Below are 72,089 nucleotides of genomic sequence, written 5' to 3'. Positions count from 1 at the left end.
CTAGGAAAATTAAAACTTATGTTCACATAAAAACCTGGGTATAAATTTTTTAACAGCTCTATTCATAATTATCAAGAACTGGAAACACCTCAAATGTCTTTCAGCATATAATTAAACAAACTCTAGTGTATCCATACCATGGAATACTCAGAAATAATAAGTTGGATGAAGCTTGAAGCTCAGAGGCTTTATGCTAAGAGAAAGAAGCCAGAGACCAATGGCTCTTATGATTCCTTTTTTGTATGACTTTCTGGAAGAGATAAAACTATAGGATGAAAAGCATATTAATCTTTGTAGGATATGAGTGGTAAAAGGGGTGACTAAAAAGGGACACAAGGGAATTTTTAGGGTGAAAGACAAGTTATGTGTTCTTATTATAGGGATAGTTACATGAATCCATACATATTTTAAAATTCATAGAACTATACACTAAAAGAGAGAAAATCACTTTTACTATATATTTTACTATTGATAATTACTAAAATTTTGTTCTATCTCCCATAAAAAAAGATATTTGCATTGGAACAAGAAGACTTCAGATAATTGGGTTTTGCATGAGTTGTACTTGTTTTTTGGGCAATCATGCAGTCAAGAAACACTGATTGGGTTTATTGTTGACTTTTGTCCCATCACATTAGCACACTTCATTCAATGTTTTGGTATGAAGTGGGTTATTATTAAATATTCCCGACAAGGAGCTAGACTGCCTTTGCAAGTTAACTAATCAAATCTCTGATATAATTCATTCCATAATGCTTTTAGAGTTCAGAAAATATTTCAGATAATTAGGGACCACAAGCAGAGTTGAATTTGGGCCTAGGATTTGCTACATATTAATTATATGACTTTAGGCTTAAACTCTGGTTAACTTAAATTTCTTATTTCTGAAATGGTCATATTGTGGAGTTTCAGTGAGGTAATGTGTGAATAAACCTCACAAATTCCTGGCCCAGAGTGGTCGATACAACAGATTCTCCTTCATACTTCTCTTCTGGTGTTGTTTATTTCACTTCTTTACCTTTTCTCCCTTCTTCCCCTTCTCTGTTTTCTTTCTTCCTTCTTCTCATTGGGTTCATGGCAAATTTTTATATATGTGCATTGGTGAACTTGGACTTACCATAATAAATAAATCATTATGTTAAAAAAATTCTTTGAATTCTTACAGGTAAGAAAAAGTACAATGGAATGGGAAAATCAAACCATTCTGGTGGAATTCTTTTTAAAGGGGCTTTCTGATTACCCAAGGCTTGAGCCACTCTTTTTTGCACTAATCTTAATAATGTATGTTGTCATCCTTCTGGGCAATGGCACCCTTATTTTAATCAGCATCTGGGACTCCCACCTTCACACCCCTATGTACTTCTTTCTGGGGAACCTCTCCTTCTTGGACATCTGCTACACCACCACCTCTATTCCCTCCACTCTGATAAACTTCCTCTCAGAAAGAAAGACCATATCCTTCTCTGGCTGTGCAATACAGATGTTCCTTGGCATGGCCATGGGGACAACAGAGTGTGTGCTCCTGGGCATGATGGCCTTTGACCGGTATGTGGCTATCTGCAACCCTCTAAGATATCCTGTCATCATGAGCAAGGATTCCTATGTGCCCATGGCAGCTGGGTCCTGGTTTGCTGGGGTTATCAACTCTGCAGTGCAAACTGCATTTGTGATACAATTGAACTTCTGTAGGAATAACATCAATCATTTCTCTTGTGAAATTCTGGCTGTCATGAAACTGGCCTGTGCTGACATCTCAGGCAATGAATTCATCATGGTTGTGGCCACGACATTGTTCACACTGATGCCCCTGCTTTTGATTGTCATATCTTACTCATTAATCATCTCTAGCATCCTGAAGATCCATACTTCTGAGGGGAGAAGCAAAGCTTTCTCCACCTGTTCAGCCCACTTGATTGTGGTGATAATATTCTATGGAACCATTCTCTTCATGTACATGAAGCCCAAGTCTAAAGAGACACTTAATTCAGAGGACTTGGATGCCACTGACAAATTGATATCCATGTTCTATGGAGTGATGACTCCCATGATGAATCCTTTAATCTACAGTCTCAGAAACAAGGATGTAAAGGAGACAGTGAAACATCTACTTAACAGAAGTTTCTTTAGCAAGTGAATGGAAAAGATGATTGAATTGTGAATACATTGGGCATTGTTAAAGCTTTAGAATTATGTTGGAATTTTGGTTACTTTTTCTTGTTTTGAACTTTCACATATTACTCAACAATTTTTATGATGACATACAGCATTTCAATATTATGTCATGCTCACTATAGAGAATTTGCAAGATACAGGACATAGGATGAAGAAAATAAAGAGATCACTTATTACTCTAACTCTAGGAGATGGCTTTCAAGTATTTAACAATATATTTTGTGTTCTGTATATACCTCAATATTGGAATTGGGTATTATATGTCTTTTTATGTTCACCTTTATACATAGTCCTATTTCATACACATCATTTCATCAAATCTTTCAAAATAAGTAAGTTCTCTGTTGTGAGAAAAACAAAACAGAAAATCCCCCAAACTGCACCCACATTCTCCAGTGGAGAGCCTTGTGACATAGTTTCACATTAATTTCAAAATCCTCTGAAGACTTTTGGATACTATTTTCTTGTTCAGTATTTAGAATGTTTCCTGTGGAACTAAGCATGCAAGCATTTGGGACTATTGAGGGAAACGGGTAAATGCCTTAAGGATGGAGCCTATGCAATCAATCAGAAAGTCCTTATTTTATCTCCTTTTTTTGTTTCAGCTTACATGTTAGCTCTAGCATAAAGAAAATTTTGCAAAATTAAAACTGGGTTGGAAAATCAGTCCACTGGTCTAGAAAGTAATGTGGACAAGTGTTGGGTTAGATGGCATCATATCCATGCCCATTTTGAAGAAAGCAGATTTCTTTGATATCCTGAGATCATTCCAATGCTTTTCCAAAACATAGAAGAATGTCTAAGTTCTTGATTTCTAGTGTGGACCTGCATTGATGTCTTGTCTCTGTTACTAATAGCTTTGTCACCTTAGTGATCTAAGTAGATTTGGGGGGATGTCACACAGGATGTGATATTATCTTGATTTTGCTTGGCTTCCTCCTCACATTTTTACTCTATCTGAAGAACATTTCTAATTTACAAGCCAACAGGAATGAGAAAGTATGTTCACGAGTAAGCCACATTCTAGGAAATCCATTAGGCTGGATAAATTTTATATTGATGGAACAGTAAAGTTAGAGGATGTTGGGGATTAACATATTTTACATAGGCAAATAAGAGTTAAATGCTTGTGGTATTTTGGGGTGTATTAATGTCACTTTTCCAAGTTCAGTTTTTAATTTTAGTGGCAGGAATATCAAACAGTCATGAACTCTATTTAAGTCCCTTTAGCTTCCATCATAGATATTCACAGATTAAATCTGATGGCAAAGGTTGAGACTATTGATGTATTAGAATCACACCCTAGTGAAATAGGCTGTAAAAACCTATTAGTGGGGTGTTTGGGTGGCTCACTTGGTTAAGCATCAGACTCTTGATTTCAGCTCAGGTCTCCTCTCCCACTTCCTGAGCTGGAGCCCTGCAATGGGCTGTGTGCTGACAGCACAGAGTGTGCTTGCAATTCTCTCTCTCCCTCTCTCTCTGCCCCTCCCCAGCTTGGGTACTCTCTCTCTCTCTCTCAAAATAAATAAACAAACAAACTTAAAAACTTATTAGTTTCCATACACAGACTCAAAGGACTTTTATTTCCTGAAGAATTCCAGGTAGGTGGAAAACCTTTAGAGTTAAATATTTTGTGTTTGACTCACAGGCCGTGTTCGATATCCAACTCTACTTTCGTTTTTTTCTCAAAGCTTAAATCCAACTGTTTCTACAAGCTCTGGAGGATGACTAACCTAGGGCCTAGTCTTATATTAGACTTACAAATGTTTGATAGAAACTTAATTATAGAAGCATTTTATTTTTTTTTCAAATATTTTATTAAATTTTGAGAGAGAGAAAGAATGAGCACAAGTGGGGGAGGAGCAGAGAGAGAGAAGGGGACAGAGGATTTGAAGTGGGCTCTGTGCTGAAAGCAGTGTGCCCGGTGTAAGGCTCGAATTCATTAACTGTGGGATCATGACGTGAGTTGAATTGGATGCTCAACCAACTGAGCCACCCAGGTGCCCCGAAAGTAGAAACTTTTTTTAATTTAAAAAATTTTTTTTTTGTTTTTATTTTATTTTTGAGAGAGAGAGTGCAAGCAGGGGAGGGGCAGAGAGAGGGAGACACAGAATCTGAAGCAGGCTCCAGGCTCTGAGCCATCAGCCCAGAGCCCGACGCGGGGCTCGAACTCACGGACCATGAGATCGTGACCTGGCTGAAGTCGGACGCTTAACCGGCTGCGCCACCCAGGCGCCCCGAAAGTAGAAATTTTAATACGCATTTTGTCCTCGTACGAGAAGAGGAAGATGGTTTTTCCCTTCTTAGGGTTGTAGAATAAACTTGTGAAGAAAAGAAAGGTCAGTTACCTTTCTTGATGTACCCATATGCTCACATTTGCTGGTTACATACCTTATCACTATAATACTGATAATTCTTTCCTTAATACTTCAGCTTCTGCAGGGTTTTCCATTTAGGAAATTTATTTTGAAAGATATTCCCATTTTTCCAATTCTCAGTTAATCAGAATTTTGTGACTTGGAAAACATAAATTTCCTAACAATTCTGTGAAGAAATTACTGTATGGAACCACTTCCATACTATTATTTAATAATAGTAAATGAAATAATTTCTTTCCATCCAGTGTGTATTCTACCATTTGTAACTAAATCCCTGATTGCTACATATGGTATATGAGGTTCTCTTTGCTTTGGTCTGTTTGGTTTCATCTTCCACTAGCCCCCATATGCCTCTCTATTTATATTCTTATGATGCTGTGTTATTCTTATTTTCCTGCCTTTATCATGCATTTCTTGTCTTATACCATGGTGTTATTGTTTCTTCTTCCCGGATGTCCTTCCTCGTATTTTTTACCTCTCAAAATCTCACTCACAAATTAAGAATCAGTTCATGTATCACCTCTCCTGGGAAGTATGACTTGATCCTGAGTTACTTGTCACTTACACCTCCATAGCACACTAAACAATCATTTTAATTAATTAATTAATTAATATTTATTTTGAGGGAAAGAGTAGGGAAGGAGTGAAGGGAGAGGGAGATAGAGAATCTCAAGCAGGCCCCGCTCCCAGTGCAAAGCCCTACCTGGGGCTCAACCTCATGACTGTGATCATGCATGACCTGAGTACAAATCAAGAGTTGGAAACTTAACTGACTGAGCCACTGAGGCACCCCTAACTATCATTTTAATTGCAGCATTACCCCCTCTTATTGAAATCATCTGATTACATGGATATTTTCTCATTACCTGTAGGACAGGTAGAGACTGCACCTTGAACATTTTTATATTCACAGAGATTCTTACAGCCAACTTCATTGAGTAGGTATGCAACAAATGCCATGTAAACAGAGTTTATTAGAAAATATAAAACACCAATAGAAATAAGGATAGAAGATATGAGTACTTAACACATATAAAAGGGCGATTCTAGTCAAGATGGCGGCGTAGGAGGACGCTGGGCTCACCGCGCGTCCTGCTGATCACTTAGATTCCACCTACACCTGCCTAAATAACCCAGAAAAACACCAGAGGATTAGCAGAAGGGAGTCGCCGGAGCCAAGCGCAGAAGAGAGGCCCACGGAAGAGGGTAGGAAGGGCAGCGAGGCGGTGCGCGCTCCACTGACTGGCGGGAGGGAGCCGGGCGGAGGGGCGGCTCCTCGGCCAAGCAGAGCGCCCGAGTCTGGCTTGCAAAAGCGGAGGGGCCGGGCGGACTGTGTTCCGACAGCAAGCGCGACTTAGCGTCTGGGAGGTCATAAGTTAGCAGCTCTGCTCGGAAAGCGGGAAGGCTGGAGGACAAAGGGAGGGAGAGCTGCTGAGCCCCCTGACGACAGACCTCAGTTTGGTGGGGAACAAAGGCGCTTGCCAGCGCCATCTCCCCCGCCCATCCCCCAGCCAAAATCCCAAAGGGAACCAGTTCCTGCCAGGGAACTTGCTCGCTCCGCGCGCAAACACCCAACTCTGTGCTTCTGTGGAGCCAAACCTCTGGCAGCGGGTCTGACTCCCTCCCGCTGCCACAGGGCCCCTCCTGAAGTGGATCACCTAAGGAGAAGCGATCTAAGCCTGCCCCTCCTGCCCCCGTGCACCTTGCCTACCCACCCCAGCTAATACGCCAGATCCCCAGCATCACAAGCCTGGCAGTGTGCAAGTAGCCCAGACGGGCCACGCCACCCCACAGTGAATCCCGCCCCTAGGAGAGGGGAAGAGAAGGCACACACCAGTCTGACTGTGGCCCCAGCGGTGGGCTGGGGGCAGACATCAGGTCTGACTGCGGCCCCGCCCACCAACTCCAGTTATACACCACAGCACAGGGGAAGTGCCCTGCAGGTCCTCACCACGCCAGGGACTAGCCAAAATGACCAAGCGGAAGAATTCCCCTCAGAAGAATCTCCAGGAAATAACAACAGCTAATGAGCTGATCAAAAAGGATTTAAATAATATAACAGAAAGTGAATTTAGAATAATAGTCATAAAATTAATCGCTGGGCTTGAAAACAGTATAGAGGACAGCAGAGAATCTCTTGCTACAGAGATCAAGGGACTAAGGAACAGTCACGAGGAGCTGAAAAACGCTTTAAATGAAATGCAAAACAAAATGGAAACCACCACAGCTCGGCTTGAAGAGGCAGAGGAGAGAATAAGTGAACTAGAAGATAAAGTTATGGAAAAAGAGGAAGCTGAGAAAAAGAGAGAAAAAAATCCAGGAGTATGAGGGGAAAATTAGAGAACTAAGTGATACACTAAAAAGAAATAATATACACATAATTGGTATCCCAGAGGAGGAAGAGAGAGGGAAAGGTGCTGAAGGGGTACTTGAAGAAATCATAGCTGAGAACTTCCCTGAACTGGGGAAGGAAAAAGGCATTGAAATCCAAGAGGCACAGAGAACTCCCTCCAGACGTAACTTGAATCGATCTTCTGCACAGCATATCATAGTGAAACTGGCAAAATACAAGGATAAAGAGAAAATTCTGAAAGCAGCAAGGGGTAAACGTGCCCTCACATATAAAGGGAGACCTATAAGACTCGTGACTGATCTCTCTTTTGAAACTTGGCAGGCCAGAAAGAATTGGCACGAGATTTTCAGGGTGCTAGACAGAAAAAATATGCAGCCAAGAATCCTTTATCCAGCAAGTCTGTCATTTAGAATAGAAGGAGAGATAAAGGTCTTCCCAAACAAACAAAAACTGAAGGAATTCATCACCACTAAACCAGCCCTACAAGAGATCCTAATGGGGACCCTGTGAGACAAAGTACCAGAGGCATCACTATAAGCATAAAACTTACAGACATCACAATGACTCTAAAACCGTATCTTTCTATAATAACACTGAATGTAAATGGATTAAATGTGCCAACCAAAAGACATAGGGTATCAGAATGGATAAAAAAACAAGACCCATCTATTTGCTGTCTACAAGAGACTCATTTTAGACCTGAGGACACCTTTAGATTGAGAGTGAGGGGATGGAGAACTATTTATCATGCAACTGGAAGCCAAAAGAAAGCTGGAGTAGCCATACTTATATCAGACATACTAGACTTTAAATTAAAGGCTATAACAAGAGATGAAGAAGGACATTATATAATAGTTACAGGGTCTATCCATCAGGAAGAGCTAACAATTATAAATGTCTATGCGCCGAATACCGGAGCCCCCAAATATATAAAACAATTACTCATAAACATAAGCAACCGTATTGAGAAGAATGTGGTAATTGCAGGGGACTTTAACACCCCACTCACAAAATGGATAGATCATCTAGACACACGGTCAATAAAGAAACAAGGGCCCTGAATGAGACATTGGATCAGATGGACTTGACAGGTATATTTAGAACTCTGCATCCCAAAGCAACAGAATATACTTTCTTCTCGAGTGCACATGGAACATTCTCCAAGATAGATCATATACTGGGCCACAAAACAGCCCTTCATAAGTTTACAAGAATTGAAATTATACCATGCATACTTTCAGACCACAATGCTATGAAGCTTGAAATCAACCACAGAAAAAAGTCTGGAAAATCTCCAAAAGCATGGAGGTTAAAGAACACCCTACTAACAAATGAGTGGGTCAACCAGGCAATTAGAGAAGAAATTAAAAAATATATGGAAACAAACGAAAATGAAAATACAACAATCCAAACGCTTTGGGACACAGCGAAGGCAGTCCTGAGAAAAAATACATTGCAATCCAGGCCTATCTCAAGAAACAAGAAAAATCCCAAATACAAAATCCAACAGCACACCTAAAGGAACTAGAAGCAGAACAGCAAAGGCAGCCTAAACCCAGCAGAAGAAGAGAAATAATAAAGATCAGAGCAGAAATAAACAATATAGAATCTAAAAAAACTGTAGAGCAGATCAACGAAACCAAGAGTTGGTTTTTTGAAAAAATAAACAAAATTGACAAACCTCTAGCCAGGCTTCTCAAAAAGAAAAGGGAGATGACCCAAATAGATAAAATCAAGAATGAAAATGGAATTATTACAACCAATCCCTCAGAGATACAAACAATTATCAGGGAATACTATGGAAAATTATATGCCAACAAATTGGACAACCTGGAAGAAATGGACAAATTCCTGAACACCCACACACTTCCAAAACTCAATCAGGAGGAAATAGAAAGCTTGAACAGACCCATAACCAGCGAAGAAATTGAATCGGTTATCAAAAATCTCCCAACAAATAAGAGTCCAGGACCAGATGGCTTCCCAGGGGAGTTCTACCAGACGTTTAAAGCAGAGATAATACCTATCCTTCTCAAGCTATTCCAAGAAATAGAAAGGGAAGGAAAACTTCCAGACTCATTCTATGAAGCCAGTATTACTTTGATTCCTAAACCAGACAGAGACCCAGTAAAAAAAGAGAACTACAGGCCAATATCCCTGATGAATATGGATGCAAAAATTCTCAATAAGATACTAGCAAATCGAATTCAACAGCATATAAAAAGAATTATTCACCACGATCAAGTGGGATTCATTCCTGGGATGCAGGGCTGGTTCAATATTTGCAAATCTATCAATGTGATACATCACATTAACAAAAAAAAGAGAGAAGAACCATATGATCCTGTCAATTGATGCAGAAAAGGCCTTTGACAAAATCCAGCACCCTTTCTTAATAAAAACCCTTGAGAAAGTCGGGATAGAAGGAACATACTTAAAGATCATCAAAGCCATTTATGAAAAGCCCACAGCTAACATCATCCTCAACGGGGAAAAACTGAGAGCTTTTTCCCTGAGATCAGGAACACGACAAGGATGCCCACTCTCACCGCTGCTGTTTAACATAGTGCTGGAAGTTCTAGCATCAGCAATCAGACAACAAAAGGAAATCAAAGGCATCAAAATTGGCAAAGATGAAGTCAAGCTTTCGCTTTTTGCAGATGACATGATACTATACATGGAAAATCCGATAGACTCCACCAAAAGTCTGCTAGAACTGATACAGGAATTCAGCAAAGTTGCAGGATACAAAATCAATGTACAGAAATCAGTTGCATTCTTATACACTAACAATGAAGCAACAGAAAGACAAATAAAGAAACTGATCCCATTCACAATTGCACCAAGAAGCATAAAATACCTAGGAATAAATCGAACCAAAGATGTAAAGGATCTGTATGCTGAAAACTATAGAAAGCTTATGAAGGTAATTGAAGAAGATTTAAAGAAATGGAAAGACATTCCCTGCTCATGGATAGGAAAAATAAATGTTGTCAAAATGTCAATACTACCCAAAGCTATCTACACATTCAATGCAATCCCAATCAAAATTGCACCAGCATTCTTCTCAAAACTAGAACAAGCAACCCTAAAATTCATATGGAACCACAAAAGGCCCCGAATAGCCAAAGTAATTTTGAAGAAGAAGACCAAAGCAGGAGGCATCAGAATCCCAGACTTTAGACTCTACTACAAAGCTGTCATCATCAAGACAGCATGGTATTGGCACAAAAATAGACACATAGACCAATGGAATAGAATAGAAACCCCAGAACTAGACCCACAAACGTATGGCCAACTCATCTTTGACAAAGCAGGAAAGAACATCCAATGGAAAAAAGATAGCCTCTTTAACAAATGGTGCTGGGAGAACTGGACAGCAACATGCAGAAGGTTGAAACTAGACCACTTTCTCACACCATTCACAAAAATAAACTCAAAATGGATAAGGGACCTAAATGTGAGACAGGAAACCATCAAAACCTTAGAGGAGAAAGCAGGAAAAGACCTCTCTGACCTCAGCCGTAGCAATCTCTTACTCGACACATCCCCAAAGGCAAGGGAATTAAAAGCAAAAGTGAATTACTGGGACCTTATGAAGATAAAAAGCTTCTGCACAGCAAAGGAAACAACCAACAAAACTAAAAGGCAACCAACGGAATGGGAAAAGATATTCGCAAATGACATATCGGACAAAGGGCTAATATCCAAAATCTATAAAGAGCTCACCAAACTCCACACCCGAAAAACAAACAACCCAGTGAAGAAATGGGCAGAAAACATGAATAGACACTTCTCTAAAGAAGACATCCGGATGGCCAACAGGCACATGAAAAGATGTTCAGCGTTGCTCCTTATCAGGGAAATACAAATCAAAACCACACTCAGGTATCACCTCATGCCAGTCAGCGTGGCCAAAATGAACAAATCAGGAGACTATCGATGCTGGCGAGGATGTGGAGAAACGGGAACCCTCTTGCACTGTTGGTGGGAATGCAAATTGGTGCAGCCGCTCTGGAAAGCAGTGTGGAGGTTCCTCAGAAAATTAAAAATAGACCTACCCTATGACCCAGCAATAGCACTGCTAGGAATTTATCCAAGGGATACAGGAGTACTGATGCATAGGGCCACTTGCACCCCAATGTTCATAGCAGCACTCTCAACAATAGCCAAATTATGGAAAGAGCCTAAATGTCCATCAACTGATGAATGGATAAAGAAATTGTGGTTTATATACACAATGGAATACTACGTGGCAATGAGAAAAAATGAAATATGGCCTTTTGTAGCAACGTGGATGGAACTGGAGAGTGTGATGCTAAGTGAAATAAGCCATACAGAGAAAGACAGATACCATATGGTTTCACTCTTATGTGGATCCTGAGAAACTTAACAGGAACCCGTGGGGGAGAGGAAGGAAAAAAAAAAGAGGTTAGAGTGGGAGAGAGCCAAAGCATAAGAGACTTTTAAAAACTGAGAACAAACTGAGGGTTGATGGGGGGTGGGAGGGAGGAGAGGGTGGGTGATGGGTATTGAGGAGGGCACCTTTTGGAATGAGCACTGGGTGTTGTATGGAAACCAATTTGTCAATAAATTTCATATAAAAAAACAAAACAAAAAAACCCACAAAATAGTCTGTTGCTATCACTGTTATCATTAAAAAGTAAAATTGGTTTATTTTTTTAAGAGAAAAAAAAACGCATATAAAAGAAAATGCACCTATTTAAGACACACACACAAAAGTTAAATATTTCTAGTAGTTAAAAATTCCATTTAAAGCCATGATGAGATACTATTTTAAGCCATTTAGATGATGAAAAAAACCTCTAAACTATTGACAACATCCAGTGATGGTAAGAATAAGAGAAAATCGCTGTATTAATAGTGGGAGCATAAATTAATATTATCTTTTAGCTTCATAACAATACTCATTGATTTTGACCCATCAGTTCACTTCTAGAATTCTACCTTAACATAGGAATTTGAACTTATTTCGTTAAAAATAAATTAAAAAATAAAAAGGAAAAAGATCATTCGACAGTATCCAGCCTTAAGGTGCCTCATTGGCTCCTCACAGGAGGAATTGATTTTGTCTTGAGTTATTTTATTGTTTTATAATGAAGATCAGACTCCTTTCTGAACTATGGTTACCACTAGGTTGTTTAATTATACTTTATTTTCAGCTTTTTTTAAGCCTTTATATATTACCTGAATATATCTTTTCTTTCCTTGTCTAACCTTCTTTTACTTCTTCCTACTTCCAAAAAAATTTTCTGTATACAAAACCTGCGTATTACTTTTTGAATATTTACAATGTAATATGTTCATTCAGAAAGTCAACTTTTATTATAAACTAAATCATAAAGTAAACATAAAATTGTATGGTTAATAATCTATACTTCCCAAATGGTTTCATGTGTGTATGTTTGTGTGTGTGTGAGAGAGAAAAAGAGATTGAAAGATTGAGAGAGAATTCAGTTGGGGAAATTTTGATGACTATACATGAGCCTCTTTATGATTTTTGTGTGAAACAGAGTAATGGGCCTCTTGTAATTAGGTCTTTAGGGCTTTATTTCTGAAGTCTCATGTTTTATACATATTTCATTTATGAAGCAATTTAAAGTTGCTCATAGAGGTTTAGAGAGGTCCTTAAGAACACTTAAATTGTGTCCTAAAGCATGGAGCAGATTCTTTAGATATTTGTGGGTCCACAATGGGGCAGTGTTTTAGCCAGGGCTTTATGGGGAAATTGCCCCATTCCTAAAATGTATGGTTAAGTATCAATTTCCTTCCTATTTTGAACTAGAGGAATCTAATGGTGCTTTGTCTGAACTAGCAGAATTTATCTTTGTATTCACACCTGTAACAGTCATGTGTCTATAAATGTCAAACAATCAGTGAGTTTCTATGGCCAAATGATTACTCACTAGTAGCTGCCTCTTTGGAGGCTCAGCTACTAATGTGGAGTCATGAAGATTGGCTGCAAGTAGAAAAGCAGGACAAAATCATCTGTTGCTGCAACCTAGAGAGACAGGCAGTCTCTGGGTTGATGGTAAGTTACTGCAAAGGCAGGAAACAAACTTATCATCGATAAGTAGGAGTTGGACTGATGGTTTAAAAGTGTCAATTTTGAACATGAGGTGTTTTTCTCATTGAGAGATTGAGTGTTAGAAAGGGAATTTAAGGGTCTAGTGACTGCGATGTGGTGGGGGAAAAAGAGCTATGAGACCAAAAGAGCAGTTCTGTATGCAAAGACCACTGCACAACCAACTGGAAGGAATTTGCCCAGCAGGATGAATTACTTTTTATTAATGTTCAGCTTTTTAGTGTGTTACATCGTATTTGGACACTGTTATTTACTTGAGCGAATTGAGGCTTACTATAGGGTATACAGTAGGCTATGTGTTCTTTGGTAAACAAGTCATCGCTGGTCCTCTAGCAACAGCTCAGTTCCATTTGGTTCAGTCACTTAAGAACCAGGTGAACTGTGTTCCAGGTACTGTTCTAGGGCCTCTTTATACAGAGATAATATACGAGGAGGATCCTATGACCAATTTGGATTTTTTTAAAGAAAGTGAACAGTATCGTTTTGTGAACTGAAAAAGAAAATATACCAAAGCAATGCACAGCCAGAAAGACACCTGCTTGGGCATTATTCTAGTATGTTTGCATGCAGTATTGGGGACTATTTTGAATATCTGCTTTTCGATCATTAGGTTATGATTGTAAAAGTGAGTAACTTTTCCTTTTCCTTTTCCTTTTTATGTCAAGAGGCTTGCTAAAAATGTTAAAATAGTCTTAGTCAAAAAAGTTAGTCATGTGTTTTAAGACAAGGAACACACTGGTACCTTACTACAACCCTATCTTTTTATAGAGGGAATTGAATTTGATATAAGGCAGAACTTGAGATGATTTTTGCCATTTTGGCACCTAATTTTCTGGTGTCCAGAAGATTGGGGTGACTGTGATAAAGTGTATTAGGATCTGTATGTAGGATGAAATAATACCATTTGTCAGAACATTGTGTGTGATCTGATTAAGCTTTTAAGCTACATGTACTTGATAAAGAAATGACTGTTTCAGAGATGTAAAAAAAAAAAAAGAAGGAAGAAATGAACAGAGAGGCATGAAGGAAACCACTGACAATGGGAACCATTGTTGTGCTATTTGCATTATATGCACCAGCTCCTCTAGTCATATAAACAAATATTATGATATAAGTGTTTTTATCTTCATTCTTTACCAAGGATGATGATAATCAGAAACGTGCCCAGGCCATCTAGTTAAGAGGCAGAGATGGTGTTTGACCTAAGTTTGCCTCCAAAGTCTGTGTGCCTGACAGTGGTATGGAATGTGCGTGTTAGAATATCATGTAGCATGGGGATAGCTAATGGAACCATGGTTTTGGCAGAGATGATTTTTCACAGGGGTGCATATAATCTTCAGTATTCAAAGAACCCCTGGTGTACCTAATGCCTTTGGGGGTCTCAAGTGGTTTGAGACCTAACCCAGAAAAGTATGACAAATTCTATAAGATGGAAATCTTCTAAAAAATTAAATAATTTTAAAAGCTAGGGCAAAGAGGAGTTTAGAATAGGAAAATCAAATTGGGTTTTGGGTGATCCCAAGGAGACTAATTATGGCCTGAAAATGAGAAGATGGACCCTAGACTCAGAGCAAAGTAATTCATAACGTTAGATGGACAAAAGACTTGAGAACATATCCACTTATGGATTGGTAAAATTGAGTAGAGTGTTCAAGTTAATGAAAACAAATAGTGAATGACAACTAGCCAGCAAAATAAGGAAGTGGGAAAAAAAGAAAATGCAAAAATGCAAAATAAGTAAGTAACAAAAATAAAGTATATGGAAAGAAAAAAATACATTAATATTTCTATTTTAAAGTGAATGGACTTGATACTCTCATAAAAGACACTATAAAAAGAGATTAAAAATGTAAACCCAGATATACGTTACTTATAAGTAGTGTACTTAACAAAACGAAATGGAAGAATTGAAAATAAAGGAATGCACAAAGAGCAGGCAAAAGGAAACTAAAAGAAAGCAGGAGTGTAAAAGCAATATGCTAAAAGTGGAATTTAAAGCACAAAACATGAGAAAGGTCAATTAATAACATTCACAATTCATAAAGATTATCAGCCATAACCAATACAGAAGCTAAACATATAAAAATCCTACATATATAGGATACATGTACTTAAAATACATGTACTTAAAAATTTTGAATAGGATTTATTAAATATAGATGTCAGAAAATAATTATTTGAAATATTTGAATAATATATTAAATAAACTTGATTATATGTATAGATGTATGCATGTATTGTGTATCCATATAAAACCATATGTCTTTCTCCAAGAGAATTCATACATTTACAACATGGATCAAGTAATTGGCTGCCAAAGTCTCCATAGGTCATGTTCTCTTTTCATAATAAAGTTGGAAATAAATAACAAAGTCAAACACAAATATCTAATGACTAGTTGTGCAAGAAACACACATTTGGGTAACTCTTGGTTTAAAGAAGGAAAGGGAAAAATTACCTAGAAGCCAATGAAGAGAACATCTCATTAAAATTTACCTTTTTAGGAAAACAAAGTATTTTCAGGACATTAATTAGAGGTAGCAATAGAGAAGAAAGAGGAAACTTCAATGAATTTAGTTCTTATTTCCTGGAGATAGAAAATTCCAAGTAAGTTTAAAATATTTACAAACAAAACTTAAGTTAATAAACAGGGAAAAAAATTGAGAAAGATAAATCTATCCAAAAGCCCCCACCCCCAGCTTTTTTGAGAATACCTGTATTATAGGAAAATGCCTTGTGAGATGAATAAGAAAAAAATATTATGTAAGAATAGTAAGGAAAAAGGAGAAAGGAGAAAGAGTTTCTCACAAGGGAAATCACAGATTGGAAGGGTTAAATGTTGTATGACAACACATTTGTGGTGAAATATAAAGTATCAAATGAACTCTCCAATCACCATTTTGAAATATTGCTTCTTTCTGAATAATCCCTATCTTGGTCTGATAGTTCTCTTGCAACATTAGTATTGTCAATTAGGATTCTAGTCTATAAGCCAAATTCTCTAGAAATTGAATAATTAAGAATTTATACTCTGCAACCACATGGCTTGGGATTAACTCTTCGTTCTACCATTTTTTTTTTAACTAAATGACTTTGATCTTAAGCAAATTACTTAATTTTTCTGTGCTTTATTTTCCTCCTCTGTTTATAAATAAAGATGATGATGCTAGTAACAGTAACTGACTAATAGGGTTGTTATTCAGACTGAATTAGGTAATGCATAAAGCAAGCAATTAGTAGAGGATTGACACAGAGTGAGAAATATTTTGTCTTTCATTTTATTCTCTAACTAAACAAATATTTTTGAACATCTATCTCTGTGTCCACTTCACTATAGATACTGGACTGTGGAAGTAAATAGGAAAAGTATCTATCTTTATAAAGTTTACATGCTATGGTTAAAACAGATAGTAAACATAACATTATAATTTCAAGGCGTGACAAGATCATTGATTTATTGTGTGGTGGTGTGTAGCCAATAAAAATGGTTAATTGTTCAGTTACACATGAAATACAATGCTAAGCTTTTATTATAACCTCAAGTTTACATATGTGATGATAAATACAACAAAAATCCCAGGCTTCAGGAAAGAAGACTTAGGTTTGAATCTTACTTAGCTCTGATATATATTTACCTTTGGTCAAGTTCACTTAATATTTACACTTTATCTAAATTGTGGATAATAATATCTCTGTCACTTAGCACTGTGATGAGATTAAGTAAATTACATGACATATTTCATGTAACATAAAACATGTTAGTTTCCTCTTCCCTTCCCCCTCTTTCTTCATAACTTGCCATGCTTTGGTTCACATGGTTTACTTCTTTTTTTCTTTAGTCTTTTCCTTAAAAAAAATTTTTCCCCTCTGAGAAGAGGGGTACTTGTAAACCGGTACACATTTGAAAGTAATCATAATAAGATACACATTTTGTTTTAACAAATTTTAATGTCTTACAGGTAAAAGAGAAACAGTAGAATGGAATGGGAAAATCAAACCATTCTGGTGGAATTCTTTCTAAAGGGGCTTTCTGATTACCCAAGGCTTGAGCCACTCTTTTTTGCACTAATCTTAATAATGTATGTTGTCATCCTTCTGGGCAATGGCACCCTTATTTTAATCAGCATCTGGGACTCCCACCTTCACACCTCTATGTACTTCTTCCTGGGGAACCTCTCCTTCTTGGATATCTGCTACACCACTACCTCCATTCCCTCCATTCTGGTGAGCTTCCTCTCAGAAAGAAAGACCATATCCTTCTCTGGCTGTGCAATACAGATGTTCCTTGGCTTGGCCATGGGGACAACAGAGTGTGTGCTCCTGGGCATGATGGCCTTTGACCGGTATGTGGCTATCTGCAACCCTCTAAGATATCCTGTCATCATGAGCAAGGATTCCTATGTGCCCATGGCAGCTGGGTCCTGGATCATAGGAGTCATTAACTCTGCAGTACAAACTGCATTTGTAGTACAATTGCCTTTCTGTGGGAATAATGTCATCAATCATCTCTCCTGTGAAATTCTGGCTATCATGAAACTGGCCTGTGCTGACATCTCAGGCAATGAGTTCATCATGCTCGTGGCTACAACACTGTTTATATTGACACCACTGTTATTAATCATTATCTCTTACACATTAATCATTGTCAGCATCCTCAAAATTCGCTCTTCTGAGGGGAGAAGCAAATTTTCTCCACGTGCTCAGCCCATCTGACTGTGGTGATAATATTCTATGGAACCATTCTCTTCATGTACATGAAGCCCAAGTCTAAAGACACACTTAATTCAGAGGACTTGGATGCTACTGACAAACTTATATCCCTGTTCTATGGGATTGTAACTCCTATGATGAATCCTTTAATATACAGTCTTAGGAACAAAGATGTTAAGGAGGCAGTAAAACACTTACTGAGAAGAAGTATGTTTAACAAGTAAATGGGAAAGGGACACATAATTTTTGTAATCACATTGTGGAAATCAATTAGACAAACTAAAGGGCCAAATAGATAGGTTCTTACTGCTGTGTCAAATTTATCTCTCAAATCTCTCAAGCTCTAATATTTTTTGGTGCAGTGCATAATGAAGATAAGTAAATAAATGCCTATGTTTTAGGAGTCAGCGATTGTTTTTATTGTTGAAGAGCTTGATTAAGAGGGCAAGTAGAGGGGTAGTGTAATAGTGAGAGAGATTTCCAGACAGGAGAATGTTACACTTGTATTAAAACCTTTAAAATGTTTTTTGAAAACATATGGTATCTATCTTTCTCTGTATGACTTATTTCACTTAGCGTAACACTCTCCATTTCCATCCATGCTGCTACAAAAGGCCATATTTCATTCTTTCTCATTGCCACGTAGTATTCCATTGTGTATATAAACAACAATTTCTTTTTTTTTTAAAACATTTATTTATTTTTGAGACAGGGAGAGACAGAGCATGAACAGGGGAGGGTCAGAGGAAGAGGGAGACATAGAATCTGAAACAGGCTCCAGGCTCTGAGCTGTCAGCACAGAGCCCGATGCGGGGCTTGAACCCACAGACCACGAGATCATGACCTGAGCCGAAGTCGGACGCTTAACCGACTGAGCCACCCAGGTGCCCCTAAACCACAATTTCTTTACCCATTCATCTGTTGGTGGACATTTAGGCTCTTTCCATAATTTAGCTATTGTTGAAAGTGCTGCTATAAACATTGGGGTACAAGTGCCCCTATGCATCAGTACTCCAACAATAAATTTCATATTAAAAAAATAAAATGTTTTTTGACAAGATTATTTTCAAAAGCAATTTCATATTTTCTTACTTTCTTTACAAGGCAAAATTTATTTTATTTTATTTTATTTTATTTTATTTTATTATTTTTTTTAAATTTTTATGAAATTTATTGTCAAATTGGTTTCCATACAACACCCAGTGCTCATCCCAAAAGGTGCCCTCCTCAATACCCATCACCTACCCTCCCCTCCCTCCCACCGCCCATCAACCCTCAGTTTGTTCTCAGTTTTTAAGAGTCTCTTATGCTTTGGCTCTCTCCCACTCTAACCTCTTTTTTTTTCCTTCCCCTCCCCCATGGGTTTCTGTTAAGTTTCTCAGGATCCAAATAAGAGTGAAAATATATGGTATCTGTCTTTCTCTGTATGGCTTATTTCACTTAGCATCACACTCTCCAGTTCCATCCATGTTGCTACAAGGGACCATATTTCATTCTTTCTCATTGTCACGTAGTACTCCATTGTGTATATAAACCACAATTTCTTTATCCATTCATCAGTTGATGGACATTTAGGCTCTTTCCATAATTTGGCTACTGTTGAGAGTGCTGCTATAAACATTGGGGTACAAGTGCCCCTATGCATCAGTACTCCTGTATCCCTACAAGGCACAATTAAAACTGGCATCAGATTTTTAAACTCAGCTAAAATTATGAATTTACAATACTGTAATTACTAAAAGAATCTGATTTACTTGGAATCTATTTAAATATGTAATGCTGATTATCCTCTGTCTGGGTAGCTGTATAATATTAAACCTTTTGGTTCTAGTATAATAATTGTTTTTTTTAACTTTTTGTTCATCTCCACCTATGAGGCATTAAATTATTAATATTTTTAATTTCAACATATCTACTTTGACAGTCTTTTTTTCCAAACACCTTATGATATATGAGATCTAACTGCTTTAGACTTGGAGTTAAATAACTGACTTTTGAAGCTGTTTGAAATTAAAAGTAAATAACCACAGATAAAGGTAGAATTGTATCTTTTCCTTTGTACCACTGACTCTCTATCCATGATATGTTGCTGATCCAGGGGGAATCTGTTATTATGGAATGGTGGATATACCTTTAGATGGTTTTTACATTTGATCCTTATCTGGGATTTATATTTCATTCCTCTGTTACGGGAATGTTAAGCTTTAAAAACATTTACTTTTATCATTTTATTTCTTCTTATCTAAATTTCACACTTTAAATATTAATATTAGATTTTAATGTTTAATATATACATCTCTTTTTTTCTTACCTGATATATTATTCCCAGAATTTTTTATTTAAATTTAAGTAATTTAGCTTATGTTTTCTTTAGAATTAAAAAAAATTTTTCAGACATTAAGTTACTTGTTTTATTCTTTTGTTTGATTGCTTTAGCTTTTTAAACACTGCTTAAAATCCTACATTACTTGTTACTTTTTATTTAGATTTTAAAATATTATTGTTTTTCTATCTTAATCTTTTAATTTTTTTAATCTTGTGTTTACTTTTAATTGTAAAATAGAGATTCATTTTCCCCTTACAGTTCAGAAAGAGGCAGCAGTGAGCATTTTATAGCACACCACATCACAAAAAGAAATGGCTCCTTTATTTCATTGTCATTCTACTTCTCTCTGTCTCCTTGAATCTTTTAGTTTTCTTAGTAATTATAGTAGGAAGTAATTATTTTCTGTGAATATCCCTCAAGAAATTTGAGAGAACCACAAGTTCTAGATCCTGCCAAGATCCTATATCTAACTAACTAACTAAGTAACTAAGTAACTAATGACAACAACAACAAAAAGATCTAACGCGTAAGTGATTTCTTGGAATGGTGTATTTTCTGAAACTACATTGGGAATAAAATGTTTTAAATTTCTCCAGCATGCAAAGCTGTTAGGATATACTGAGCCAACATTTGTCTAAGACCACAAGCTGTCAGCATACTCAAGGAGGTCATGAAAGATTTGATTGACAAACCACAATAGAGGTTTTGTATAACAGGTTCACATCCTGATTTACATCAAATATATTTATTCCCAAGATGGAGTTCTTGGGAATTTCTTTCCAGAACAGTCATATATGTATGTCATATATATATATATATATATATATATATATATATATATATATATCTCCTGTGTGTCACTCCTTTGCATTACTTTCTTTCATCATTATGATCAGTGAGAAGCTGGCTAGAACCCAGTTTATACAAAGTAAGATTTTAAAACATGGGATCGGAGTCATTTCACTGATTCATGGTTTCCTGACTTTGTTGGATTTAGACTTGGTCATTGTGCAGCTGCCCAGAAAGTAGAACCACCATATTGCAGAATGGCCCTTCTTTGGAAAGTGCTTAGGGAGCAGATAGACTAGCAATTTGTAAACTTTAGTTGGCTTTCTTAGGAGAGAGTGATGTGCCATTCAGAGGGGGACAGAATAACTGAAGGGTGACTGAATGAGAGTGTTTAGAGACTACTGGTTGTGGCTGATCTCTTGTTTCATACCACTATTTAGGCTTCAGGACCAGTCGTTTCTACCTGTTCTTCAATGTCATCAATGCTGATGTCGTTTTGATCCAGTTTGTTTCATCCCATGCATGGGTTTACATTCCCTTCATTCTCTGAACTATAGCTAGCTCTGGGCTTCTATTTACTAACTGAAGATTTGAGGAAGATACAAAGGAATGACAATGCAGAAAAGGAAAAAAGAATAACCCTAATTAGACTTCAGATCTCACACTTCCTAACCTCCACCATGAGCTTTCATAAAGATTCCTTATCACCATCTCTCCCCTAGGCTCTGGTCACCTGTTATGTTAATAGGGTTCACTGTTTCTTATTTAAGAATTTTATTTTAAGGGGTGCCACCTGGGTGGCTCAGTTGTTTGAGCGTCCAACTTTGGCTCAGGTCATTCGAGCCCAGTATGGGGCTCTGTGCTGACAGCTTGGAGCCTGAAGCCTGTTTTGGATTCTGTGTCTTCCTCTCTCTCTGCCCCTAACCCACTCGCATTCTGTCTCTGTCTCTCTCAAAAATAAATAAACATAAAAAAATTTTTAAAAAAGCATTATATCTTAAATTTGTTACCACCCTGAGTCCCAGAGTAGCATGGTATCTTCCCAGAGATTATTTCCCCAGCCTGACCCCATGAACTTATATCTGGACCTTGGGAGACTTCAGGTTCAGACCAAAGCTTAAGTGCTTGCTGTCAGCCAGGGAACAAAGAAAACAATGCCTGTTTTTGTTTGTTTGGTTGGTTGTTTGGTTGGTTGGTTGGTTGGGTTTTTTTTAGTGAAACATCTTATGTCTTTGGAACATTTTGGCCCTAATAGAACCAACTTTGGAATGGTGACCATATGTGTCCTTTGCTCAGAACTATTCTACTTAACATCAGTTTCCCTGGTGTAATTAGTAACAGTTTACTCTTTCAATGTCAAGTGTCCTAGCTTGGATGACCTACTGTATAGGCACCTTAAATAGCAGCACCTATTAGAAGCAGGAAGAGCATCAGATTTCAGGGAAGTGATGGGAATAGCAGATCATAGCATTGTGATGGCAGTGTCCTCAGGTGGACAGCATGGACACATCCTATCAGTGCAAGTGAAATGCTTTCAAGTAGTCATCAAATTAAATGGGTGGTTCTTCCATCGAGTTTGGAGACACTCCATTGGATTTCAGTTGTCACTGAAAAATTGCTTAATATACACCCATAATGATAACTTTATATGGATCTGTGGACTTCCTATCAGGCAAAAATTCACTAGAGTTTTTCTTATTTCTGATCGTTCCTTGTTAGGATAATAAAACTGTATAATCTGTTTATAAAAATTGTCCTTTTCTTTTTTATTATGGAGGGACTAGCAAGCAATTTATGTAAAATGATATGTGATCATTGAATAACAAAGAAATGAGGGTCCAAAACAAAGCAACTCTGGTTTTCCCACTGGAATATTAGCTTTTTCATCAGATCACTTTTATTGGCTTTGCCTCGTATGAGGTGAGGAAGATGTAAAGGGAATTCTTCCAAACCTTGTAAACTTTAGTCTTGTACTTGCCTTTAACATTAAATATTAAAATATAATGAAGTAATATCTACAGGCAAATAGGAACAATTTCAAATTCTTTCCTATTCACTATCATTGCTTACAGATTCAACAGTTCTCTTAAGATAAATTTGCACATAGATTTTCATTTGTTCTATTTGTACCTTTCATTGCTTAGAGACATTATTTTATAAAACATCCTTGATATTCTCCTTGCTAATGACCTTTTAAGGCCATGATAGACTTTCCTATTATTTTAAAGGATAAATAACTTGAAATCTTCAAAAACGAGATATCATTTATGATTCCATGAATTCTGAGGTAGCTTGAAAATGTCAGGATGTGTTTACCATGACTGAAAAGACTGACATTAAAACCATACTTTCTACTCTCCACTAGATTGGGGAAATTTAATTTCTGGGATTTAATAAGCCCGTAAAAATGTACTTATTTAATATAATCTTGTGTTACCACATCCATGAAATATCTTGACTTCAGAAGTTTCTAAAGGCCTATGAATGGGCTATTAACTGCCTTTTTTAGGTTACCTTGCGACTCTGGGGAAACTCTGTGGAAACTATGTCCTCCACATGAAATGAATCCTGAGGAAAGATCAGCTAAGGCTACAAGTAAATAATTTTTTTTGGCCAAATTTCCCTATGTGTCAAAAAAAGGATTACTCTAGACAGATTTGTATCTATATCTTGAAAATATTGGTCTGAAATACAAAATATGTCAAGCATTTAGCTGCTATTGCAGTTGCCAATTGCAATTGAAAATTGCCATTGAAATTTTGGTAGAATGTTTAATAAATTAATACCCATACTTATTGAGAAGTATAGGTATGCTTAGTTTTAAATGTTTAGATCTAGTTAGAAGGCATGCCATCCTATCATAAACAACATGATTCAGTATAGTTCAGAGCAGTTTCTCATCTTTTCTGGAAATAGTTTTATCCTCAAGTGCCTTTTTTTCCACTTTTAAGTTTTTAAATAAGCAATATGACATGTGAAGGCCCATTAATTGGACCTCAGGCAGAAAGTAACTTGGGATATAAAATCATCAGGACAATTGACCTTGGTCTGAGCTAAAATATGTGACACTTTCTACTGAGGTCTTGGGCCTCCATCACCTAGTCATAAGTAATTCTGTCTGAGAATTTGCCCATATTGCAGATCTAGTGGCCAGATAAGATCTATCCAGATATTCTATTATAATGATGTTTTCTACAATCTACTCTGAAGTTTCTTAATTTGATTTACATTTATTAGACATCAGAGAGTGACAGATGTTTTTTATTTTTATTAATTAATTAATTAATTAATTAATTTTTAAATATTTTTTAACGTTTATTCACTTTTTGAGAGACAGAGACAAAGCATAAGCGAGGGAGGGGCAGAGAGAGGGACACACAGAAACCAAAGTAGGCTTCAAGCTCTGAGCTGTCAGCATAGAGCCTGACGCAGGGCTCAACTCATGAACCTGTGAGATCATGACCTGAGCTGAAGTTGGACACTTAACCAAGTGAGCCACCCAGGTGCCCCTTTTTAATTTATTTTTATTCTCTTCAGTTCTGTTTACTAAAATCATTAGAAATACATTTTACAGGATTCCTGCAAGCTCATTTGTACCTGTACTAAGAAAATGGACTTTATATTTGCTATAGTTTATATAGTTTATAGTTTATATTTGCTATATTTATATTTGCTATAGTATTTTGGAAATAGAAATGTTTTTTCTTCTACAATCTGCTTGTTTGTGATACAAGAGGAATCTTAATTTTTAAGATATCTAAAATCTAGTTTTAAATAGTTCATAGCGATTTTAAAGCACCAGTACACTTTCAATCAGGTTTCATTTTACCTTATTTGTTTCAGCTCCCGAATATACTACTATAATAGTACCAGAATTAATAATCAGTACTAAAAGTAATGATAAATGATATAAATAATGAACACAAATCTGTCACTATTTATGAATGATACTATATGTATGTAGAACACTAAAATGGTTTAAAAATATTGGAATTAATAAGTGAATTTAATGTCAACTATATTTTTATTAAAAATTTAAGAAATTATTACAAAAAAAGTGAATTTACCAAGATTGCTAAATATAACTTTAGCATAGAAAAATCATTACATAACAATAACAAGAAAGTAGAAAATAGAATTAAAGCACAATTTATAATAGCATCAAAAAACAAAAAATATATGAATAAATGTATAATATGTACAAGACATTTGTGCAAGAAAAATCAATAAAACATTGAAAGGAATTAAAAAAAATTTAATGTTTATTTATTTTTGACAGAGAGAGAGAGAGAGAGACAGAGCATGAGCGGAGGAGGGGCAGAGAGAAAGGGAGACACAGAATCCCAAGCAGGCTCCAGGCTCTGAGCTGTCAGCACAGAGCCGGACACGGGGCTCGAATTCATAGACCGAGATAATGACCTAAGCCAAAGTTGGACGCTCAACTGACTGAGCCACCCAGGTGCCCCAACATTGAGAGAAATTTAAAAAGACCTAGTTAATGAATTAGAAGATACAATAGTATAAAGATGTCAGTTCTCTCTAAATTGAAATTTAGAAGGTTCAAGGCTATCTCAATCAAAATTCCAGCAGGTATATTGTGAAAATTGATAAGCCAAATATATATACAAATACCACACCAACCAACCACCCATAAAGAAGAAATAATTTAGAGGACCAAAATCAAGATTTATAGAGCTATAGCTAAAAAGACAATGTAGTATTGGTTCAAGGATAAGAAGAATAGACTAGTGGAACAGAACAAGATATCAATTAGTTTATGTCAAAAGTAGCAATGCAATGCAGTGGGGAAGGGAGCTTTGCAGTAGTCATGTTGAGTCAAATAGTGTGCACATAGTAAAAAATAAATCTTGACCTTGCCACATACTTGGACTTATCAGGATATTTTCCAATAGACAAATAGTCTCCTACAATTCTACTTGCACAAAGGCTGCTCAGCAATCAGGTTTCTTATTGGCCCAGATAACTTGAATTAATTAAAATTTTTTTCACCTCATTTTTTTGGTTCCCAATTAGTACATGGAACTTGGAGAATCAAACCCTGGAGAACTAGAAAGTTTCTTAACTTTTTTATATTCCAGAATCACAGCATTAAATTGTTAAGGGAGTTGGAAGGTCCCTAATAGCAACAGGAGACTTTAGTAGTCTTAGATCCAGGGATAACCCTTTGGAAGTTTTAGAGAGCAGAGCATAGGTGGTGATTTTGGCAGAAAAAATCTTTGTCATTATTTTTATTAAGCAGTTATTTTTATATTTTCACCAAAAGCTCTGTATGTTGAGAATTTGTGATGAGGAAAGATCTGGCTTGATTTTTTGTAAACCAAGAGCATCCATATCCTTTTTCATTGCAATTCTGAATAAAAATACCTCTGCATAACCCACTCTAATACAGTTTTCATGGAGAATTACCATAATTACAAAATTCAGATTCTTTTACTTTTCTGAGCACTGCACAAAGATTCACAAGCAAGACCATGCTGGAGATCAACTTTAAATAGTGAAGCATACATTAGTCAAAGAGGAAGATACTGATCACATGTGCTGAGGTAAATGAGAGCAGACCGTATCCATCTCTTTCTGTATCCTCCGATTTATAAAACTGATTCATGGGTCTCAGCTAGGCCAGGAGACCAGAAGAGGAGACCAGATATTTACTTTTAAAAGAAGTACTTGTTGATAAGGAAAATATTGAGTTGAAATGAGCCCAAAATGTGGGACGGAAGTTTTCGATTTGCTTTTGATTTTCTCATTTATCTCAGACAAGTCATTAAACTCCTTCAAGCATCCATCAACTTTAAAATTAGAATGTTGGGGTAGAACTCTGATTTGTTCTGGCTCTGACATTTGGGAAGGAAAAGGGAAGAGATTGTTGGAAAACATTTGGTTATCTTAGCCCTGGCATCTGAAGTCATTTTAGGGAAAGTATCTCAATAAAATGACTTAGGATAGGTGAGACTCTTACAAGCATTGTAAAGGAAGGATAAGGGAAAGAATAGGGACCCAATCTGCATGAGAAAAAGACATCATTATTTTGTTTATAAGAAAAGACCAGACAGTAGTGAAGAAAGAAGAGAAAGCAAGAAGAGCAAGAGCTAGAGTAGGAAAACTGGGTGCTGAGTGGGGAAAGACCACTAGAGAAGCCCTCAGTAGAAGCATGGTGTGTGCCGACCCAAATGAACTTTAAATTTTTTTTTTTCAACGTTTATTTATTTTTGGGACAGAGAGAGACAGAGCATGAACGGGGGAGGGGCAGAGAGAGAGGGAGACACAGAATCGGAAACAGGCTCCAGGCTCTGAGCCATCGGCCCAGAGCCCGATGCGGGGCTCGAACTCACAGACCGCGAGATCGTGACCTGGCTGAAGTCAGACGCTTAACCGACTGCGCCACCCAGGCGCCCCCCAAATGAACTTTAAAGAGCAGAAACCTTTAACAATCACCTTTCTGGAACTAGTCAGGTGTTTCCTATTCACCTATGGATTGGAGGTTGACATTTTAATAGATTATGAAGAAGTACTAAGTTTTTTATCTGAGCCAGTGTGAACCAGCACTGGGTTAGCATAGGCAGGTATAGCTCTGAAAGAAAAGCAGGGAGATGATGAAATCATAAACGTTTTGTGATGTTCTGAAATATTAGAGAGGCCATGGAATTGGGTGGTGGAAAAAGAATTTTAAAATAAGTTAATCTAGGAATTGTCATCTTCCTGTATAGATTACAAAAAAAAAAAAAAAACCCCAAACAAACTGATTTCAAAGAGGCCAAGTGATTTGCCTGATTATGTGCACCAGTAAGTAGCATGGTTGGATTTAGAGTCCAATTCTTACACTCAGAGGACAGTGGTCTAAAACCCTACAGAAGATGATTGGGGAACACCTCAACCTCTCCTAAGAGTACAAATGGCCATTGCCTTCCCCACCTCACTCTATGTCAAATATTTAAAACTAAGAGCTCATCGTCTTTGTTTCTTAATGAACTAGTTTCTTTAATGTTACAGATAAGGGTGCAGATCTAAATGAGCAGTTGAGAAATCTTAGGCTTTTAAGTTGGCACAGGGACCAATAGTGAAAATGTTCTTATTTGAATATGTACCAAACATTGTCCATGTTCAAGGGAGTGGTGTGTTATTAAAAATCTTGAATGTAAGTTATTCTTTGCTAGTACTATGGGGAACAAGATCTGGAGAAGCTCAGTTGTACCAGGGGTGGGAGCCAATGGGATGTGCACATATGGCTATTGTTCAGTGTAATATACTTGAGTAATGTAGGTATATATAAAGAACGAAGCTGTACTTGAGACAGTGGCATACAGTTTTGATGACTGGATAAATATTCATGAAAAACAAGACTGGAGTTGGTGAGAAAGGTAACAGCATGTAGATGAACTGTTGGTTATAGACGTAAAAATATAAAATGGCATGATAAGTATGAGAAATGACAAAGCTGGTTGTTGTTTCAGACCAGAGTCTGGAGCTGGAGTGTTGGAAGATGAGGTTGGAAAAGTAGGCAATGATGAGGATGTGAGGCTTGAGTGTGTGTGATTGATTGCATTTGAACTCTACTTATAGGACAGTGGTTTTTAAACATGTTCCCATATGTGACTAATTGTGAGATACATCACAAGTAATTAGAATTGCATTATAAAATCCTGAACCTTGAAAATCAGTTTGTTTCTAAGAAAGCGTGGGCTCAGGATGATTCCATATTCAAAAATGCCTTCTTGGAAATGGAAATCAGGTAGTGCGATAGTGATTGGACACAGGTTTATCTTCTATTTATAGTGTACTGCATATCCATGTGTTACAACACATATTAGCAGGTTTATGAAATGCAACTAAATCCTTTCTCCATGTAAGGTTTTACAAAATTTTTTTTCTTCCCCAGCAAGCCTCCTGTGGTCCTTAACTCGATTAGGTATAATGCATTTTTTTTAAAGTTTGTTTTTTCATTTTGAGAGAGAGAGAGAATGTGAGCAGATGAGAGATGAAAGAGTGAGAGAATGAGAGAGAATCCCAAGCAGTCTCCGCACTGCCAGTGTGGAGCCTGACATGGGGCTTGAACTGAACCTGTGCGGGGCTTGACCATGGGATCATGACCTGAGCCAAATCCAGGTTTGATGCTCAACCACTGAGCCACCCATGCGCCCCAGGTCTAATGCCTTTTTTGATTAAACTAAGTGTCACAATGTCTCACTGACCAGTGTTCCTAACACAGAGCTAAGATTCTTACCCTCTGTGTTCTCATGGTACCCGAGGGTGTATTTATATGATGTTAATTGTATTTATTTCTTTACTTGACTGTGTGATATTTTATTCTGAGCTGCCCAAGAGTAGCTTTTTAGGTAATTCAAAGAGATCTTCAGTGACTTGTAGTGTATTCAACAAATGAATGAATGAGTGAATAATTAGCATGGTATTGCCAGAATAATGATCCTTTTAAAGTACCCCTAACTAATCCCCTTGAAAGATGGTAGAATTTGATTTTCATATATATAACAATGTATATTTTTATTCACTACTACAGATAAACGAAGAGGCATAAAATGGTCAAGGCAAACTTGACAGTCATTTCCAATTTTATTTTCCTGGGGTTTACTCCTTACCCCAAAGTTGAGGTCATCATATTTGTGCTGTGCTTGCTGATGTACCTGATCACCCTGCTGGGTAATATCATTCTGATCTCCATCACCATCCTGGATTCCCACCTACACAAACCCATGTACTTCTTCCTCAGCAACCTCTCCTTTTTAGACATCTGGTACACCTCTTCTGCTCTCACTCCAATGCTGACAAATTTGTTTCAGGGAAAAACACCATCTCATTCTCAGGATGTGCCACTCAGATGTACTTTTCTCTTGCCATGGGCTCCACTGAGTGTGTGCTCCTGTCCACGATGGCGTATGACCGGTATGTGGCCATCTGCAACCCTCTGAGATACCCCATCATCATGAACAAGAGGGCTTGTGTGCAGATTGCCGCTGGCTCCTGGATGACAGGCTGCCTCACCGCCCTGGTGGAAACAGTATCTGTGCTGCAGCTGTCTCTCTGTGGAAGTAGCATCATCAATCACTTCACTTGTGAAATTCTGGCTGTCTTGAAACTAGTTTGTGTGGATACTTCCAGGGTGCAGTTGATCATGCTGGTGATCAGCGTACTTCTTCTTCCTATGCCGATGCTCCTCATTTGTGTCTCTTACGCATTCATTCTCTCCAACATCCTGAGAATCAGCTCAGTGGATGGTGGAAGCAAAGCCTGTTCAACATGCGCAGTCCACCTGACTGTGGTGGTTTTGTTCTATGGGACAGCTCTCTCCATGTACCTGAAGCCCTCCGCTGTAGATTCACAGGAAATAGACAAATTTATGGCTTTGGTATATGCTGGATTAACCCCCATGTTGAATCCTATCATTTGTAGTTTTACGGAACAAAGAGGTAAAAGTAGCTGTGAAAAAATTGCTGATTAGGAACCCTCTGTGTGCTTTTTTAATCCCCCATAGCAAATCATAACATTAGTCTAAGGGATGTATTGATGTGTTCAATACGCACCAGAACATTGGACTAAGAGGGGAAGACACTCATTTTAAATAAGATGTGTGATTTCCTAAGTTTCCTCCTTGACTGACTGCTGAAGCTCTAAGATAATATAGACATATGTTACATAAGCATATCTGAAATCTTACATAAAAAGGGCTCATGGTGACAAATTTCAATATTTTGTCTTGGGTGATAGAATGTAAGTATAGCTTTAAACATTACGTTAGTGTATTGTTAGTATTCAAAATTATGTGCACGTAATATACAAATGTAAAAACTATAGTAGACTTTTTAGATAGTTTATTATTAACCTCTGTTTTAGGCTGAGTTGTGTCCCTGCAAAACTTATGTTGAAGCTCTCATCCCCAGTACCTCAGAATGTATCTACTTTTGGAGATAAGGCCTTTAAAGTGGTGATTAAGTTAAAGCGAGGCTATCAGTGTGGGCCCTCATACAATTCGAGTTGTGTCATTATGAGAAAATATTTAAGAAATTTAGACACCCATGAGTACACGAGTGTTGCTCACACACAGAAGCAAGGACATAGTAAGAAAGCAGCTCTCTGAAAGCCAGGGAGAGGCCTCAGAAGAAATCAAATCTGCCAACACTTTAATCTTGGTCTTCTATCCTCCAGAACTATGAGCAAGTCAATTTCTGTTGTTCAGCCAGTCAAGTCTCTGCTATTTTGTTGTGGTAGCGTTAGGAAACTAGTACAACCTCTTTTTCAGCATTGCTGAATTTAATGGGAGTAATTGCATATTCTACAAAGTGTGACTATGTTTTACATATGTGTGTGGAAATATTTGTGCATGCAGGTAGATGTGTGTGATTTGAATGTCTATATACAAATGGAGAAGGTCTGCACAAATACATACTGAATAGAAATGGGGTAGAGGAGTGCCAGTCTGGAAAAAATAACAGACAGTTTAGCAGTTTGTTGTTGGTCTTCGAGTGTTGACATTATTTTGTAAATTCAAAGAAGCTGCAGGATGTTTCAGTGAAACTACAAGGACCTTCCCTTTTTGATTGTGTTTCTGCCGACACCTTGATGCATAAATCCATGGGTATAAATGAAGCCATAAGCATTTAGAAACAAAATACATGATATAATTTATATTTATTTTATACATGATTATTTATATTATATTTATATTATAAATATTTATATTATATTTATATTATGAATATTTATATTATAAATATTTATATTTATATTATAAAGTATACAGTACTCCAAACCCACTAAAATCATGTGCAATGTGGAAATACATGAATATATCTTATTATATAAACCACAATATATAAGGAGTTAAAAAATGTACACTCATCCGTATTTGTGACATTTGTATGTCCTTTCTGGACCAGATGACTAAATGTGAGGTCAGTGTGCAAAACTCATTTGCTCTTTACCATGAACTCTCACCAAAGTCAATGAAATTGTTGTGATGCCTTGAATCCAGAAAGTAATAGGATGAAGAAGATAGGATGAATATGGGAATTACAGGGTTGTAGGGCTGGATTTGATCTCAGATATGAATAAACAGTCATCAGGATAATTGGTCCATTGGTCTAAGTAAAGAACTCTGATGCAGCCATTGATTGGATGAGAGAAGAAGCCTAAGAATGATGACCTCACAAAGATAGGGACGTAAGTTGGTTGACTAATTGACTGTGCACTGATGGTTGGACTCTCTAGGGAATAATTTAGGACAACTGTGTATAAAATGGTTGGTTATATTTTCCTGTTATTGGTCAGAGCTGTGGTAAAGGTGAAAGAATAGTACACTTGGGATATAGAGTAAATTATCCAAAGTATACAGAAATGCTGATTCAAAGGGGCACATGCACCCCAATATTCATAGCAGTACTATCAACAATAAATTATGAAAAGATCCCAAATGTCCACCAACTGATGAATTGAATGGATAAAGAAGATGTGGCATGTGTATACATATATATATATATATATATACACATACACAATACACAAAGTGAAATATTACTCGATCAGAAAGAATGAAATCTTACCATTTGCAACAACATGGATGGAACTGGTGTGTGTTAAAAGCAAAATAAGTCAGGGGAAGAAAGGCAGATATCATATGATTTCACTCATGTGGAATTTAAGAACAGAACAGATGAACAGAGGGAAGGAAGGCAAAATAAGATAAAAACAGAGAGAGACACAAACCATAAAAGACTCTTAAACACAGAGAACAAACTGAGCGTTGCTAGCAGGGAGGTAGGTAAGGGGATGGGCTCAATGGGTGATGGGCATTAAGGAGGGCACTTGTTGGGATGAGCACAGGATGTTATATGTAAGTGATGAATCACTAAATTCTACCCATGAAACCAATACTATACTATATGTTAACTAACTTAATTTAAATTAAAAAAAAGAATTACATTTTTTTGGTTTGTATATAAACGTAGTGATCTTAGCCAATTTCATTTTTGTTTAATGTTTATTTATTTTGAGAGTGTGTGTGAACACCGCGTGATCAGGTGAGGAGCAAAGAGCCAGGGAGAGAGAGAGAATCACAAGCAGGCTTTGTACTGACAGTCTCCACCCCCTCCCCACCCCACCCAGGCCAGGATGTGTGGGGATTGACCCATGAACCTGAGCTGAAATGAAGAGTTGGACGTTTAGCCAATGGAGCCATCCAGGCATCCTGAATTTAGGCAATTTCTTAAACATCAAATCTAATTTCCTTGTCTATGAAATGGGAATAGTTTATTTGATATATTTATAATAATTATTTAAAAGTTCATATTGGCTAATTCCAAAAGACCACTTGTCAATCAGCTAGGATGATGGGCTCTATCCTTTGATAGAGTCAGTTTTTGATCTTTTTTTTTTTTTTTCTGGATAGATTCTAGCTCCAGGTAGTTTGAATTTACTGTGATTTTGGTGTACCTGGGTGACTCAGACAGTGAAACACCCAACTTTGGCTCAGGTCATGATCTCTGGTTTGTGAGTTCGAGCCCTGTGTCAGGCTTTGTGCTGACAGCTCAGAGCCTTGAGCCTGCTTTGGATTCTGTGTCTCCCTCTCTCTGCCCCTCCTCTACTTGCTCCCTCTCTTCTCTTCCTTCTCTCCCTCTCTCTCTTTGTATGAGATAAGTAAACATTAAATTTTTTTTTGAATTTTTCTGTGATTTCAGTGTTTGAGAAACATCTATGAGTTGTTACAAGTCTAGCCTATCACTTTGGTAGTATCTAGGGATATCTAGGGCTATAACCATATATATCATTATATCTAGGGATGTAAGCATAAAATACCCCAAGTTATCTCTTTTTCTGTCTTTCACTTTTTCTCTGACAGTCTGAGCTGAATCATTCCCTGTGTGGGTGTCCTCTTGATTCTACTGGGTTCTGACTACCTGAACTGGGCCTCCCTTTCATGTTGACCTTTTACTTATTCCATCAGACCCCCAAACATCCTGCTGGGCAGAACATGCAGGGATTCTTTTCTGAACTCTGTTGGGTTGTTGAAACCTTTGCTGGGTGGCCCTTGAGCAGAGCCACTCTCCTCATCCATTTCAGGCTGTGGGACTGTACCAGGCAGCTCACCTGTATTACGTACAAATAGATGTTAGGTAATCACATAAAAAATAAAAATACAATTATTATTTGCTAGCAATTTCAAGGGGATTTCTTTGAAAGGAAATATTTAAAATGACTGTTGCTTCTGAAAGAGTGAAATTGTCAGTATTCCTTAAGAAGGGTTTATCCAACTGATATATTTTTCCCAGCAATTGCTTATTACAGAATAATTATACACTGATATTATTTCTGCCTTACCCAGCCAAAATGACCTCTTCAGTATATTTATCATTCTTTTATCTGCCCTTGTATGTCCATACATTTAATATTAGCTGGTATTTTACCCAAAGCTTTTGGATATGTTGTTTAGTTCAGTGAAATAATACATAAATTCAAGTTCTCTTATCTCCCTGTATTATATCAACTACTTGGACTACATTTTACTATTCTTTAAAAATGTTAATTCAGTAATTAATTACTGCCTACTATTAGAATTTATTTTACATTAGACTTCATACAGAGAACAGTGAGTTCTGCCATTGGGTAAATTTCAGAAACGAACAAATGATTATAGTATAAAAGGAAAATAGCCGTAACAGAGATAAAATTCAGGACAGCATACAGGAGGGAATAACTAACCCAGTAAAGTTTCAAAGGATTTGTAGAAGATCTAACACTTGAATTGTGTTTAATGAGATTGCAAGCTGTTACCATAGAAAGAGAAATGTGATGCTGGAGATGAAGTGGCATATGCTGTTGTCTTTAGGTGTAAAGAACATGATATATAATTGAAGAAGTAACAGTGAATGTAGCACAGCTTGTTCAAACATGGGAGAAATATGAGGAGGGAAAGAAGAAGGGGAAATACGTAGGGGCCAGGTTAGGTTGGGGCCAGGTCAAGTCCTTGGGTAAAACAAAAATCAGGAATAAACAAACAGACAAACAGAATACCTCAAGTAGTTCTCTTGAAAGGGAACTGAAAAATACGTGTTTTACTTGTTCAATAGACATACATACAGATGGTCATACATTAAAAAGGTTTGACTTAGGATATGTTGACTTTGCAATGATGTTAAAATGATATGCATTAGTAGAAACCATACTTTAAAATTTGAATTGTGATCTTTTCCTGGGCTAGTAAGTTGTAGTATGATATTCTTTTGTGGTATTCTTTTGTGCTTCCAGTCTGAGCAACATGATCGTAAGAGTTCTCAGTTGCATACAGTACAGTACTCAATAAATTAAATGAAACATTCAACATTTTATTGTAAACAGGCTTTGTATGAGATAGTTTTGACCAATTATAGGGTAATGTAAGTGTTCTGAGCATGTTCAAGTTAAGCTAGGATAAGCTCTGAGGTCCAGTAGATTAGTAAATTAAATGCATTTCTTTTTCTAATTTTTTAAATGTTTTTGAGAGAGAGAGAGAAGGAAAAGGAGAGAAGGCCACAGAGAAAGACAGAGAGAGACAGAGAGAGAGAGAGAGAGAGAGAGAGAGAGAGAGAGAACATGAGTGGGGAAGGGGCAGAGAGAGAGGGAGACAAAGAATCTGAAGCAGGCATCAGGGTCTGAGCTATCAGCCTGGAACCCGATGCAAGGCTCAGACTCACGAGCCATGAGATCATGATCTGAGCTGTATCAGACGCTCAATTAACAGAAACACCCAGGCACCCCAACAGGCATTTTTGACTTATGATATTTTCAACTTTCAATGGGTTTATCTGGATATAACCCCATCAGTTGAAGAAGACATACTGGATTTTCTTGGAAAAGCTTAATTTCATTTTTTCTTATTTCTTAAAGTTTACTCACTTCTTATACCAGTAGTGTCTACATTTTTATAACAGTCATTTTCATAAAAGGTGAAGTTATTGTCTTCACATTTCTTCCAACTCCTAAATTCTGCAATTCGACATACAATCTTTATTGTTCTCTTTATATGAAAAGCTTTTGTCTCAAATCTATGAGCTTATTTTGTGCATGAACTCAAAGGTATAAGTTTTTCATCCTTTTCTCCAGAACCAGTGTCTCCTTATCAATTTTCTCATAGCTCCAAGCACCTCTGTATTCCTCAGGCTATAGATGATAGGATTGAGCATGGGAGTGACTACTCCATAGAACAGAGCAATCAGTTTGTCAACAGCAGAGTCTTTGGACTTTGGCTTCATATACATGAAGAGGATTGTCCCATAAAACACAGTCACTACTGTTAAGTGGGCTGAACAGGTAGAAAAGGCCTTTTTTCTTCCTTCTGCTGAATTGATTCTTAGTACAGTAGAAAGGATGAAAATGTAGGAGATACAAATTAACAATAATGGAGAAAACAAAAATATTACATTGCCCAACATTATAGCAATCTCATTCAAGGAAATATCTGCGCAAGCCAGCTTGACAAAGGCCAATATTTCACAAACAAAGTGGTTAATGACATTTTTTCCACAAAAGGGCAACCGTATTGCAAGTATAGTTTCTGTCAGTGAATTGAGAAAGCCCAGTCCCCAGGAGAGGGCTGCCATCTGAATGCAAAGTGCCTTGCTCATGATGATGAGGTATCTCAGAGGGTTACAGATGGCCACGTAACGGTCATATGCCATCACTGCTAGAAGCACGCACTCGGTGGACCCCATAGTGTAGGAGACAGACATCTGAACAACACATCTAAGGAAGGAGATGGTTTTTTTCTGTGATAGGAAGTGAATCAACATTGAGGGGATAAAGGAGGATGTGTAACAAATATCTAGGAGGGAAAGATTACCAAGGAAGAAGTACATGGGTGTATGGAGGTGGGAGTCCAGGAGAGTTAGTATGATCAAGGGGCTGTTCCCCAGCAGGATCACCAGGTACATCATCAAGCACATGACGAAAAGGAGTTTTTCCACTTTGGGGTACTCAGAAAGTCCCTGCAGAATGAACTCAATCTCTGTCCAGTTCGTCCTGTCCATTTTATTTTTCTATACCTGGAGTAATCCAGAAGAGAAAACTGCATGTGAGCATAATGCGTCAGTGCCTATTACCATGTGCAGTGAGAGATCACTGGGGGAGGGGCACCAAGTGTGTCCACACTAGCTGGAGTGGTGCTAAGAGCTCTGAATTTAGCGTTTTGAATTTCTCTTCTGGTACATATAGGAAGGGATTGAAGACGTGTAATAATTACATTGATAGCTTATTAAAAATATAGGCTCTTGTATTCCATTTCCTGAGATAGTGATACACAGTTCTGAGGCAGGGAAGAACTATTTGCATCTGAACAAACATCTATTATTTCCTGTTCTTTGGACCCACAGACTCCACTTTGAATATCATCATTTTGGAAAGCTTATGCTTAATCTGTTAAAAATAACTATCTATTTGATTTTATTTCATGGCAGTCATTAACAATCCCATTGGTTTATGGTTTTATAATTTACATATATTTACACATATTACTCATTTTATCATCACTATAATTCTCTGAGGAAAGTAAAATTCATAGAGGTAAAATGTATACAAAAACACAATGGTGAGCCACTATTCAGTCTGCATTTACTGACTGTATTTCACCCGCCCTTTTTGTTTATTTTTAATTTTTTAAAATTTTATTTCTTTTTGAGAGACAGCACTCATGGGGAGGGGCAGAGAGAGAGAGAGAGAGAGAGGGATTTGGAGGATCCAAAGCGGCTCTGTGCTGACAGCAGAGAGTCAGATGTGGGTCTTGAATCCAGGAACCAGGAGATGATGACCAGAGCCGAAGTCAGATGCTTAAAAGACTGAGTCACCATGGCACCACTCACCTGCCCTTTTTAAACAACATGCTCTTGCCCTCTCTGAATTATGTAAATTGTTTAAGGAGCGGGTATCAGACATCTTTTTAAATAATGTTCTCCAGATGATGCTAATGTTCAATGTGGAAGAAAACCACCTGTCTAGTGAAGTACCTCCAAATTTTAGTATACAGACAAATCACATGGGGGAAATTTGTAAACGATTCTAACTCAGTGGGTCTGAATTGATTCTAAGATCTGAATTTATTAACTTGTTCTCAGATGCTGCTGCTGTTGCTGTCTGTAGAACTCACATGAATAGCAAGGCCTTTTAGACCATTTCTCTCCAATGCTATTGCAGAATGCCACTACTGCTTCCCTTGTATGTAGGACTGTAATCAAATAGTAGACAATGCAAAACTGAACATTCTGTGACACTTGGAGTTGAGACATCTGTGTGAGTGTATTGCACTCAGTTTTGTGTTCTTTAGATTTTAGATATACAAGCAGTCAAACCACATACAGAAGAGACTGTTTTTTGTTTCTGTCCATATTAAAGTCCTTTCTCTTCCATTTGTGGAATTTACGATTAGGGCCAATACTTTCCAAAAAAGGAATTTGAGATCAGCTCAAGCATCTGAGTTGTGCGTCATAGAGCATGGGGCAAATAACTTTAATTTGAAAAAATTTAAAGAGTAGATATTAGTAGCTGACCTTTTTATAGTTATTAAATCAAAGAACATAATTTTGAAAACACCTTTTCATTCTCAAGGGTTTTACCTAACTTAAAAACACCCTGAGGAAAAGAAAAAGACTGATCCAATGGATGAGTTTGTAGTTTGTTTTTTTTTAAATGTTTTTTTTTATTTATTTTGGGTGAGAGAGGGAGAGCGCAGTGCATGATCAGGGGCTTGATCTCATGACCTGTGAGATAGTGAGCCGAAATCAAGAGTTGGAGGCTCAACCAGCTGAGCCACCTAGGTGCTCTTCTAGTTAATATCTTTAAACAAGCCTGTATGGGGCACCTGAGTGTCTCGGTTTGTCAAGCGCCTTCCTCTTGCTTTTGGTTCTGGTCATGATCTTACAGTTCCTGGGATCGAGCCCTGTGTCCATCTGCACTGTTAGCAGAGAGCCTGTTTGGGATTCTCTCCCTCCTCTCTCTCTGCCCTTCCCCCTCATTCTCTCTCTCTCTCAAAATAAATAAACATTAAAAAAGTAAACAAGGCTCTGTTTCTGATATAGGTTTTGGCATTTCTCTCTGTGACTGTCATTTGACAACAGGTTATGTTGCTTTCTATTACAACTCCAGTATGCAATGGTGAAACATATTCATCAGCATAATACGATGCTTATACATATATTAGCTATGGAAAAGAGGGTTCTCATCCATTTCAAGCTGACTAGGCTTTGCAGGCATACATTACAAAGAGGGTAGGAAGGGTTGGGTAAGATAGGATATACTTCTATTTGGTATTAAGTCTGGACTATGATTGACTGTAGATGCATATATCACCCTACTCTTAATCTGAAAATAAAATTTTGATAGAGGCTTTGAAGGAGTATCAGTTGTCTGGGATCTGTTACTTCAGGGGACATGTGAATCACATCAAATACCCGCTCCATTCTTTTCTAGGAACATCTCCTAAAAGTTGATTTCTATTTGGAAATTACTTGTAGCAAATAATGATGGTATACATCTGGTATCCTGACAGTTCAGAGATAGTTGCTGTAAAAAAATTTTCACTTACAAACATAAGAGAAACCACCACTGTGCTTTAATGCTTTCAAATGGTCGGGGGAGGAGGATAATGGACTGTAGAGGGGAAATTACCTTCATTACTCTTGTAATGCTAGTGTAACTTTTAGGAAGCAATCGACAAATACTCTTGTTTAATAGCATTGTGACAAATCTTTTCTTCATTTTAGCTTACTTCACTAAAATAGTTTCCTGGGAATAAGTGAATGAAAACTTTTAAGATTCTGGATAGTTTTTAATAAATCACTTTCCATGCTAAATGTATATTAAATAATTCCTTTTTTACTAAATCTTTGCCATTACTGGATATTATTTTTGAAACAGTTTTTCATTCTTAGCTCATGGCAGGGGAATTGTTAAATAATCATGGCACACTAATTTGATGGTCCATTATGAACTTATTAATATGACAATGTGACAACTTTGTATTACAACAAAAAGGATGTTTAAATTATGTGAAAATGATTAAGTTGGAAACAGAAACAAAACTACAGCATTTTTCTTCTTTTTTGCAAAACTAAAACCTAAACCAAGATAGCCTAGACAGCATAGAAAGATTGGAAAAGAATACCAAAAACGTTAATGGTTACCTTAGAGACCTTTCTCATATTCTTCTGAATTACCCCAGTTTTTAAAATAGATAAAGATAAAGAAGGCATATTATTAAAAAAGAGAAAAACACTAAAGCGAGTGTCCAGTTATTTTAGGAAGACTAACTCAGAAAAAAGAATGTTAAAATAATTTAAGTAGTACAATTATTGCCTCAAGTGCCTAGAAACTACACATTGAGGCTGAGCTGTACTGGTGTGTGCTATCAGATTATTAGAAGGAACCCACTGTTACTGGTAGACAGAGAGCATTTATAGTCTCTACTCTCAAAAGCTTCCAAAGAAGAGTGTTTTGTGTTTTTAGGAGCTACACCAAGATAGAGGACTTGAGTTCTTGACTTAATCATGTGTTATCGAAGGAGAATGCAGACTGTTGATGCCTAGCACAGAATTATTGTTTAGAAGATGACATTCCTATTTGAAAAGGATCTGAACTGGCCTGGATCCTAGCCAACCTCTAATCATCTTCTCCCAACTCCTGGTGTTTTATAAGAATTAACCACTCTGTGGTTCAGTGCCCTTGGACTTCATATGGGCACTATTTTAGTGTTGTAAGAAACCTAAGGAAAGTCTGTGACTTTTTATCCAAGCCAGAAGTCAAGCCCTCTAACTTTCTAGAAGGAAACTTTTTAACTTTCTATATATTTTTTTCATTTTGTTTTATTGACTTAGCTACTTGAAGACCTAATAGTTAAAGTACTAAGATTTTTCAATGTAAAACACATGCTATCTGTACTCTAAATTCTCATTAGAGGAAACAGTCCTATCATCCTCTCCAGATCTTCTAAAGATATCAATTAAGACAACTGATACTGTACAAAAATGAATGGACCTGCTAGCTCTCAACTTATAGATTTTATAAACTCTAATATTCAACTAATATGCCACATGAAAGATATATTATTTTAGCTTACAAAGAGAAGAGAAAGTTGCCTGTGATGTCCTAGTATGAGGCGCTTCATATAATTTTTATCATTTAATCTTCAAAATAAGCCAAATGTTATTATGGATTTTACCAATGAGGAAATTAGTTTGAAATTTCAAAGGTTAAGTACCATGATCATTGTCTTCTTTTAAAGTTCTTATTTAAATTCTAGTGAGTTAACATATAGTGTAATACTAGTTTTGGCTGTGCAATTTAGGGACTCAATACTTCCATACAACACCCTGTTTTCAATATCTTATAGTTGTTAAATACCAGAAGTATGATTTAAATCCTTATCTTCATGATTCCCAAGCCCATTTTTAGCACTATAGTACATTTACTTACTGATAAAATTTCTTCTTATAAAACCACTGTTTAATATGACATACTTAACTTTCAAGCATCCAAATGATAAAAATACACATAAAATATATCGAAATCCTTGGAAAGCAGTGAAGGCATTTATTGTCTTCCACTTATGAAGACACTATCCACAAAAATGAATTAAAATTAAAAAAAATAGCCAAAAATCCTTTCTAATGGTCTAGTGTGGACAATTAAGATGTAGGGTGGTAGAATTGATTTGTTACATAAATGGGAAATAAAAAGAATTAATATTTCTTCTTTTGCCTTGGACCCCTATAGCCAAATTAACACCTATAATTACTTCAGCCCCCTGTTATACATGTTTTGTTTGTAAACCTGTTTTTACTATAAACACCTTTAATTACCAGTTTCTTTAAACCCTTATTGAGCATAGTTTATGATTAATATATAAATTATTGTGGGCTCTTTCTCCATATAATTTTTACTTAAGATTTTAGTGAACTATATACCTGAATACAGTAGCTTTTCACCCATTATTTATAAGGGTCTATTGTATTACAGGAAACTTTTTCTTCCTCACCCACCTCTTCTGTGTGTTATTTTGGGATTTTTAGAGAAATTTAAATAATATCCTGCTCTTAAAAATGATGCTTAGGGGGCGCCTGGGTGGCGCAGTCGGTTAAGCGTCCGACTTCAGCCAGGTCACGATCTCGCAGTCCATGAGTTCGAGCCCCGCGTGGGGCTCTGGGCTGATGACTCAGAGCCTGGAGCCTGTTTCCGATTCTGTGTCTCCCTCTCTCTCTGCCCCTCCCCCGTTCATGCTCTGTCACTCTCTGTCCCAAAAATAAATAAACGTTGAAAAAAAATTAAAAAAAAAAGATGCTTAGATTTTTGTATTTTTTCCTTTACGTATATATATACACATATATATATATTCATATTTTCAAAATCCCAACAGCAATGATCACCTCAATAACAAAAAAAATCCTTACATTTATTGATGTTTTCATTTGGAAATGATTTTAGTAAAGCTTTTCTCTTTATCTTACCTTCTGACTGTGTTTAAAAGTCATTCTCACCATTCCATTCTATTAAGTAATAGAAAACATTTCCAGGGATTTGAATTCCATTTGCATTTTTCAGATGAAACCAGAAGATTCTCACTTTGAAAGATGTTTGTTCTCCTTCCTAAAAAGAAATGCGAGAAAGAATTGCTACAACCAGGCAATTGGTCTGCACATGAATTTTCCCAAGAACGTGTCAAGGAAAGAAAACATATTAAAAATAAGGACCCGTGATGCAACTTTGGTTTCCCAGTATTTGTGCTAAAGTTGATGCTTACTCGAGAGATTCAGTTTCACTTGGAAGTTAATTTAGCACTTATTTTTAGAAACTTCTTCAATCCCTAAGGTTGTGAATCAGAAACAGGATTCTCTAGAGATCAAAATCCCTGACTCCCGCACATTCTAAAGACCCAATTATCTTCACTTAAAGAGAATCTTCCCCAGCCATACATTTCTTGGAGTATTCATTGAATATGACTGTATTTGATGGCTTCTACAGAAGCTGGGGTTGGAATCAGAATATGTCCAAAAGGTCTCAGAAGAGTTAAACTTTCACCAAAAAAATTTTTTTTATTCCACAGATAATACCAGGTCAATCCCCAAATACTCCTAAATAGTCCTTCCACCTCTTTAAAGTCTTTTTATCTTTCATATTTTTGTTAGTTCTAGACCATGCACTACACATTTTTTCTTTATACCAATATAATCATAGTATATAATTAGTATTTGCCACTTTATAGCAATGTTTTTGTGATTTTTTTAGTCTTTATAATATTCCTTTTTAACACTTGAAGAGTCTTTAATCAAGTGGAATTAGTGTAATCTAGCCTATAATTTTAATAGTATTGGATAGTTTAATTTGTCTCAAATTCATGAGATTTTGGTATAATGACCATTGGTATCTATGTATTAGGCTAACTAATCTGCTTTTCCTTCTTCTCAAAAGCAGGTATCACCATGAACACAGCCACTCAGGGACGCACTCCTAGAAGAGTGAATAATCTCCTCCCTGTGTGCGCCAGACTTTGTTCAGATTGCTGTTTCCATGCCATCTGTTCCTGGATTGTTTTCCTGCCTTCTCTCCAGGAGAAGTGCAGTACCCTCTGGGCTCTATCCTAGCCAAGCCTGCTGACCTTCAAAACTCTAGGCTTTAAGGCCCATTGGATGTAAGAACTCATGAAATTCGGCCCCTCTGGTTTTCCCAGCCAATGTCTTTGGGGAAACTTTCTCCTTATGTGTTTCCCTGTGTGCTTTTCTCTCTCTAGCTTTCTCCATGAGGATGGCTCCCTCCCCTCTGCAGCACCCTGGGTCCTTTTCTCCCCCAAACCAGGTCTCTCTACTTGCTACCTTCTTTGAGGTGGCCTCTTCTCTCCTTTTAGTTGTGGAGATTGTTGTGGCGGTGTTTAGGTTGATTCTGGGTTATTTAGGATGATTTGATAGTTATCTAGTTGTGTTTGTGGGAAGAGATGGGTCTAGTGTCCTCCTACTATACTGCCATCTTCCTGCCTGCTGCCTTTTGTAGTAGTTTTCCATACTTTTCTATTTTGGTGAGGGGCAATTATGAGGTCATCATAGTACATCATTTGATGGACTATTGTACAACCATTAAATAATATTTTTGAAGAATTTGTATTAGTGCAAAAATAGTTATGTTAACATTGTTGCATGAAGGAAAAAAAATAGTTTTTTTCATTGTTTGCAAAGCCAAAACCTAACTAGGAAAACTTATGTGTGATAGACTCTGGAAAGATATATTTGAAAAATTAACCAAGGTACTTTATCCTAATTGTTCTAGTTTCTCAAATAACTATGGATACATATGTAAAACTGAAAATATAATTTTAAAAAGAGGAAAAAATTGAGGTACTCTTAAATTTATGTTAGAAAATTTAATGGATAGTAAAAAATAAAATCTCTATTTAAATAATTAAAGCAATTTCTTTAGGAATGGAGATTACACATTGAGGCTGAGTTGCCCTGCAAGCCCACTCATTGGGAAGTTTTGTACCTTCTAGGTGATGACAGAAAAGATAAGTATAGTTTTATTTTTTTTAATATTTTTTGTGGGTGGCACTTTATTGAGCCATTTGGGTTTTTAAAATTATGACCCATGTCCTAGCTTTAATGAGATAGATTAAAAAGATAGTAAATAACCCTTTCTGTTACAAAATGTAAAAGAACAACTCTGTTTGCTTGAAACATTGTTCTGAGATGACTTACTTTGGTGCTTCAATTAAGTAATGTTGGATATGGGATTGTGAGGATCCATTATGATTTGAGGAGAAGAAAGGAAAAAATGGGTCAAGAGCTCAGCTTTTAGGGAAGGAAGCTCTGTCACATGGTGGCAGACAAGGAAATACGAAGATACGTCCAAGAATTCCTTGTGGTCACGTCAATGAACTTCAGAAACAATGATGTTGGATTCTCAGTTTTAACTTTTTTACTGTTCAGTTCTGTAATTTTCCCCCTTGTGATTACAACTGTAGTCAAAGTCTGTTTCACCTGGGCTAGTGGTTTTGTGGTGAACATATTGTGTTCATTGTTTGGGTGAAGCAGTTCAAGGAAAGGAGAGCAGTGTCTTCAGAAGTAGAAGTTGGCTGAGAGCACCTGGAATTCTATACATATTTTCACCATTACTTCCTAATTGTTTAAGTTAGATAGGTGGTGGTTTTATGCCAATTAGTTGGGGAATAGGTATATCTGTTCAGGTGAATTCTTTGGAGATGCTTACAGTACAGAGTGGGATTGAGTTACAAAATAGATGGTAGGGTTACAGTAAGAAAACTGAATAGCTTGATGGCTTCCAGGTTTCACTGTATGCTTGCAGAATTTCTTAATTTCTTGTGAATTTCAAAATGCCATTCATATTCACATATGTATGAGTAAATTCTGATTTTCAGCTTCAGTAAGTTTTAGATTATTTTGTACAATAAAGACTTTTTCTCTTCTCTCACTGATTTAATAAATGCGAGTTAATACATACACAATTCTTTTAACAGTGCCTAGAAATTTATAAGTTTTTACTCTTACTGTTAATAACCAAGAGGTAATGTAGCTATACATTACCAAGAGGTCTTTCTACTATATTATCAGTAAGATATGGTAGGTTGAACAGAGGTATGGACAAGGCCCCTGGGATATATTTGGATTAAGCTTTTCAGCAGTATATGATAAAAAGAATGGGATAAGACACATCCTCAAGACTCCGGATTGGCTATTTGTAATACAATATAAATGTAATATAATTAAGCCTTTAGGGGATTATTCTTGAAGTTTTCAAAAGTTTTGAATGTCTTTCCCCTGAAGCAATTTAAAGCTATGGCTTAGAAAAGTGTATAAGTCCCTTAGAGCAAGAAATATTTAAATTGCCTTCCTGAGCCTGGAGAAAATTCTTTAGATAATTTCCTGAGTCTTCATCTTAGGGCAGTGTTTTCACCTTGGCTTGAAGGGCAAATGAAATCTTCCATGGTCTCAAATATTTATTTTTATCTTTCTTTTGAACTAGCGCATACAAAATACATTCCCTTTGTAATCAATCATGTTTGTCTGTACTGTATAGAAGTTTTTAAAACCATTTGAAATAGTAGTACGTTTGCCATCAATGTTTTCCAGACCACAAGGCCTGTGACATTATTGTTCCTCAGTGGTGATACCTTCAGATACTCATCAACCTCATGGAAAATTTTGTACAATTGGCTGCAAATAGAAGATTAGGCAAAACAATCTGCCATGCAGCGTAACCTAGAATAGTTTAGGGGTGCTTGGTGGCTCTGTGCTGGGCATGGGACCTGCTTGAGCTTCTCTATCTCCCTTTCCCTTCACTCCTCCCCTACTCTCTCCCTCAAAAAATTAATTAATTAATTAATTAGTTAGTTAATTAAAATGATGGTTTAGTGTGCTATGGAAGTATAAGTGACAAGTAACTGAGGATCAAGGCGTACTTGCTAACAGAGGTGATATATGAACTGATTCTTAATTTGTGAGTGACATTTTGAGAGGTAAGTAATATGAGGAAGGACATCCAGGAAGAAGAAAAAATAACACCATGGTATGAAACAAGAAATGGCATGATGAAGGCATAAAAATAAAAATAACACAGCACCACAAGAATATAAATAGGGAGGCATATGGGGGTTGGTGGAACATGAAACCAAACAGACCTAAGCATAGAGAGCCTCATATGCCTTATGTAGCAATCAGGGATTAGTTACAAATATTAGAATACACTGGATGGAAAGAAAGTATTTCACTAACTTTTGTTAAATGATAGTGTAGAAGTGTTTTTGTATAGTAATTCCTTCCCAGAATTTTCAGGAAATTTATGTTTTCCAAATCACAAAATCCTGATTAATTGAGAATTGGAAAAATGGAAAAATCTGATGTACCCATTACCCTTTGGGGGGTCTCAAGTGGTTTGAAACCTAGCCCAGAAAATATGAAAAATTCTATAAGATACAAATTTTATGAAAAGTTAAAGAATATTAAAAGCTAGGGCAAATAGGAGTTTAGAACAAGAAAATCAGATTTGGCCTTGGGTGATCCCAAGGAGATTAATTATGGCCTGAAAATGAGAAGATGGACCCTTGATTCAGAGCAAAGTACCTCATAACGTTAGGTGGACAAAAGACCTGAGAATGGAACAAGAAAAACAGCCAGCATTTATTGAGCTGTAATTTTGGTCCAGGAATTTTACTGGCTCATAAAAGCAATTATGCAATTAGTGGAAAGGAAATGACATAGGATAGAAGGATAGACCCTTAACCTTGTCAAAGAATAGTTTACACCTTGATAGTGGAACATGAGACAGTTATGGGCCTGAAAATCATAATGAAACTATGTAAAGTGTCTTGAGTATTGAAATATGATTATATTTAAAGTACCTATTAGTCTTCAATTATCATTTAGTGTGTAATACTGAACAAGTTAGAACAATTTTCAAACCTACAGGGTTTTGTCCTATGGCATTGGGTGGTTTGATGTAGTATACCTTCAGAAAAGTGAGAGAGGCTGTGAATCTAAAAGCTTAAATGTGTTTATTTTATGAATAAGCAATATATTTATAAAGTGAAAATTTTTTAAAGTACTGCAAGATGGACAGCAAGTAGCCTATGTTAATAAGCTATCCATTTCCTTTTCTGCAGATAACTACTCTTCTTTTTCTAGAGAAAATGTGTATGTGTATATATATCACACATAGATGTATAATATTTTTTACACAAATATCAATGGGTCATATATACCATTATGAACATTACTTTTCCCGTTGATATTTAGATATTTCCACATCAATGCACAAAATGCCCCATATTCTTTTTTTTTTTCTTTTCTGAAATTTATTGACAAATTGGTTTCCATACAACACCCAGTGCTCATTCCAAAAGGTGCCCTCCTCAATACCCATCACCCACCCTCTCCTCCCTCCCACCCCCCATCAACCCTCAGTTTGTTCTCAGTTTTTAACAGTCTCTTATGCTTCGGCTCTCTCCCATTCTAACCTCTTTTTTTTTTTTTCCTTCCCCTCCCCCATGGGTTCCTGTTAAGTTTCTCAGGATCCACATAAGAGTGAAACCATATGGTATCTGTCTTTCTCTGTATGGCTTATTTCACTTAGCATCACACTCTCCAGTTCCATCCACGTTGCTACAAAAGGCCATATTTCATTTTTTCTCATTGCCACGTAATATTCCATTGTGTATATAAACCACAATTTCTTTATCCATTCATCAGTTGATGGACATTTAGGCTCTTTCCATAATTTGGCTATTGTTGAGAGTGCTGCTATGAACATTGGGGTACAAGTGGCCCTATGCATCAGTGCTCCTGTATCCCTTGGATAAATTCCTAGCAGTGCTATTGCTGGGTCATAGGGTAGGTCTATTTTTAATTTTCTGAGGAACCTCCACACTGCTTTCCAGAGCGGCTGCACCAATTTGCATTCCCACCAACAGTGCAAGAGGGTTCCCGTTTCTCCACATCCTCGCCAGCATCTATAGTCTCCTGATTTGTTCATTTTGGCCACTCTGACTGGCATGAGGTGATACCTGAGTGTGGTTTTGATTTGTATTTCCCTGATAAGGAGCGACGCTGAACATCTTTTCATGTGCCTGTTGGCCATCCGGATGTCTTCTTTAGAGAAGTGTCTATTCATGTTTTCTGCCCATTTCTTCACTGGGTTATTTGTTTTTCGGGTGTGGAGTTTGGTGAGCTCTTTATAGGTTTTGGATACTAGCCCTTTGTCCGATATGTCATTTGCGAATATCTTTTCCCATTCCGTTGGTTGCCTTTTAGTTTTGTTGGTTGTTTCCTTGGCTGTGCAGAAGCTTTTTATCTTCATAAGGTCCCAGTAATTTACTTTTGCTTTTAATTCCCTTGCCTTTGGGGATGTGTCGAGTAAGAGATTGCTACGGCTGAGGTCAGAGAGGTCTTTTCCTGCTTTCTCCTCTAAGGTTTTGATGGTTTCCTGTCTCACATTTAGGTCCTTTATCCATTTTGAGTTTATTTTTGTGAATGGTGTGAGAAAGTGGTCTAGTTTCAACCTTCTGCATGTTGCTGTCCAGTTCTCCCAGCACTATTTGTTAAAGAGGCTGTCTTTTTTCCATTGGATGTTCTTTCCTGCTTTGTCAAAGATGAGTTGGCCATACGTTTGTGGGTCTAGTTCTGGGGTTTCTATTCTCTTCCATTGGTCTATGTGTCTGTTTTGGTGCCAATACCATGCTGTCTTGATGATGACAGCTTTGTAGTAGAGGCTAAAGTCTGGGATTGTGATGCCTCCTGCTTTGGTCTTCTTCTTCAAAATTCCTTTGGCTATTCGGGGCCTTTTGTGGTTCCATATGAATTTTAGGATTGCTTGTTCTAGTTTTGAGAAGAATGCTGGTGCAATTTTGATTGGGATTGCATTGAATGTGTAGATAGCTTTGGGTAGTATTGACATTTTGACAATATTTATTTTTCCAATCCATGAGCAGGGAATGTCTTTCCATTTCTTTAAATCTTCTTCAATTTCCTTCAGAAGCTTTCTATAGTTTTCAGCATACAGATCCTTTACATCTTTGGTTCGATTTATTCCTAGGTATTTTATGCTTCTTGGTGCAATTGTGAATGGGATCAGTTTCTTTATTTGTCTTTCTGTTGCTTCATTGTTAGTGTATAAGAATGCAACTGATTTCTGTACATTGATTTTGTATCCTGCAACTTTGCTGAATTCCTGTATCAGTTCTAGCAGACTTTTGGTGGAGTCTATCGGATTTTCCATGTATAATATCATGTCATCTGCAAAAAGCGAAAGCTTGACTTCATCTTTGCCAATTTTGATGCCTTTGATTTCCTTTTGTTGTCTGATTGCTGATGCTAGAACTTCCAGCACTATGTTAAACAGCAGCGGTGAGATTGGGCATCCTTGTCGTGTTCCTGATCTCAGGGAAAAAGCTTTCAGTTTTTCCCCGTTGAGGATGATGTTAGCTGTGGGCTTTTCATAAATGGCTTTGATGATCTTTAAGTATGTTCCTTCTATCCCGACTTTCTCAAGGGTTTTTATTAAGAAAGGGTGCTGGATTTTGTCGAAGGCCTTTTCTGCATCGATTGACAGGATCATATGGTTCTTCTCTCTTTTTTTGTTAATGTGATGTATCACGTTGATTGATTTGCGAATGTTGAACCAGCCCTGCATCCCAGGAATGAATCCCACTTGATCATGGTGAATAATTCTTTTTATATGCCGTTGAATTCTATTTGCTAGTATCTTATTGAGAATTTTTGCATCCATATTCATCAGGGATATTGGCCTGTAGTTCTCTTTTTTTACTGGGTCTCTGTCTGGTTTAGGAATCAAAGTAATACTGGCTTCATAGAATGAGTCTGGAAGTTTTCCTTCCCTTTCTATTTCTTGGAATAGCTTGAGAAGGATAGGTATTATCTCTGCTTTAAACGTCTGGTCGAACTCCCCTGGGAAGCCATCTGGTCCTGGACTCTTATTTGTTGGGAGATTTTTGATAACCAATTCAATTTCTTCGCTGGTTATGGGTCTGTTCAAGCTTTCTATTTCCTCCTGATTGAGTTTTGGAAGCGTGTGGGTGTTCAGGAATTTGTCCATTTCTTCCAGGTTGTCCAATTTGTTGGCATATAAGTTTTCATAGTATTCCCTGATAATTGTTTGTATCTCTGAGGGATTGGTTGTAATAATTCCCTTTTCATTCATGATTTTATCTATTTGGGTCATCTCCCTTTTCTTTTTGAGAAGCCTGGCTAGAGGTTTGTCAATTTTGTTTATTTTTTCAAAAAACCAACTCTTGGTTTCGTTGATCTGCTCTACAGTTTTTTTAGTTTCTATATTGTTTATTTCTGCTCTGATCTTTATTATTTCTCTTCTTCTGCTGGGCTTAGGCTGCCTTTGCTGTTCTGCTTCTAGTTCCTTCAGGTGTGCTGTTAGATTTTGTATTTGGGATTTTTCTTGTTTCTTGAGATAGGCCTGGATTGCAATGTATTTTCCTCTCAGGACTGCCTTTGCTGCGTCCCAAAGCATTTGGATTGTTGTATTTTCATTTTCATTTGTTTCCATATATTTTTTAATTTCTTCTCTAATTGCCTGGTTGACCCACTCATTCGTTAGTAGGGTGTTCTTTAACCTCCATGCTTTTGGAGGTTTTCCAGACTTTTTTCTGTGGTTGATTTCAAGCTTCATAGCATTGTGGTCTGAAAGTAAGCATGGTATAATTTCAATTCTTGTAAACTTATGAAGGGCTGTTTTGTGACCCAGTATATGATCTATCTTGGAGAATGTTCCATGTGCACTCGAGAAGAAAGTATATTCTGTTGCTTTGGGATGCAGAGTTCTAAATATATCTGTCAAGTCCATCTGATCCAATGTCTCATTCAGGGCCCTTGTTTCTTTATTGACCGTGTGTCTAGATGATCTATCCATTTCTGTAAGTGGTGTATTAAAGTCCCCTGCAATTACCACATTCTTATCAATAAGGTTGCTTATGTTTATGAGTAATTGTTTTATATATTTGGGGGCTCCGGTATTCGGTGCATAGACATTTATAATTGTTAGCTCTTCCTGATGGATAGACCCTGTAACTATTATATAATGCCCTTCTTCATCTCTTGTTACAGCCTTTAATTTAAAGTCTAGTTTGTCTGATATAAGTATGGCTACTCCAGCTTTCTTTTGGCTTCCAGTCGCATGATAAATAGTTCTCCATCCCCTCACTCTCAATCTAAAGGTGTCCTCAGGTCTAAAATGAGTCTCTTGTAGACAGCAAATAGATGGGTCTTGTTTTTTTATCCATTCTGATACCCTATGTCTTTTGGTTGGCGCATTTAATCCATTTACATTCAGTGTTATTATAGAAAGATACGGGTTTAGAGTCATTGTGATGTCTGTATGTTTTATGCTTGTAGTGATGTCTCTGGGACTTTGTCTCACAGGGTCCCCCTTAGGATCTCTTGTAGGGCTGGTTTAGTGGTGACAAATTCCTTCAGTTTTTGTTTGTTTGGGAAGACCTTTATCTCTCCTTCTATTCTAAATGACAGACTTGCTGGATAAAGGATTCTCGGCTGCATATTTTTTCTGTCTAGCACCCTGAAAATCTCGTGCCAATTCTTTCTGGCCTGCCAAGTTTCAAAAGAGAGATCAGTCACGAGTCTTATAGGTCTCCCTTTATATGTGAGGGCACGTTTACCCCTTGCTGCTTTCAGAATTTTCTCTTTATCCTTGTATTTTGCCAGTTTCACTATGATATGTCGTGCAGAAGATCGATTCAAGTTACGTCTGAAGGGAGTTCTCTGTGCCTCTTGGATTTCAATGCCTTTTTCCTTCCCCAGTTCAGGGAAGTTCTCAGCTATTATTTCTTCAAGTACCCCTTCAGCACCTTTCCCTCTCTCTTCCTCCTCTGGGATACCAATTATGCGTATATTATTTCTTTTTAGTGTATCACTTAATTCTCTAATTTTCCCCTCATACTCCTGGATTTTTTTATCTCTCTTTTTCTCAGCTTCCTCTTTTTCCATAACTTTATCTTCTAGTTCACCTATTCTCTCCTCTGCCTCTTCAAGCCGAGCTGTGGTGGTTTCCATTTTGTTATGCATTTCGTTTAAAGCGTTTTTCAGCTCCTCGTGACTGTTCCTTAGTCCCTTGATCTCTGTAGCAAGAGATTCTCTGCTGTCCTCTATACTGTTTTCAAGCCCAGCGATTAATTTTATGACTATTATTCTCAATTCACTTTCTGTTATATTATTTAAATCCTTTTTGATCAGCTCATTAGCTGTTGTTATTTCCTGGAGATTCTTCTGAGGGGAGTTCTTCCGCTTGGTCATTTTGGATAGTCCCTGGCGTGGTGAAGACCTGCAGGGCACTTCCCCTGTGCTGTGGTGTATAACTGGAGTTGGTGGGCGGGGCCGTAGTCAGACCTGATGTCTGCCCCAGGCCACCGCTGGGGCCACAGTCAGACTGGTGTGTGCCTTCTCTTCCCCTCTCCTAGGGGTGGGATTCACTGTGGGGTGGTGTGGCTCGTCTGGGCTACTTGCACCCTGCCAGGCTTGTGATGCTGGGGATCTGGCATATTAGCTGGGGTGGGTAGGCAAGGTGCATGGGGGCAGGAGGGGCAGGCTTAGATCGCTTCTCCTTAGGTGATCCACTTCAGGAGGGGCCCTGTGGCAGCGGGAGGGAGTCAGATCTGCTGCCGGAGGTTTGGCTCCGCAGAAGCGCAGTTGGGTGTTTGCGCGGAGCGAGCAAGTTCCCTGGCAGGAACCGGTTCCCTTTGGGATTTCGGCTGGGGGATGGGCGGGGGAGATGGCGCTGGCGAACGCCTTTGTTCCCCACCAAACTGAGCTCTGTTGTCAGGGGGCTCAGCAGCTCTCCCTCCCTTTGTCCTCCAGCCTTCCCGCTTTCCGAGCAGAGCTGTTAACTTACGACCTCCCAGACGCTAAGTCACGCTTGCTGTCGGAACACAGTCCGCCCGGCCCCTCCGCTTTTGCAAGCCAGACTCGAGGGCTCTGCTTGGCCGCGAGCTGCCCCTCCGCCCCGGCTCCCTCCCGCCAGTCCGTGGAGCGCGCACCGCCTCGCCGCCCTTCCTACCCTCTTCCGTGGGCCTCTCGTCTGCGTTTGGCTCCGGCGACTCTGTTCTGCTAATCCTCTGGCGGTTTTCTGGGTTATTTAGGCAGGCGTAGATGGAATCTAAGTGATCAGCAGGACGTGCGGTGAGCCCAGCGTCCTCCTAAGCCGCCATCTTGCCGCAACCCCCCATGTTTATATTTTAAAATGATTCTTCTGAGTTTTGAGTGGAGAGGACTATTTGGCTGGAGCAAACGAGGAAGCAGAGACTGGTAGGATGCTACCAACGTGTGCTAGGTGAGAAATGAATCGCCCCATATTCTTTTTGACAGCGGAATAGTATTCCATTATTTCTATGTCCCCTTTGTCTAGAAATGTGAATTGTTTCTGCATCTGCTAATACAGATAGTATATTAATGAATCAATTTGTCTGCAAATCAGTTTACACATGTGCCAGCATAACTGGTGATAATTACCTAAAAGTAAATTTGTAGTAAAAGGTTACATGTATGCTTTTGTGATTTTGATAAATATTGCCAAATTGTCCTCTACAGAGGATGTACTAATTAGTGTGTACCCTGAGAATATAGGAGTTCCTGTCTCTTTGCCTTTAGGAGTCAAGTCATTAGAGATGAAACCATGCCTTATCCCTGTGAGATATCAGTGTGTAGACAGCAAAAGAACGGGTCATGGTGAGAGATATTAGGAAAATTCTCTGTAAGCTCTCTGTGATTTTGGTCACTGAGTTCCTTAAAAACTTTTTTCAGTGTATATTTATTTATATTTATTTAATATTTATATAATGTTTGTATATTTATATTTATATATATAATTATTATTATATATAGACTTTATTGTACCAAATAACATAAGGATGTCAATTAACAGCAACCAAAGTTTATCTCTTCATGTGTATGTATATTACTAATATATATTTTTTACAGATATACTTACATATTACATGTTATACATATATTTGTTGTATATAATATATAACTACATATTGTATATTACACATAATTATTTATATTATTTTTAGAGTATATTCTGAAATGTAGAATTTCGTAAAAAATCATGCATTTTTGTTTGCAATTTAAAAAATGAAGATCTTTGATAGTCTATAAAAATTTAGGTAATCTATTATTCACATTCTCATCTGAGGAAAATTCTGCAAATACACCTTAACCAAACCCAAATATAAATTAAAATGTGGTCCTGAAGAGAATAGAAGAGAAATAGAAGAGAGAGGAACCAATGGTGATCAATGAGTGGATATAGAGAGGTAAATACATTGATGAAGACTGTCCGATACGTATAATGGAAGGGCTGAGGAAAAATTCTCAAAAACGCACATTGTAAGGAAATTATAAACACTTCTACATTACCTCATTGCCATTTGGGAATTTGAGGAGAGGAATGGAGGAATAAAAGTATTCTTGTAGTTCTGTCTTCATTTAGTGTTTGAGGGATAGCTTAGGAAACTAGATAGCACTCTAATGGAAAAAAATAATCATTATGAGCAAATGATTGGATCCTCTAAGTCAAATTATGACAGCAGAGAAAGAGAAGGTATCCACTTATAGAAGGGAAGAAGTGAGTAGAGTGTTCAAGTTAATGAAAACAAATAGTGAATGATAACCAGCAAAAATAAGGAAGTGGGAAAAAAAGAGGACACAATAATGTAAAATAAGTAGGTTATAAAAACAAAGTATATGGAAAGAAAAAGTGAAGTCCATTAAAAATTGTATTTTAAAGTGAATGGACTGGATACTCTCATAAAAGACAGAGACTGTAAAAGGAGATTAAAAAATAGTTACAAACGAGAGGGAGTCAAACCATAAGAGACTCTTAAATACAGAGAACAAAGAGGGTCCATGGGGAAGTGAGGGGAGGGGAAAATGGGTGAAGGGATGAGCACTGGGTGTTGTATGTAAACGATGAATCATGGGAGTCTACTCCCGAAGCCGAGAGTACAGTGTATACACTGTATGTTTGCTAACTTGACAATAAATAATATTAAAAAAATAAATAAATTTATTCCTGAGTTCCTATCTGGGTTATCTTTTATTGATCCAGATATTATATATCAAAATAAAAAAAATAAAATATAAAAAAATTAAACCCAGATATACATTACTTATAAGTAGTATACTTAACAAAGTGAGAAAGAAAAGTTGAGAAAAAGGGATGCACAAAGAGCAGGCAAAAGCATGTAATAGCAATATCATAAAGCTGGAATTCAAAGTACAAAACATAGGAAAGACAGGTTGATTAATAATATTCATAATTTATAAACATCATCTGCCATAAACAACATAGAAGTATATAAAAATCTTACATATATAGGCAGAACATGCTTACAAATATTTATATAGAATTGATTAATTATGGATGACAGGATATAATTATTTCAAAGGTTTGAATAATATATTAAATAAACTTGATTATAGGTATACATGTGTGCATGTATTGTGTATCTATATAAAACTATATAATTATATCTATATAAATCTATATGTCTCTCTCAAAGAGATTTTATGGTTTTTTTGTTAACATTTACAACATGGATCAAGTAATTGGCTGCCAAAGTCTCCATAACTAGAGAATTATAGGTATGTTCTTGTATCATAATAAAATAAAATTGGAAATAACAACATTCTAGTACATATATCTAATGATTAGTTATTCAAGAAGTATACACCTGGGTAACTCATGGTTTAAAGGGGAAAAGGCAAAATAATTACTTAGAAGGCAATGAAAAGAACATTTCATATCAAAATCTAAGTTTTTAGGAAACAAAGTATTTTAAGAGCATTAATTAGAGCTAGCAATAGAGAAAAAGGTGAAATATTAAGGAATTAAGTCTTATTTCATGAAATTAGAAAACCCAAATGAGCTTGAAAAATTTACCAGCAAAACTAAAGTTCATAAAACAGGGAAAAAAAGTGGAAAGGATAAGTCTATCCAAAAGCCTTCTTTCAGTTTTTGAGAGATCTGTAATATAGGAAAATGCCTTATGAGATGAATAAGAAAAAATATTACTTAAGAATAGTTTACTTGGAGTCTATTTAAATATGTAACGCCGATTGTCCTCTGTCTAGGTAGCCGCATAATATTAAACTTTTTGGTTCTAGTATAATATTATTTTTATAACTGTTTGCTCATCTCTACCTATGAGGTATTAAAGTATCATTCTTTTCTACTTTCAGCATACCTATTTTGACAGTCTTTTTCCCCCAAAGACCTTCTGATACATGGTATCTTCCTGCTTTGGACTTGGAATTAACTAACTGATTTTTAAAGCCATGTGGGAATTAAAAGTAAATAACTACTGAGTGAAACATCCATGGATAAAAGTAGAACTATATCTTTTCCTTTGTCCTCCTGGCTTTCTATCCGTGAAGTACGTTGCTCATCCAGAAGGAATCTGTTATTATGGAATGGTGGATCTACCTTTAGATGGTTTTTACATTTGATTTTTTTCTAGGATTTATATTTCTTTCCTCTGTTAAGGTAAGCTTCGGCTTTAAAAACATTTAATCATTTTATTTATTCTTGATCTGAATTTCACAGTTTATCATTCATATGATATTTTAATGATTAATATTATATCTCTTTTTTCTTCTCTCCTATCATATTATTCTCAGATTTTTTATTTAAAAAATTAAATTATTTATCTTATGTTTCTTTTTTAAAAATAATATCCTATATATTTTTTAAATTTTTTATATTAAATATAATTTATTGTCATATTGGTTTCCATACAACACCCAGTGCTCATCCCAACAGGTGCTTTCCTCACTGCCCATCATCCACTTTCCCCTTTCCCCCACCGCCCCCCATAAACCCTCAGTTTGTTCTCATTATTTAAGAGTCTCTTATGGTTTGCCTCCCTCCATCTCTGTAACTTTTTTCCCCCTTCCCTCCCCCATGGTCTTCTGTTAAGTTTCTCAGGATCCACATATGAGTGAAAACATAAGGTATCTGTCTTTCTCTGCCTGACTTATTTCACTTAGCATAATACCCTTCAGTTCCATCCATGTTGCTGCAAATGGTCAGATTTCATTCTTTCTCATTGCCAAGTAGTATTCCATTGTATATTTAAACCACATCTTCTTTATCCATTCATCAGTTAAGAAACAGTGTAGTCTTGCCTTCAGGAGTAGAACCTAGTGATTCATTTCTTACATATGACACCCAGTGCTCATTCCAACAAGGACCCTCCTTAATGCCCATCACCCATTTAGCCCATCTCCCTACCCACCTCCCCTCCAGCAACCCTCAGTTTGTTCTCTGTATTTAGAATCTTTTATGGTTTCTGTCCCTCTCTGTTTTTATCTTATTTTATTTTTCTTTCCCTTCCCCTATGTTCATCTGTTTTGTTTCTTAAATTCCACATATGAGTGAAATCATATGATATCTGTCTTTCTCTGACTGACTTATTTCACTTAGCATAATACCCTCTAGTTCCATTCATGTTGTTGCAAATGGCAGTAGTTGATTTTAATCACTCAGTAGTATTCCATTGCACATATATACCACATTTTCTTTATCAATTCTGCAGTCAATGGACATTTGGGCTCCTTCCAAAATTTGACTATTGTTGTTAGTGCTGCTATAAACGTTGGGGTACATGTGCCCCTTCAAATCGGCATTTTTGTATTCTTGGGTTAAATTCCTAGTAGTGCAATTGCTGGGTCATAGGTTAGTTCTATTTTTAATTTTTGAGGAACCTCCATACTGTTTTCCAGAGTGGCTGCACCAGTATGCATTCCCATCAACAGTGGAAAAGAATTTCCCTTTCCCTGCATCCTTGACAACATTTGTTGTTCCTATCTCAAGAAGCAAGAAAGGTTCCAAATGAACAACCTAACATTTTACCTGAAGGAGAAAGAAAAGGAGCAGCAAATAAAGCCCAAAGTCAACAGAAGAAGTGAAATAATAAAGATTAGAGACAATGAACAATTTAGAATCCAAACAACAGTAGAACAGATCAATGAAATTGAGCTATTTAAAAAAAAATTTTTTTTAACATTTATTCATTTTTTTTTGAGAGACAGAGAGAAAGCACAAACAGGGGAGGGGCAGAGAGAGGGGGAGACACAGAATCCGAAGGAGGCTCCAGGCTCTGAGCTGTCAGCACAGAGCCCGATGCAGGGCTTGAACTCAAAAAACTCAAGATCATGACCTGAGCCGAAGTCGGACACCCAACCGACTGAGCCACCCAGGTGCCCCTGAGCTGGTGTTTTGAAAGAATAGCTTATGCTTCTTTTAAAATTTAAAGAAACTTTAAGATAAAAGTTATTTGGTTTTATTATTTTGATTGCTTTAGCTTTTTAAACACTGCTTAAAATCCTACATTATTTAACTGTTAATTTTTATTTAGATTTTAAAATATTCTTGGTTATCTATTGTATCCTTCTAATTTTTTAAAATGTTGTGTTTATTTTTAATTACAGAGATTCATTTCCCCCTTATAGTTCAGAAAGAGGCAGCAGTGAGCATTAAATAGGACACCACAACACAAAAAGAAATGGCTCCTTTATTTCATTGTCATTCTACTTCTATCTCTGTCTCTGTAAATCTTTTAGCTTTCTTAGTAATAATAGTAGAAAATAATTATTTTCTGAGAATTTCCATCAAGAAATTTTAGAGAACCACAAGTTCTAGATCCTTCCAAGATCCTATATCTAACTAACCACCACCACCACCAACAACAAAAAGACCTAACTAAGACCTAAGTGACTTATTCTTGGAATGGTGTACTTTCTGAAACTAAATGGGGGATAAAATCTTTAAATTTCTCCAATACATAAAGCTGTTAGGATATACTGAGCCAACATTTGTCTCAAACCACAAGCTGTCAGCATACTCAAGGAGGTCATGAAGATTTGATTGACAAACCACAGCAGAGGTTTTGTATAACAGGTTCACAGCCTGATTTACATCAAATATATTTATTCCCAAGATGGCTGGGAATGTCTTTCCGGAAAGATCATATATATTTTTTGTGTCACTCTTTTGCATTACTTTCTTTCATCATGATGGTCAGTGAGAAGCTGGCTAGAACCCCATTTATCTAAACTAAGACTAAAAAAAATGGGATTAGAGTTGTTTCACTGATTCAAGGTTTCATGATTTGAGTTTAGACTTGTTCATTCTGTGGTTGTCCAGAAAAGTGGAACCATGACGTTACAGATTGGCCCTTCTTTGAAAAATACTTAGGGAACAGCGAGTCTACCAATTTTTTAGTATTTATTTTTGAGAGAGAGAGAGAGAGAGAGAGAGACACACAGAGTGCAAGCAGGGGTAGGGGCAGAGAGAGAGGGAGACAGAATCCGAGGCAGGCACCAGGCTCTGAGGTATAAGCACAGAACCCGACATGGGGCTCGAACTCACAAAGTTTGAGCAAGATGACCTGAGCCGAAGTTGGACACTTAACCCACTGAGTCACCAAGGCACCCTGAGTCTAGCAATTTTTGAACTTTAATTGGATTTCTTGGGAGAGAATAATGTGCCTTTCAGAAAAAGATAGAATAACTGGGGGGGTGAATGAATGAGAGTGTTTAGAGACTACTGGTTGTGGCTGATCTCTTGTTCCATACCACTATTTAGGCTCCAGGCCAGTTATTTCTGCCTGTTCTTCAATATCATCAATGCTGATGCAGTTTCTGGTCCAGTTTATTTCATCTTTTGCATGGATTTACATTCCCTTCATTCCCTGAACTACACCTAGTCTCTGGACCTCTATTTATTAACTGAAGATTTGAGGAAGAAATAAAGGAATGACAATGTAGCAAAGGAAAAAAGAAAAACCCTGATTAGATTTCAGATCTCACTCTTCCTAACCTCCACCATGAGCATTCATAAAGATTCCTTATCATCCAACTCTCTCCTTAGTCTCTGGTCTCCTGGTATTTTAATAGGGTTCATTGTGTCTCTTTTTAGAATTGTATCATTTTTTAAAAATATAATTTCTCATCAAGTTACCTAACATACAGTGTATACAGTGTGCTTTTGGTTTTGGGAGTAGATTCCCATGATTCATCGTTTGCATATGACACCCAGTGCTCATCCCAAGTGCCCTCCTCCTCCTCAATGTCCATCACCCATTTTTCTCCCCCCCTCCCCCATCAACCCTCAGTTTGTTCTCTGTATTTAAGAGTCTCTTATTATTTGGCTCCCTCTCTATTTGGAACTATTTTTTCCCCTTCCCTTCCCCCACGGTCTTCTGTTAAGTTTCTCAAGTTCCACATATGACTGAAAACATGGGATATCTGTCTTTCTCTAACTTATTTCACTTAGCATCATACCCACCCATCATATCCACATTGGTGCACATAGTAAGATTTCATTCTTTCTCATTGCCAAGTAGTATTCCATTGTGTGTATATAAACCACATCTTTTTTTATTTTTTATTTTTTAAAATTTACATCCAAATTAGTATATAGTGAAGCAATGATTTCTGGAGTAGATTCCTTAATGTGCGTTACCCATTTAGCCCATCCCCCCTCCCACAACTCCTCCAGCAACCCTCAGTTTGTTCTCCATATTTATGAGTCTCTTCTGTTTTGTCCTTCTCCTGTTTTTATATTATTTTTGTTTCCCTTCGTTTATGTTCATCTGTTTTGTCTCTTAAAGTGCTCATATGAGTGAAGTCATATGAGTTTTGTCTTTCTCTGACTGACTACTTTCACTTAGCATAATACCCTCCAGTTCCATCCATGTAGTTGCGCATGGAAAGATTTCATTCTTTTTGATTGCCGAGTAATACTCCATTGTATATATATACCACATCTTCTTTATCCATTCATCCATTGATGGACATTTGGGCTCTTTCCATACTTTGGCTATTGTTGATAGTGCTGCTGTAAACATGGGGGTGCGTGTGTCCCTTTGAAACAGCACATCTGTATCCCTTGGATAAATGACTAGTAGTGCAATTGCTGGGTTGTAAGGTAGTTCCATTTTTAGTTTTTTGAAGAACATCCATACTGTTTTCCAGAGTGGCTGCACCAGCTTGCATTCCCACCAACAATGCAAAAGAGATCCTCTTTCTCCGCATCCTCGCCAACATCTGTTGTTGCTTGAGTTGCTAATGTTAGCCATTCTGACAGGTGTAAGGTGGTATCTCACTGTGGTTTTGATTTGTATTCCCTGATGATGAGTGATGTGGATCATTTTTTAATGTGTCTTTTCACCATCTGGATGTCTTCTTTGGAGAATTGTCTATTCATGTCTTTTGCCCATTTCTTCACTGGATTATTTGTTTTTTGGGTGTTGAGTTTGATAAGTTCTTTATAGATCTTGGATACTAACCCTTTATCTGATATGTCATTTACAAATATCTTCTCCCATTCTGTCGGTTGCCTTTTAGTTTTGCTGATTGTTTCCTTTGCTGTGCAGAAGCTCTTTATTTTGATGAGGTCCCAGTAGTTCATTTTTGCTTTTGTTTCCCTTGCCTCCAGACATGTGTTGAGTAAGAAGTTGCTGCGGCCAAGATCAAAAAGGTTTTTGCCTGCTTTCTCCTCGAGGATTTTGATGGCTTCCTGTCTTACATTGAGGTCTTTCATCCATTTTGAGTTTATGTTTGTGTATGGTGTGAGAAAGTGGTCCAGGTTCATTCTTCTGCATGTTGCTTTCCAGTTTTCCCAACACTGCTTGCTGAAGAGACTGTCTTTATTCCATTGTATATTCTTTCCTGCTTTGTCAAAGATTAGTTGGCCATACATTTGTGGGTCAATTTCTGGGTTCTCTATTCTGTTCCATTGATCTGAGTGTCTGTTTTTGTGCCAGTACCATACTGTCTTGATGATTACAGCTTTGTAGTATAGCTTGAAGTCTGGAATTGTTATGCCTCCTGCTTTGGTTTTCTTTTTCAAGAAAGAAAACCTATTGGCTATTCGGGCTCTTTTCTGGTTCCATACAAATTTTAGGATTATTTGTTCTAGCTCTGTGAAGAATGCTGGTGTTACTTTGATAGGGATTGCATTGAATATGTAGACTGCTTTGGGTAGTATCGACATTTTAACAATATCTGTTATTCCTATCCAGGAGCATGGAATCTTTTTCCATTTCTTTGTGTCTTCTTCAGTTTCTTTCAAGCTCTCTATAGTTTTCTGTGTATAGATTTTTACATCTCTTTGGTTAGATTTATTCCTAGGTATTTTATGGTTTTTTGTGCAACTGTAAATGGTATTGATTCCTTGATTTCTCTTTCTGTTGCTTCATTGTTGGTGTATAGGAATGCAACCGATTTCTCTGCATTGATTTTATATCCTGTAACTTTGCTGAATTCATGAATCATTTCTAGCAGTTTTTTGGTGGAATCTTTTGGGGTTTCCATATAGACTATCATGTCATCTGCGAAGAGTGAAAGTTTGACCTCCTCCTGGACAATTAGGATGCCTTTTATTTCTTTGTGTTGTCTGATTGCAGAGGCTAAGACTTCCAATACTATGTTGAATAACAGTGGTGAGAGTGGACATCCCTGTCTTGTTCCTGACCTTAGCGGAAAGCTCTCAGTTTTTCCCCATCGTATATAGCTTTTATCATCTTGAGGTATGATCCTTCTATCTCTACCCTCTTCAGAGTTTTTATCAAGAAAGGGTGCTGTATTTTGTCAAATGCTTTCTCTGCATCTATTGAGAGGATCATATGGTTCTTGACCTTTCTCAAGCTTTCTATTTCCTCCTGATTGAGTTTTGGAAGTGTGTGGGTGTTTAGGAATTTGGTCCATTTATTCCAGGTTGTCCAGTTTGTTGGCATATAATTTTTCATAGTATTCCCTGATAATTGCTTGTATCTCTGAGGGATTGGTTGTAATAATTCCATTTTCATTCATGTTTTTATCTATTTGGGTCATCTCCCTTTTCTTTTTGAGAAGCTTAACTAGAGGTTTATGAATTTTGTTTATTTTTTCAAAAAACCACCTCTTGGTTTCATTGATCTGCTCTACAGTTTTTTTAGATTCTATATTGTTTATTTCTATTCTGATCTTTATTATTTCTCTTCTTCTGCTGGGTTTAGGCTGTCTTTGCTGTTGTGCTTCTATTTCCTTCAGGTATGCTGTTAGATTTTGTATTTGGGATTTTTCTTGTTTCTTGAGATAGACCTGGATTGCAATGTATTTTCCTCTCAGGACTGCTTTGCTGCATCCCAAAGCATTTGGATTGTTGTATTTCCATTTTAGTTTGTTTCCATATATTTTTTAATTTCTTCTCTAATTGCCTCGTTGACCCATTCATTCTTTAGTAGGGTGTTCTTTAACCTCCACACTTTTGGAGGTTTTCCAGACTTTTTCTTGTGGTTGATTTCAAGCTTCATAGCATTGTGGTCTGAAAGTATGCATGGTGTGATTTCAATTCTTGTATACTTATGAAGGGCTGTTTTGTGACCCAGTATGTGATCTGTCTTGGAGAATGTTCCATGTGCACTCGAGAAGAAAGTATATTCTGTTGCTTTGGGATGCAGAGTTCTAAATATATCTGTCAAGTCCATCTGATCCAATGTCTCATTCAGGGCCCTTGTTTCTTTATTGATCCTGTGTCTAGATGATCTATCCATTTCTGTAAGTGTGGTGTTAAAGTCCCCTTCAATTACCACATTCTTATCAATAAGGTTGCTCATGTTTGTGATTGTTTTATTTATTTGGGGGCTCCGGTATTCGGTGCATAGACATTTATAATTGTTAGCTCTTCCTGATGGATAGACCCTGTAATTATTATATAATGCCCTTCTTCATCTCTTGTTACAGCCTTTAATTTAAAGTCTAGTTTGTCTGATATAAGTATGGCTACTCCAGCTTTCTTTTGACTTCCGGTGGCATGGTAAATAGTTCTCCATCCCCTCACTCTCAATCTGAAGGTGTCCTCTGGTCTAAAATGAGTCTCTTGTAGACAGCAAATAGATGGGTCTTGTTTTTTTATCCATTCTGATACCCTATGTCTTTTGGTTGGTGCATTTAATCCATTTACATTCAGTGTTATGATAGAAAGATATGGGTTTAGAGTCATTGTGATGTCCGTAGGTTTCATGCTTGTAGCGATGTCTCTGGTACTTTGTCTCACAGGATCCCCCTTAGGATCTCTTGTAGGGCTGGTTTAGTGGTGACAAATTCCTTCAGTTTTTATTTGTTTGGGAAGACCTTTATCTCTCCTTCTATTCTAAATGACAGACTTGCTGGATAAAGGATTCTTGGCTGCATATTTTTTTCTGTTCATCACATTGAAGATCTCCTGCCATTCCTTTCTGGCCTGCCAAGTTTCAGTAGAGAGATCAGTCACGAGTCTTATAGGTCTCCCTTTATATGTTAGAGCACGTTTATCTCTAGCTGCTTTCAGAATTTTCTCTTGATCCTTGTATTTTGCCAGTTTCACTATGATATGTTGTGCAGAAGATCGATTCAAGTGACGTCTGAAGGGAGTTCTCTGTGCCTCTTGGATTTCAATGCCTTTTTCCTTCCCCAGATCAGGGAAGTTCTCAGCTATGATTTCTTCAACTACACCTTCAGCACCTTTCCCTCTCTCTTCCTCCTCTGGAATACCAATTATGCGTAGATTATTTCTCTTTAGTGCATCACTTAGTTCTCTAATTTTCCCCTCATACTCCTGGATTTTTTTTATCTCTCTTTTTCTCAGCTTCTTCTTTTTCCATAATTTTATCTTCTACTTCACCTATTCTCCTCTGCCTCTTCAATCCGAGCCGTGGTTGTCTCCGTTTTATTTTGCAGCTCATTAATAGCATTTGTTAGCTCCTCCTGGCTGTTCCTTAGTCCCTTGATCTCTGTAGCAGTAGATTCTCTGCTGTCCTTTATACTGTTTTCAAGCCCAGCGATTAATTTTATGACTATTATTCTAAATTCACTTTCTGTTATATTGTTTAATCGTTTTTGATCAGTTTGTTAGCTGTTGTTATTACCTGGACGTTTTTCTGAGGGGAATTCTCCCGTTTTGTCATTTTGGATAGTCCCTGGAGTGGTGCAGGACTGTGGGGCACTTCCACTGTGCTGTCTTGAGTAACTTGTGTTGGTGGGTGGGGCCACAGTCAGGCCTGGTGTCTGCCCCCATCCCACCGCTGGGACCACAGTCAGACTGTGTGTATCTTCTCTTTCCCTCTCCTAGGAGCAGGATTCACTCTGGGGTGGCATGGCCCGTCTGGGCTACTTGCACACTGCCAGGCTTGTGGTGCAGGGCATCTGGTGTATTAGCTGGGGTGGATCAGCAAGGTGCACAGGGGTGGGAGGGGCAGGCTCAGCTTGCTTTTCCTTCGGAGATCTGCTTCAGGAGGGGCCCTGCAGCACCGGGAGGGAGTCAGACCTGCAGGAGGGATGGATCTGCAGAAGTACAGCTTTGGGTGTTTGCACAGTGCAAGCAAGTTCCTTGGCAGCAACTGGTTCCCTTTGGGATTTTGGTTGGGGCATGGGCGAGGGAGATGGCACTGGCGAGCGCCTTTGTTCCCCGCCAAGCTGCGCTCTGTCTTCCGGGGCTCAACAACTCTCCCTCCCATCATCCTCCAGCCCTCCCCTTCTCCAAGCAGAGCTGTTAGCTTATAACCTTCCAGATTTTAAGTCCCGCTTGCTGTCAGAACACACTCCGTCTGGCCCCTCTGCTTTTGCCAGCCATACTCGGGGGCTCTGCTTTGCCGGTGGGCCGCCTCTCCACCCCAGCCCCTCCCACCAGTCCGTGGAGCGCACACCACCTCACCGCCCTTCCTACCCTCTTCCGTGGGCCTCTCATCTGCGCTTGGCTCCAGAGACTCCGTTCTGCTAGTCTTCTGGTGGTTTTCTGGGTTATTTAGGCAGGTGTAGGTGGAATCTAGTGATCAGCAGGATGTGGTGAGCCCAGCGTCCTCCTACGCCACCATCATCCTTAACTCTTCCTTAATTGTTTGGTAGAATTCCCCTGGAAAGCCATCTGGCCCTGGACTCTTGTTTTTTGGCAGCTTTTTGATTACTAATTCGATTTCCTTACTGGTTATGGGTCTGCTCAAATTTTCTATTTCTTCCTGTTTCAGTTTTGGTAGTGTATATGTTTGTAGGAATTTGTCCATTTCTTCCAGATTGCCCATTTTATTGGCATATTATTGCTCAAAATATTCTCTTATTATTGTTTTTATTTCTGTTGTGTTGGTTGTGATTTCTCCTCTTTCATTCTTGATTTTACTTATTTGGGTCCTTTCCTTTTTCTTCTTGATCAAACTGGCTAGTGGCTTCTATTTTGTTAATTCTTTCAAAGAAACACCTTCTAGTTTTATTGATCTGTTCTACTGTTTTTTGTTGTTGTTGTTGTTTCGATAGCATTAATTTCTGCTCTAATCTTTATTATTTCCTGTCTTCTGCTGGTTTTGGGTTTTATTTGCTGTTCTTTTTCCAGCTCCTTAAGGCGTAAGGTTAGGTTGTGTGTCTGAGATCCTTCTTCCTTCTTTAGGAAGGCCTGGATTGCTATATACTTTCCTCTTATGACTGCTTTTGCTGCATCCCAGAGGTTTTGGGTTGTGGTGTTATCATTTTCATTGACTTCCGTATACTTTTCAATTTCCTCTTTAACTTCTTCATTAGCCCATTCATTCTTTAGTAGGATGTTCTTCAGTCTTCAAGTATTTGTTACCTTTCCAAATTTTTTCTTGCGGTTGATTTCGAGTTTCATAGCGTTGTGGTCTGAAAATATGCACGGTATGATCTCAATCCTTTTGTACTCACTTAGGCCTGCTTTGTGTCTGAGTATATGGTCTATTCTGGAGAATGTTCCATGTACACTGGAGAAGAATATATATTCTGCTCTTTTAGGGTGAAATGTTCTGAGTATATCTGTTAAGTCCATCTGGTCCAGTGTGTCATTCAAAGCCATTGTTTCCTTGTTGATTTTTTGATTAGATCATCTGTCCATTGCCGTGAGTGGGGTGTTGAAGTCTCCTACTATTATGGTATTACTATTGACGAGTTTCTTTATGTCTGTGATTAATTGATGTATATATTTGGGTGCTTCCACATTTGGCTCCTAAATATTTACAATTGTTAGGTCTTCTTGGTCTATAGACCCCTTGATTATGATGTAATGCCCTTCTGCATCTCTTGATATGGTCTTTATTTTAAAGTCTAGATTGTCTGATATAAGTATGGGTATTCCGGCTTTCTTTTGTTGACCATTAGCATGATAGATGGTTCTCTATCCCCTTATTTTCAACCTGTAGGTGTCTTTAGGTCTAAAGTGGGTCTCTTGTAAACAGCATATACATGGGTCTTGTTTTCTTATCCATTATGTTACCCTATGTCTTTTGATTGGCGCATTGAGTCCATTGACATTTAGAGTGAGTACTGAAAGATACGCATTTATTGCCATTATGATGCTTGTAGAGTTGGAGTTTCTGGTGGTGTTCTCTGGTCCTTTCTAATCTTTTGTTGCTTTTGGTATATATATATTTTTATCTTTTCTCCCCTCAGAAGTTGCCCTTAAAATTTCTTGCAGGGCTGGTTTAGTGGTCACAAACTCCTTAATTCTTGTTTGTCTGGGAAAGTTTTTAATCTCTCCTTCTATTTTGAATGACAGCCTTGCTGGATAAAGAATTCTTGGCTATATATTTTTCTGATTCAGCACACTGAATATATCCTGCCACTCCTTTCTGGCCTGCCAAGTTTCTGTGGATAGGTCTGCTGCAAACCTGATCTGTCTTCTCTTGTAGGTTAGGGACTTTTTTTCCCTTGCTGCTTTCATGATTCTTTCCTTGCTTGAGTATTATGTGAATTTGACTATAATATGCCCTGTTGATGGCTGGTTTTTGTTGAACCTAATGGGGGTCCTCTGTGCTTCATGGATTTTGATGTCTGTATCTTTCCCCAGGTTAGCAAAGTTTTCCGCTATGATTAGCTCACGTATCCTTCTACCCCTATTTCTCTCTCTTCCTCTTCTGGGACCCCTATGATTCTGATGTTGTTCCTTTTTAGTGAGTCACTGATTTCCCTAATTCTTAAGTTGTGCTCTTTTGCCTTAATCCCCCTCTTTTTTTCTGCTTCATTTTTCTCCATAAGTTTGTCCTCCATATTGCTGATTCGCTGCTCTGCCTCATCTATTCTTGCCACTATGGCAACCATTCAAGATTGCAGCTCACTTTTAGCATTTTTTATTTCATCCTGACTAGCTTTTAGTTCTTTTTTCTCCACAGAAAGTGTTTCTAATCTATTTTCGACTCCAGCTAGTATCCTTATTATCGTGATTATAATTCTGGTTCAGACATCTTGCTTGTGTCTGTGTTGGTTAAATCCTTGGTTGTCGTTTCTTCATGCTCTTTCTTTTGGGGTGAATTCCTTCGTTTTGTCATTTTGAAGGGAGAAAAGGAATTAATGAGGTAGAAAAATTGAAATTAAAAAAATTAAAATAAAAAAATATTAAAATTAAAATTTAAACACACACACACACACACACACACACAAATTGAATAGATGATGCTAGATCCTAGGTGTGTTTTGGTCTGGGTGTAGAAAGTGGTTTGACAGATTAGAGAAACAAAAAATAAAGGTGGGAAGAGAAAAAAAGGAAATCATTTGAGATTGAAAAAATGAATACACTAAAGTAGACTAAAATACACAAAATAGAGAATATAGTAGAAAAAAATTATAGAAAAATATTTTTAATAATAATTAAAAAGGAAATATGAATTTCCTTTATGTATTTAAGAAAAAAGACAGAAAATGAGAAAAATGATAGAAAAAGAAAAAAGAAAAGAAAAGACAAAAAAAAGAAATGGTTTAAAAATTTGAAAAAGTGAATACACTATAGTTGACAAATAAAATGATGGGAGTAAGATAGAATTTGAAAAAAATTACATAAAAGTAAAAAATATAGTAATAAAAATAAAATAAAAATATTTTTTAAAAGAAATTGAAAGTAAGAATGAGGTTTTTCTTTCTGCATTCAAGAAAAAGAAAAGAAATGAAAAAGAGAAAAAGGAAAACCATAAAAATGGAAATTGTTTGAAAATTTGAAAAGGTTTGTACACTGAAGTAGACAAATAAAATGATGGAAGTAAACTAGAATTTGAAAAATTACACAAAAGTAAAAAATATAGTAGTAAAAATTAAAGAAAAATATTTTTAATAAAAATTGAAAATAAAAATGAGGTTTTTCTCTTTCTGTATTCAAGAAAAAGAAAAGAATTGTAAAAGAGAAAAAGGAAAAAGAGAGAGAAAAAAAATGAATAGATGAACCTGCCAACATATTGAAGTAGGACTGAAATTGCTTTGTTTTCCCCTAGAGGTCAGTCCATGTAGCTCTTTATAGTCCTTAAATTAAGCCGGTGGTGAGGTTTGTGTTTGAAGAGCGAAGTTGACCCAGTTGGGCAGGGCTCAGTGTAACAGCTTCTCTCTCCACTAGATGGTGCTGCTAGCCTACTGGGGTGGATTGTTGAGGTGCTTGTCGGTGAGCATGCGCATGCAAGGGAACTGTGAAAAATGGCACCATCCAGCCACCCAGTCTATTCTCCTGGATCAGCAATTGTGCACCGGTCCTCTGTCTTCAGCTCTCGTCCACTCCCTGCTTTTCCACTCTCTGTGACCAGGCCCTAGGCAGTACCTCTCTCCCAAGTTTTGTCTCAGATGCGGCTGTTTTCCCTGGCCCCCTACTTCCGAAGGATTCTGCTTTGACCTGACCTGCCCCTCTGTGGGAGGGTCTCACTGAGCAATGGCCAAATGAGCAATGGCCGAATGTCGGCTGTACCCAGGAATGCCTGCTGGACCCTGCTGTTGCCAGTGCCCCAAGACTGCAGCCAGGTGCCAGCCCTCCCCCAAAAAAGATCGCAAGACAGTGTAGCCTCAGCATTTCAGAGACCTTGGAAAATCATAACACACATCTGGCACCAGGCTTCACCCTCAACAACCTTGCCCCAGCACCAGCGAATATGGCTGACTTCTGGGGTCTGCTGGGACCAGGTGGCTTCAATATTCTCTACCAAATGTCCTTCCAGCAGTGGAACCGCTTTTCCCCATGTGGACTGAGAACCTCCCAGACCCCACTCTGTTCCTGGGGATTATCCTTGCCCACCGGAGCACTGCCAGGTATCGAGCTGCAGAACTGCAGCCTTTGCACTCCCCTTGTTTACAGTCTTAATGGAATTTATCTCTCCTTTATCCTTTCTCCCTTTTTAGTATAGTCCCTGAGGCTGTTTCCAATTTTCCACTTTCTCTCCAGCTGCTTTTGGGGAGGGGTGCTTTTCCCATATTCTCCCCCCTCCCCAGTCTCCATCCTTTCTCCGCCCGCAAAAGGGGTTCCCTACCTTTTGGGGCTTCTTGCTCCCCAAGTTCAGTTCTTCGTGTCATGTACCTGCTGAATTCTGTGGTTCAGGTTGTGCAGGTTGTTGTGTTAATCTTCCAATCAGTTTTCTAGGTGTGTGGGATAGTTTAGTGTTGCTCTGGCTGTATTTCATCGATGTGAGACATACAAAAAGCTTCCATGCTGTTCCGACATCTTGGCTCCTCCCACATCTCCTTTATCCATTCATCAATTGATGGACATTTTGGCTCATTCCATAATTTGGCTATTGTTGAAAGCGCTGCTATAAACACTGGAGTACATGTGCTCCTATGAATCAACATTTCTGTATCCTTTGGATAAATTCCTAGTAATTCTATTGCTGGGTCATAGGGTAAACCTGTTTTTAATTTTTTGAGGAACCTCCACACTGTTCTCCAGAGTAGCTGCACCAGTTTGCATTCCCACCAACAGTGTAACAGTTTCTCCATATCCTTGCCAACATCTGTTGTTCCCTGAGTTGTTTATTTTAGCCACTCTGACTGATGTGAGGTGGTATCTCAGTGTGGTTTTGATTTGTCTTTCCCTGATGATGAGTAATGTTGAGCATCTTTTCATGTGCCTGTTGGCCATCTGGATATCTTCCTTGGAAAAGTGTCTATTCATATCTTCTGCCCATTTCTTCACTGGATTATTTGTGTTTCAGGTGTTGAGTTTGATAAGTTCTTTATAGATTTTGAACCCTAACCCTTTATTGGATATGTCATTTGCAAATATCTTTTCCAATTCTGTCAGTTGCCTTATTCATTTTTTGATTGTTTCCTTTGACATGCAGAAGCTTTTTATCTTGATGAAGTTCCAGTAGTTCATTTTTGCTTTTATTTCCCTTGCCTTTGGAGACATGTCGAGTAAGAAGTTGCCACGGCTGAAGTCAAAGAGGTTGTTGCCTGTTTTCTCCTCTAGGGTTTTGATGGTTTCCTGTCTCACTTTTAGGTCTTTCATCCATTTTGTTTTTATTTTTGTGTATGGTGTAAGAAAGTGGTCTAGTTTCCTTCTTCTACATGTTACTGTCCAGTTCTCCCAGACCCATTTGCTAAAGAGACTATCTTTTTTCCATTGGACACTCTTTCCTGCTTTGTAAAAGTTTAGTTGGCCATACCTATTCTTCTCAAGCTGTTCCAAAAAATATAAACAGAAGGAAAACTTCCAGACTCATTCTATAAAGCCAGAATTACCTTGATTACCAAGCCAGACAGAGACCGCAGTAAAAGGAGAATTACAGGCCAATATCCCTGATGAACATGGATGCAGAAATTCTCAATAAGATACTAGCAAATCGAATTCAACAGTATATTAAGATAATTTTCACCATGATCAAGTGGGATTCATTGCTGGGCTGCGAGGCTGGCTCAGTACTTGCAAATTAATCAGTGTGATACATCACATTAAAAGAAG

General features: G+C 37.5%; 2 protein-coding genes and 2 pseudogenes across 2 annotated transcripts; 3 read left to right on the top strand and 1 right to left on the bottom strand.

Moving 5' to 3' along the window:
* The first annotated feature begins 1,101 nt into the window (after positions 1-1,101).
* On the top strand, positions 1,102-2,549 carry LOC122474319 (olfactory receptor 13C9). Its single transcript, XM_043565192.1, has one exon. It carries the CDS (start codon positions 1,136-1,138, stop codon positions 2,132-2,134), a length of 999 nt encoding a protein of 332 aa, XP_043421127.1. The 5' UTR covers positions 1,102-1,135; the 3' UTR covers positions 2,135-2,549.
* Positions 2,550-16,784: 14,235 nt separating this feature from the next.
* On the top strand, positions 16,785-18,167 carry LOC122474321 (annotated as a pseudogene).
* An 11,195-nt stretch (positions 18,168-29,362) lies between these two features.
* Positions 29,363-30,352, top strand: LOC122474411 (annotated as a pseudogene).
* A 5,574-nt stretch (positions 30,353-35,926) lies between these two features.
* On the bottom strand, positions 35,927-36,880 carry LOC122475420 (olfactory receptor 13C7-like). Its single transcript, XM_043567383.1, has one exon. The coding sequence runs from the start codon at positions 36,863-36,865 to the stop codon at positions 35,927-35,929; it is 939 nt and encodes a 312-aa protein (XP_043423318.1). The 5' UTR covers positions 36,866-36,880.
* Positions 36,881-72,089: the final 35,209 nt, after the last annotated feature.

This window comes from Prionailurus bengalensis, chromosome D4, assembly GCF_016509475.1.
Source record: "Prionailurus bengalensis isolate Pbe53 chromosome D4, Fcat_Pben_1.1_paternal_pri, whole genome shotgun sequence".
Lineage (NCBI taxonomy): Eukaryota > Metazoa > Chordata > Mammalia > Carnivora > Felidae > Prionailurus > Prionailurus bengalensis.
Note: the sequence above shows the minus strand (reverse complement) of the source record. Positions and strands in the feature narration are given on the sequence as shown.

Bases quoted from the DNA above. Each gene is read 5' to 3' on its own strand.
- LOC122474319 (XM_043565192.1), top strand. From the start codon at position 1,136: ATGTTAAAAAAATTCTTTGAATTCTTACAGGTAAGAAAAAGTACAATG.
- LOC122475420 (XM_043567383.1), bottom strand. From the start codon at position 36,865: ATGGACAGGACGAACTGGACAGAGATTGAGTTCATTCTGCAGGGACTT.